The following is a 71,155-nucleotide window of genomic DNA, read 5'->3' as shown; positions in this document are numbered from 1 at the left end:
CAATTCTTGCTGCCAAGTGTGAAACCGATTAAGATAAGAAAAGATAAGATAGTAAAGTCTTTATTATTCGCAGAGATTAGAAAGTAACATTGTTTTAATAGCAGATTGAACAAATATAATAAGAACATAAACTCAATATATGATTAAATACAGATTAGTTTATAAGGACAATGACACCATAACAATATGGAAAAACATTGTACTCTCTTGTACTGTAGGTATGTGACTGCTCTGGTTTTTATGGGCGTGTGCAGAACAGTTAGACTGTGTTTGCTCTGAATGTTGACTAACAGTTAAAGTTGTGATCTACCAAAGCTCAACATATGTTTGTTGCTGAAACACTGCCTGAGTTTTATCCTTTAGATTTCAGGGTCAAGTTCACAGGACGTTTAGAGTATATCAGTGGCATGTTTGGTAAACACACCTCATATTACTGTCATATTACTCATGTTGCATCCCGTAATCGTCTCCCAGTTCTGTTGAAGAAGTTGAAGGTAGCTGTAAATGTTTGTCTCTGCTCAGCTTGTGATCGTGCTGTGCAGACAGACATGTGAAACTCCAGAGAGTTCAGCAGTTTCACAAGGACAAAAGTGCAGAAGTAGTCGACATCGAACAGACGTAAATGTACTTTTCGCATTCTCACTGCACATGTGCGTGACTATACATCGCTTTAACGATTTACAAACCAGAGAAAAAAAAATTAACCCTTGAAAGGTCATTTCCACATCCTTTCTTTCTAATATAGATATGCGTTTAGAGCAGATTGGTGGTCCCTTATCTTTCTTATGTGTAGGGGGCGGTGCTAGCAGATTTGTAGTCCCTCTTTTAGTTAAAAAAGTTAAAGAGGGTTTACTATTCTGAGTTTTATCTTCATGGTTTGGTTATTGAAGTCTTTTAGCACCTTTCCACACAAAATATCCCTTATTTGCAGCGTCTTTATCTATTTTAATCAGTTTTCTCCAACATCAAACAGAGCCAAGCAGAGAAACTGCCTTAAACTAAGTGTTCAGTGGCGTCTGAAGCCACAGGTATTACTCATACATACACATGCCTCTTATGTATGACTAATATGTTATTCTCTGGGTTACTAATAAGAAGCTGCGCCCTATAAATGTACATGCTTTAAATTGAATAAAAAGGTTTGTGTGATGAGTAACGATATTATATTGTTGCTACACAGATAAAAGGTGTTAGGATAACTCTTTTTAAAACTCAGTAATGACCTACTCCATGTTTTATACCTTTTTCTCTTCACAGGAACAGCGGCCTCAGCAAACAATGTACCAAAGATCGTAGCCTCTGCAGGTGAAACAGTCCTCCTGCCCTGCAGCACCGCTGCGAGTCACGATGTACCAACAGTTGAGTGGAGTAAGGATGATCTGTCCGCATTTGCCTTCCTGTACCGAGATGGATTCGAGACCTTTGAGATGAAGAATCCAGTCTTTCGGTACAGAACAAACCTCATCAGGGATGAACTTCACAACGGAAACCTGTCATTGGTGATATCCAACGTGCAGCCAAGCGACAGTGGAAAATACCGGTGTGCGATTCGAAAGAACAAGGAAACTGTCATTGCAATACTGGAGCTGTTTGTAGGTACGTCCACTCAAAGTTTAGAGCTGCATGTAATCCCCCTCAAAGTCCCTTTCTTCACTTTGGAGATCTGCACATGTTTAGGTTTCTCTAAACACCCTGAGAAGTTCATCTTACAGATTTCATTCTTTATTCTAAGCAGCAGTAACAGAGAGCATTTTCACTAGGGCTGGGTATCGTCACTGATTTCTAGAATCGATTCGATTCCGATTCACAAGGTCCCAAATCGATTTGATCCACAATTCGATTCGGGGAAATTTTGCCTCAGACAGTCAGAAATATTATAATTCAGATCATGCATCAGTACATTTCCATATTTTTATATCTATAAAAAGAAAGCTGACAGTTGCGAGACTTTATCAAAGGTGTGAGCGTCACAGCAGATGCCTTTGTGTCAAAGTAACTGAGGATAAAACACAGAAAAACATGAAGGTGATTTTCCTGGCCTGGGATTTAATAAAAATATTCTGCAGTAGATCAAAAATGAAAGAAAACCATTAATCAACATGTGAACATTACCTGATGCTGCGGAAGTGAAGCAGAGCAAAGTTACAGAGGTTTTAGAGACACAGCTGAGCGTTTTGCAATTTTGCATAATTTTAAAAAGTTTACATTTGTTCAGAAGCTTGTTGAACGGCAGAAATTAGGTTTTCTTTTCGGAAGTAGGTAAAAGGAAAATAACAGCGGCCGACAGCGCTGTAAACAACGGTAGACTTGTGCATAACAAGCAAGCGAATAATGCAGAAAACAGAGATTTTTAGATGGGAAACTGTTCTTGAAGTATACTGAGAAAGAGAGAGAGCTGTGCATGAAGTGTGATTTTATCGTGGTGGCAGCAAAACAATAAGAGGGAATTCATGACGATGTTTATGTGAAGTGTAGTTTGGATCTCCTTTTGCTGCTGGTTCAGTCAATATTGTTTGGAGAAAGATAAAAACCTGCAGCTTTTGAATCTAGCGCAAAAAGGGCGTAAACACAAAGCGCGGACCCGCCGACGGATCAGGATCAGCGAGCTGTCAGCTTTCAGCCCCGACCGTGTACGTGCCGTCGGGTGAGAAAGGCACATCTCACTGATTCTGATCCGTCGGCGGGTCCGCGCTTTGTGTTTATGTCTTTGTGCAGAATCCGTGTTCCTGCTCTCATTTACTGTTTTAGCTGTTTGGTGGTTGTTGAAATTTAGTGAGGTTTAACCTGAGATTCACGTTTCGGGCAAAATAAATTTATATTAAAAAATCGATTCAGGATTTTAATGAATCGATATCACGTAATCCAAGCTAGAATCGATTTTAATCAATAAATCGATAATCAAAACCCACCCCTAATTTTCACCCACATCATTTGTGACAAAGGTTCTCTTGGGTTCAAATGCAGATTCTTTAGTCATGTATCTCTCTCTTAAAGCTCAGATGAGATTTTCTAATAGTTTCCCACAGTTTTCTAATAACATTTGAACTGAAATTTTGGTCACAGACAACAACCTGAATAATTCTTACTTTTGCAGGTGCTGTTTCTGAGCCGAAACTCTCAGTTGTTCCAGATGAGGGAGGAGGACTGACTCTGCAGTGTGAGGCTAAGTGTTGGTTCCCTGAGCCTCTGATTACATTTCTTGATGAAAAGGGAAATAAGATTAGTGCTGAAGACCCAAAGAGAAATGACGAATCCCAGTGGTGCCTCACAGTCACAAGAAGAGTGACTCTACAGACTGCTACCAAAAGGTTTCAATTCAATTTTAATTTTCAAGCCTGAATTTAATTTATATTCTAAAAGATCTCTGAGAATGGCTTAATCTGCGTTAGTTAGTTAGGCTAAGTGGGATATGTTTTTCAGAAGATTTTTCATGTGCACACACTCTTATTTTTCTAGAAAAACAAAGGAATAAAGCTTAAATATGTGTCTTTTGATCACAGGGTCACCTGCAGAGTCCACCAGCGTGAGATAAACACAACCAGGGAGTCAACGATTTACATACCAGGTACACCAGAGCTTTAACAAACACCTGCATCAGCTGCATTACAAACATTATTATTAATGCATATGCTTTATAATCCATCCAGCTGTTCAGTGAGACAAAGAATATAGCACGATGAATAAATAATTTATATTTAGACTATTACTTATTGAATCTCAGTAAATAACCATCAATCTTAACTATATTTTGGAGGTTAAGAAACAAACATGTATAAATTGTTAATATATCTTCTAACATTGCATTACTGCTGTGGCCTCATGTATACGGACTACACATAAACAATCTCTAATTATTTATTTTAATATTTCTAAAAGTATTTAAATACAACCAGAGATAAAACAGCAACATGACATGTTAACAGAAATTAGGATTCATAAGCAGCGTGAAACAACGTACAGTCCTTGAATCAGTAGCTTATAAACCACATTTAGAACAATAACTTGGTGTAATTGCTCTTCGTATAACTTTATCAGTGTCTGACACTGTTGTGGGGGAGTTTTGGTCCACTCTCCTTCACTATGTTGTGTCAGTTGTATATCCAGAGCTGTCTTACAGTCCCACCACTGCATTTGAGTCAGTTGGGTTTGTGGACTTAGACCGGGCCATTGCAACAATTTTTCTTTTTCAGTGATTCTGTTGTAGATCTGCTGCTGTGTCGGGGACCATTATCCCATTGCATTACCCAAATTATACCATCTGAACCTTGGGGTGAATTTGCAGGGACATTTACTCCTGTTAGACTGGCAGCTGTCCTGAACTTTTCCCATTTGTCAATAATCTCTTGCGCTGTCGAATTAGGACTTAAGTTTATTTGCAAATGGCCTTTTAATCTATCCCAGATTAATGATCAACAACAGTTGCCTCTATAAGTTCATTGCTGGAGTCCTTTTTTTTTTTGCGCATTGGTCTGACCTTGGGGTGAATCTGCTGGGATGTCTACTCGTGGCAGAGTTGTTGCATTGTGTTAGCACACACTTGAATGCGCCAGACCTGCAAACTTTTATTGCTCACAATCAATTAATCAAGTGCGTTTGATCAGGAGCAGTTGGCTACTTACCCTCTTAATTCCTATGAAGGCATTAAGAGCATACTTTGGTTTCCCACAGACTGCTTTTGCATTTTGTCTTATTTTTGTTAAATAAATAAAGACACGTTTTGTAATGAAATTATTGTCAAACTTGGTAAAGACTAGGTCATATTTTTATATTTATATTACTATGTGTTGATATGTAAACCTTAGTGGTAACATTTCAGTTAAAAGCAGCTTAGAAAACAAACTATGATTTTTAATTTATCCCATTGTTCATGCTTGATCTCCTTTAAAAAATCATTTCAGATGAATGCATGAAATCCTCCACTCGAATCGTCGCAATTGCTGTGGTGGCGACCGTCATAGTGTGCACACTAATCTGTGCTCTTGTGCTCTTTTTAGTCAAGAGAGGTTACTTGTCTGGTAAGTCAGTTTTTTTCGGCTCTATGTTTAACTATTACGAAGTATTATTTCATTCACTAACTTTTGTCTTTGTGTGGAGAAAGTGCTAACTGTATATGTTTTTGTGTTCCTCCAGTGGGAGGACAAAAATCGAGCTTGGAGAAAGATGAGATCAAGCGATTAACTAAAGAGCTGAAAGACCTCAAATCCAGGCAGAGTCCAGCACAACAGTCCAGCCAGTCTACAAATAACCCTAGATCCTCACCAGGCACCTCAAAGCGTGACATCCCACCCCCACCAAAGTCTTCCTACCACAGCAAGCTCCTTAAGCCAGCATCCTCAACCAACAACAACAGTCCTGTCGCTTCAGGACAAAATCCGGCACGCAGCCCACAGATGAGAAGAAGCAGTCACGGCAGCAGTTCTGCTGTCTCAATAACTAATGATGCTGCATCATTCAATCCTCCTCCAGATTCAAAAGACAAACCTCTTCCCCGTTCGACGAGTCTGTCTGAGAAACGGCCTCGTAATGTCATTGCAAAGTCTCCACGCAGGAATACTCTCTCAGGCATTTCCAACAACCCCTACGGTGTCCTGGCAGATTTATCAGAAGATGACAATCCGCTGATCGGATAAAGAGGGATAACCAAATGTGATCAGACAGCTTTTATATTTGTATAAATGAAACAAAACATCTCAGGTTAGGGATTGAATCTTAGTAAAAGCTGTCAGTTAGATTGGAGTTTGGATGGTTTGAAAACGAAAAAAGGAAAAGTAATGTACGGGTACAAAAGTCTTCCCACTGAGCCTCTAAAGCCGGCTGAATCATCAGCTTTGAGCAGCTAAGATCAGAGGAGATTACTCTAAACATTTGCAGCTTGAGTTGATCTTGAGTTATCTATATTTTAATACCTACTACACAAGTAGTAGACTTTACACAAGAAAAGTTTTAGTGCAGTCTATTTATAAAACAGAAACTTGCAATAAGTTGGTTAAATAACCTTGTTATAAACACTTGTTTTGATAGTCTTAACTTCCACAGACCTTTATTTTTTAAAAGTATTTTCTCAGTTACACCTGTTGCATTAAGTGCTTGTTGACCACCACTATTCCTGCAAGTCGCAGTTTATGGGTCAGATTGACCCTCATTTACAAATTTATTAACAGCATGTAGACACAAATCTGTTGTGTGTATGTGTGTTTCACACACAAATCAGTGATTTATCCCCATTTCCATACAGTTTGTTCATACTTTATGAACAAATAAAATCAAACACTGCCACAGGAAATGTAAACATTTAAGATGAATAGCATTTTACCACTACCACTATATATATATTTTTTTACTTGAGCCACAGTGAATGTCTCAGTTCAAAGCAATTAATTTTACATTTATATAGTGTCAAATCACAACAACAGATTGACTCAAGGTGCTTTATATTGTAAAGACCCTACAATAATATGAAAGTGTGAATTATATTCAGAGCCTCTGTTACTGCAGCCTTACTGCTTTTCCATCACTTTGATGGAAAGCACAGATGCTTTAAGTGTTTACTTTTAACTCTTGGGACTTTGTTGCTGGGAATTAAATTCTTATTGTTTCGCACTTTTCTCTTTAATGTGATGTTTATAAATGATGTTATTTTGCATTTGTGTTTGACTACAGAGATTTGACTGGTGGGGTTTTGTACAGTTTCCTAGTATAAAAATTACATTTGTTAAACAAATGGATCATTCTGCAGTCTTTGTGCATGAAAAGGAGACTAAATAAAATCAGAGTGCTTCCTGTCTATGAGTGCTTCCTGTCTATGAGCAGTATATTATTAAAAGCTTTGCTGGCTGTGGAACAAAGATCGAAAAGTTTGAAGTTTTATTATATTAATAGGATTTTAAATCATTTTAATAGGATCAAACACTTGATCACTATATATATATAGATATATCTATATATATATCTATATATATCTATATATATCTATATATATATATGTATATATATATATATATATATATATATATATATATATATATATATATATATATATATATATACCACGGCGGTCCCCGTGGTAATCGGAGCACTAGGTGCGGTGACTCCCAAGATAGGTGACTCCAGCAGATCCCGGGAACAACATCGGAGATCTCTGTCCAGAAGAGCGCAGTCCTGGGAACAGCTAAGATACTGCGCAGGACCCTCAAGCTCCCAGGCCTCTGGTAGAGGACCCGAGCTTGAAGGATAAACCGCCCGCAGGGGCGTGCTGGGTGTTTTTATATATATATATATATATATATATATATATATCAGCGTGTCAGGCTACATTTCACTGTGTGTTATACTTGTATAACTATGATAACTATGCATGTGACAAATAAAGAACCTTGAACTTGAATCTTTGTTCGTTAATCAGAGTCAACTGGAAAACAGGAATGTTTTTTTCAGGTGGAGGCTGCTGATATTTTTCCCTCTTCATCTTTTCTGACTGTTTCACATTCAGCTAAGGTCAGCCTCACTACTGCTAGTGTACCTGGACCCTGCAAAGGTTAGAAAGGTAGTTCAGCTCCTCCAGGATGGCACATTATTACACTCCATTCTAAGAAGGTTTTCTGCATCTCCCAGCACAGTCTCAGGAGCAAGGAGGACACTGTACGAGACAGACCGGTGCTGCAGGAGTGCTGGAAACTACAGAACTTAAGGAAAAATAAACAGGAATCTCTAACGTAAAGTTTTACTGCAAACCTCATTCTCAGATTTTCATACTCAGTCCTGACAGCTGTCTTTGAGGGACAAAACAACGAGCCCACTGAAGTTATTTAGTATGAAATGGATAAAAAAAAGGGTGAGATTTGGTCTGACTCACAGTCTTATATGCTCAGTCCTCTCCAGGAAATAACTATTATGTAGATTATGTAGAAAATGAATTTACGGCACTTCAAAAAAATTAAAGGGACATTTTTTAAGTTGAGCTTAGCATCATGTCAGAAAATGAATTTATGGCACCTTATTACCAATGCCTATTATTCTAAAGGCAGGAGTAATGAGGTAACAATAGAATCTCTCTTTCTATGACCGCCCATCAAAAACTCCTCAGTGGACATTAAAGCTGGACTGCAGTGGGCATTTTGGACACTAAGCCAATATTGTCAGTAGATGTCAGGCTGACACCGAGCGCAAGAGTGAGTGCTCACACTCACTAACATGATACAAAATGTTATTTGGTTGAAATATTAACCCTTTCTGTTGTGAATTAACTGCTTATATTATTTAAATCTGGCCGTTCATTCTCTGTGTGCCAACCAACCTTGTTTTAGTTGTTTCACACAACAATACTTTAATCATGAATACAATAATTTTAAGACATCATTTGTCAACATTTACTGCATCTGTTTAATTAGCTGACAGAGAAATGTGTGAGAGAGAAAAGTGGTGTCACACTTCTCAGCGTTTCATTGTCTGTGTTGTTTCTTATTTCAGTTTCACTCACTCAGTTTCACTGTATTGTTTTATAGTAGTGATTTACCTCGAGTCAGAATCATGGTTTGCACAGGGCTTTGCCCGTGAGTTCAATTAAAGCCTCACACTATAAGTTCAAGCTGCTGATAGCAGAACAGCTGCACTGGTATAATGTTAATGAGATTGACTCAATAATTGTTTTCTGGAATAATAAAAAATGTATCATGTTCATAAGCCAGTTAAAATGTGGACATCTCCTGTAGTCGCAGCACACTGGTCAACAAGAGATGTGCAAACTATAAGAAACTCTGACCTTAACACTGACCTATAAATCATTCAAGTATTATAAGGCTCCAAAATCAAGAGATGAACCAGCATTTAAACAGAAAGCAGACAGAAATACCGAAAGCACTTAGGTGTTAAAAAAGTTGCGTGTATGACTGTGTGAATGGATGAATGTGTCATATAGTACAATATATTGTACTATATAAAGCCTCCGAGTGGTCAGGTATAGTAGAAAAGCGCTATAGCATCCAGCATTACAAAGCTACTTTCAAATTAATGATTATTAATGAACTTATAATAGATGATGAACGGAAACCTACCTGTATAAGAAGAAGTACTTTGATTGTTGTCTACTAAGCGCTATAAATGTGTAAAATTATCAGACAGCATGATGAAATTATGGCTCTGATCCCGCCTTCTTCTCTTTTTACGACTTGAACTACAACAGTCGAAACTGTTCCACTTCGTCTGTGTCGACCTGCTCTCTGAAGAGGAACCATGGACGAAGTCAACAAAGTTTGTTTTGATGCCTGTTTGAACAGGTTGCTGTGGTTTGTCCGCCTGCTCCTGCTCGCCGCTGTCCTGTCCTCATCTTGTTGTACAGGTGAGATTTATGGATTTGTGTTTTCAGCGAGTCACTTTACAAATGTTAACACAGAGTCGCTGTAAAAGTGCGTATCTGTCTACCTTTAATGCCTTTGCCAAAGTTTCTGTATTATTCTGTATCGAAGGTCTGACGATAAAAGCAGGATGTTCGGCACGTGGAGACTATTTGTTTACATTTTGAGGAAACAAGCTCAAAATCTGTGTGTCAGTCATTTACAGAGCTTCTCTGTGTTTAAACTTGAAACGCTGAGAGATATTATCAAATGTTTCTCACAATCTGAATGTTGCAGTTCATTTCTACGTTTAGGGGAAGTTCATTTTGACCGACATGACTCGACTAAATTGACACCCAGTTCCTCAATTCTCAGTTCAAGTTGAAGTTCACTCACTTCCAAAGGTTATTTTTGGATCATTTCTGTTGTAGAGCATCGACTGCAGTCAGCAGGGAAATCACACTGCTGCTGATGTTTGTGTGCAAACAGCAAATGACCACAGTTTCCAAAATAAAGCGATTTACTGTGACATCAATGTGCGCAATGTGTGACACCCGTACAGTAAAAAAAAATTCAGAGTACTTTTTGTGTACGTTTATCGGTGATTTTGCTGTCACGGTTGCAGCAGAGATTAACAGTGTGGTTTTGTGCTAAAAATGTGTTTTTAATGTGTTTTCTTTATAACTGTCTCTCAGTTTTATTGCAGTTTCCTACAAATGTTTGTTCTGCATTTATTTGACTCACGTTATGCAGGAAGTTTAAGAATCTGCCTCACATGACAGGATTTCCTTTGTTGCGCATGCTATAAAAAAGGCAACAAAACAAAAATTGAAGTAAATTTACTACTTGCACGTACACAGAAATGTTTCAGTGTATTTGTGCATGACGTTTTACCTGCCTGGAACTGTGAGTCTCCTGCTGGAAAAATTATTTTGACATTTTGTCTGATTTTTCGTTTGACGTTATGCAGGGATAAACTATCCACAGAGACTGAAACTGTCTCCTTCTTATTTCAGACAAAACAGACATCTTATCTTAAAGACACCACATCGCACTAACAGATTAACATCGCTCTCAGACATGTGGTTCGTCAGATATTTAAAGCAGAATGAGGAGGCAGCGCCTTCAGCTTTCAGACCGCCCTTCTGTGGAACCAGCTCCCAGTTTCTTACACTCTAAAGCACCTTTAGCTGTTGTAATTTCTCGCTATATACAGGCTGAAAACATGTTTTTCTTATATGGTAAAGTTGGGCATGTAAATGTGCAGTCTGTGGGGACTGACACACTTTTGTAACCAGCATTAATTTGCCACAATAGCGACAGTAGGCTGCATTTCTGCGCTGGCCTCGTTTTTCAGCCACAGAGACTCCTGCTTGGGTAATCTGTGGTGAAGAGGTTAGCTATTACAAATATATAAATGAAATTACACATAAGGCTTATCACTGACCTACAACACAGTCTGTACTTATTTTAGAGTCTCAGTTTACACAAACAGAAGAAAACTTCAGATTTGTTGGACTATATTGTATCGTGAGAATAAACACTTGTGATGAAACCTGATATTTGTATGAATGATTTCTGAGCAAGTTTTAAAGCATAAAGCAATAATGAGGTTGCTGCTGCACACACACAAACATTTTTTTTAGTAGACTCAGTTCTTTGAATAAACACAGTAATTAGTTCCTCCGTGTTTTGTTATTTCTATTATCCACAGGAAAACCCTCAGCGATTGTCGTACCAAAGATCGTGGCCTTTGCAGGTGAAACTGTCCTCCTGCCCTGCAACATCACCCCAAGTGGAGACGTCCCAACAGTGGAATGGACTAAGGAGAGTTCACTTCCAGATATTGCCTTCCTGTACCGAGATGGGTGTGAAACCTTTGAGATGAAGAATCCAGTGTTTCGGTACCGAACAAACCTCATCAGGCACGAACTTCACAACGGAAACCTGTCAATGGTGATATCCAACCTGCAGATAAGCGACAGTGGAAAATACCACTGTGCGATTATCAGGAAGAAGAAAAAAGTAATCACAACACTGGAGCTGTTTGTAGGTACGTCCACTCAAAGATCAGAGCTGCATTTAATCTCTTTAATGATATCTATCTATCTATCTATCTATCTATCTATCTATCTATCTATCTATCTATCTATCTATCTATCTATCTATCTATCTATCTATCTATCTATCTATCTATCTATCTATCTATCTATCTATCTATCTGGTTGGAAAGTGCAAAGGCTACAATGTGAATATTTAATATTTTTGCAGGTGCCGTTTCTGAGCCGAAACTCTCAGTTGTTCCTGGTGTTGGAGGTGGACTGACTCTGCAATGTGAAGCTAAGTGCTGGTTCCCTGAGCCTAAGATTACATTTCTTGACAATCAGGGAAATGAGATCAGTGCCGAAGACCCAAAGAGAGATGAAGAGTCTTCACGATGCTTCACGGTCAAAGGAAGAGTGTCCCTGCAGACTGCTACCAACAGGTTTAATATCAAATTAAAACTTACCACAAGTTTATATTCTGAATGATGTGTTGGAGAATTTTTATCTTGATCATTTAGTTTGTTTACTTCAAAAAAAGTTGTACTTGTAAATATACATTGATTAGTGTGTAATTGCATCTTTCAACAGATGCCTTCTCACGCTAACCCCACTGGTGCACATTTTGAATAAGATGTAAATGTGTGTGTTTTGGTCCCAGGGTCACCTGCAGGGTCCACCAGCTGGAGATACATCAGACGAGGGACTCAGAGATTTACCTGCCAGGTAGCTTTAATCAAACACCTGGATTAGCTGTGTCTATGCTTCACTATCCATTAGCTATTCAGACACACAACATTTATTGAGTAAAATGTGCTGATAAAGCAGCTATGAAATTATGCAGGTTCCTCCTCTTTTATCGAAATGCTTTTTCAGGTTCTCTTTTTTTGTCATTACAGATGGATACCAGGGATCCTTCACTGTAACCATTGTAATTACAGTTTTAACCACCTTAACAGCCACTGTCATCTGTTCATGTATTGTGCATTTAGTGAAGAAACACAGCTGCCCTGGTAAGTCAGTTTCTAGGCGTTATTTTTAAAACTGCTAATTCAGTTCAATGAATCATCAAACAAGTGAAGGAAAAGCAAAACAAATAATAAAAAATAAAAGGAAAAAATATACATATGGTAAGAAGCACCTGGATTTTAGCCTGAATTTAGGTTGGCTTTGTCATAACAGTTTGTGTGTGTAATAAGAACAACGAAATGTCAGGGATGAAACAGATGCTAATTATTTTTGTTTTTTTGTGTTCATACAGTGAGAAGACAAAAACGGAGTCTCGATAATCATGGTACGAATGATGAAAGGCAGAGTCCGGTCATCCAGACAAGGGACTGTACAAATGACTCCAAATCCTCATCAAGCATCTCAAATCCCACGATCCCGCCCTCTCCAAAGTCTCATCACAACAACGACAACCCCAGACCAGAGGCCTTGACAACATCTGTCAGCTCCTCACAGACCACAGAAGAAGATTCATCACATCTGGACACCAGCGGCGAGATGAAAAGAAACAGTGATAACAGCAGTTCACTTCCAGTGTTGTCCATTCCGCATGAGCGTCTTCGCCGTTCGTCCACTCGTCGGTCTGTTAGAGGCAGTATACGTGTTCAGCACAGAAACATCATCTCTGAAGACTCAGAGCCGCTGATGGAGATCGGTCCTGAAACTAAATGAGGAACGTTTCATAATCAGACAAATGAAACTGTCAGTTAGGTGGGAGTTGACCTCTAAGTATAAACTGATTTGTCATTTATTTCAGGACGCCATCCAAGTGAGTTTCATAGAACAGCATTGCATTTTATAAACATACCAACGTTTTAAATACGTATTTGATAGTTTTTGTTTTGAAATACAGTCAAAGTTGTCATTTTAATGTGCTGACCCAATATCTGCTTTTCTTGATTATCATCGTAGGTAGTAATACGGTTTTATAAGAGAGGCACCTCAATTCAAACTTTATCCACATTCATTTTGTGTAATATATTGGGATATGTATTTATTAGAGCTTTGCTGTAATCTTTTTTGAGTTTTGTAATTATTGTATTATGTAATAGTGCTGTTTTAACTTGCTGGTTACTGTTCTTGGAACAGCTGCAACCACACGATTTGCATTATTTTCACCTGGATTGCTGTGCATGTGAGTATGAAGCTGGCTGAGCTCCAGCCAAAGTAAAACTCCGACACGGACAGCAGTGACAGTGAAAACCACGTCATGTATCATGTAACTGTTTGTGACATTCTGATATAAACACACACACCTATAAAACAAACTGTAATGTTAAGAACAATAAAAGTTGTTCTTGTGAATCTACAGCTGTCGATTAATTCTGGTTAAAGCAAGTTTTCTTCAGTATTCACTTAATGCAGTCATATTTGAATTCATATCAAACGATTCAAGGTAAAGATGAACTATTTGTAGCCAGTTCAGTTTTCTTCTTTTTCCAAAACCTCAGAAAGAAATGGGCTAAATATTCCTCACATTGCAGCAGAGTAAAAGTAAGTAAAACAAATGAAGGTTTTGGAGTGGTCTATCATCTGGGCTTAAATGTGACTGGATTACAGAGATAATCGTGCAATTCTGGAAGAAGCTGCTGCTTTTCCTCTGTGTATGGAAAACTCCTTTAGAAAGCCTGTTGTAAGGCTGATGTTAAATGTTGATGTTGTTGTTGATGCTGATGTTAAATTAAAGTACAATTGCTGTTTGTTAATAGTAAACAATGATTAAAAAATTTAAGTAGCTTTGACATCATATGCAAAGCACACAGAGTAGCAAAGTGTGATGGTGAGTTACTGAAAAACGTTTCTGTTAAAAACCATGGCAAAGGTTTAACGTGAGTTTTTAAAGAAACAAGGTATCATTTTTATATCTTTTAATTTTTTACATGGTACATTTTTTTCTGTAGTCTACTGAGGATTTTGTGGTATTTACTGTGAAAGGTTAAATTTGTGGGTTTTATAGGAAGTGTCAGGTGATGTGAGAATTTAAGGAAAGCGAATGCAACTGTTTTTTGTTTTTTCCAGATGTCTTCCCATAATCGTCTCTCATTTCTGCTGAAACAGTTTAAAATTAACTGTAAATGTTTTTTTCTGCTCAGCTTGTGACGCATGCTGTGCACAGAGTTCAGGAAATTTGTTTCACAAGGACAAAAAGGATTTACAAAATTGCACAAGTTCATGGTAATGAAATAGAAGTAAATCTACTTAGTACGTGTATGGAAGTATTTTACAGCATTTCTGCACGACTTTCTACACCACTTGAACTACTTACAGTTATTTTTTTTAACTATTATACTTTACAAAGCAGTACAATTAAAACTTTTGAAAGATATTAATTCCTCAGCAGTGTGTCCATAGCAGAGTGGTTTCTTAAATATGGGCCCTTTGCTGAATTTCATCCTTTATTTTTTAGTTAAAACATTAAAACAGACCTACTATACTCATTTCAGCCTCCATGTTTCGATTCTTGGAGTCTCCTACAGTAGTTTTGCATGATGCCCACTTCAAAAATATTCCTTCATTTTTAGCTTTTCTTGATCAATTTTAGCCAATTTTCTTCTGATTGGCAGGCTGGTGGGGCTTTTCCTCACAGCCACAGCTGTGTGCCTGACCATGTTAGGAAGATCCCTTTTCTTTGACGTCATACAAAGAGAACTGAGTGTTTACGGCAGACTTTTGGATCACAGAGATTATTAATCTGACATTTTGTGTTGTCTTAGGTTAGAATAAGAGGTACAGTGATTTGCAGTTATTTTCATTTCAATACATTTTGAAAGCACAGAAATAAGTAACAATAATGTAAATAACGTAATGTAACAATAATGCAGCTTAAAAAAACCGTTCACTTTGAACCAGCATAGATTTGTTTGTTTTCTAAACACTTAAATTAAAATATATTAAATACATGTCTTTTGTTCCTACTGAGTCACACCTAATAAAACATTAATGTGCTGTCATGTTTGCTGCTTTGAGTCTGTATTATCTAAATTTTAGCAGTTAACTGCAGGCCTACTTGTTGTTCCTAGAGTATTTAAAAGTAGAATGGGAGGCAGAGCCTTCAGTTTTCAGGCCCCTCTTCTGTGGAACCAGCTTCCAGTTTGGATTCAGGAGACAGACACTATCTCTACTTTCAAGATTAGGCTTAAAACTTTCCTTTTTGCTAAAGCATATAGTTAGGGCTGGACCAGGTGATCCTGAATCCTCCCTTAGTTATGCTGCAATAGACGTAGGCTGCCGGGGGATTCCCATGATGCATTGAGTTTTTCCTTTCCAGTCACCTTTCTCACTCACTATGTATTAACAGACCTCTCTGCATTGAATCATATCTGTTATTAACCTCGTCTCTATTCCACAGCATGTCTTTATCCTGTCTTCCTTCTCTCACCCCAACCGGTTGCAGCGGATGGCCGCCCCTCCCTGAGCCTGGTTCTGCTGGAAGTTTCTTCCTGTTAAAAGGGAGTTTCCTTGCTTGCTTGCCTGCTTGCTCATAGGGGTCATATGATTGTTGGGTTTTTCTCTGTATCTATGAAGCGCCTTGAGGCAACTTTTGTTGTGATTTGGCGCTATATAAATAAAATTGAATTGAATTGAACAAGCCCAACATGACAAAATTTGCCACATCTAGTTTAACCCCTACTAACATTTGTTTATGCTGTTAATCACAGGTGAGCAGATCATCCTGTGTGGGCCAAAAAGCAACAATACAGACAGTTCACCTCACTATCGCTGTCACTGATCAAAAATGAGCTTTTCTGACTGATTCAGATGTGAGACCATTGAGATGAAGAATCCAGTCTTTTGGTAACCTTTGTGCTCAAATTGAATAGTTCATAATTAAAGAAGTTATGAGAGAGTATGAACCATCATCAGTGGTCCTCCAACTGCACAACCAGTAAGAATGTAACAAAAAATCAGAACAGAAAAATGAAGCAACAGATTTCTGTCCTTATAAGTTATAAGTAAATAAATAAGTAAATGTTATAAGTAAAGCCAGCTGTCTGTAAACAAATGCTAAACTGTTTCTTTGTGGACATTTTCACCCACATCATTCGTAAAGCTTTTATAATGTACTGTTTTGTATAAACATTTGACCTGAAATGTTGGTTGAAAAGTTCAAAGACCACAACGTGAATAATTAATAGTTATGTATCTCTCTCTTAAAGCTCAGATGAGGTGTCCTAATCGTTTCCCACAGTTTTCTATGAACATTTGAACTGAGATGTTGGTCACAGACAACAGCCTGAAAAATTCTTACTTTTGCAGGTGCTGTTTCTGAGCCAAAACTCTCAGTTGTTCCAGATGTGGGAGGAGGACTGACTCTGCAGTGTGAGGCTAAGTGTTGGTTCCCTGAGCCTCTGATTACATTTCTTGACAATCAAGGAAATGAAATTAGTGCTGAAGACCCAAGGAGAAGTGAGGAATCTCCAGGGTGTCTCACAATCACAAGAAGAGTGACTCTGCAGACTGCTACAAAAAGGTTTCATATTATTTTAATATTTAAAGTTTCAGATCTTAGTTCTGGTTTTATGTGGTTCATTTACCTTAGTTGGGTGGGATTGTGTTGTTAAATTATCATCAGTGTACAGAGAGCTTTAATTTTCCAGGACAAAACTATGCGAATAAAACTAAAAGGTGCTTCTTTCGATCACAGAGTCACCTGCAGAGTCCACCATCCGGAGATAACCCAGACTAGGAACTCAGAAATGTACATACCAGGTACACCAGCGCTTTAACACACCTGGATCAGCTGAACTACATAAAACACATATTTTTGTCTATGGTTTACATCAATCTAGCTTTTCTAAAAAAAACACTGCAAACTGTACATGTATATGAAAACTGTTTAAAATGTAATTAATTTTAATTTAAGATTTGCTAATTACTGTGTTCTTTAATGTCACTTCTGTTTTAATGTAAATTTTTACAACATGGAAGTTACGTCACCTGTTTGTGTCATTTTCGCAAAACTTTATTATCCTAATCTTCAAATGTTCAGTTTTAGGTGAAAGCCTGAGATCCTGCACTGACATCCTTCGCTGTTGTCGTGAGGATCTTTGTAACAGCAGTCATTGGCTTTTTAGTCAAGAAATGTCAGCGTTATGGTAAGTCTGTTTTTTCAATAATGTGTTTTAAAATTAATTATTTAACTGATTATTTGGCCATCAGAGTGTAAATATTAAAAAAACAAAACAGATCTGTTGCAATTATCTCCGTCAAGGAGGTTGTGTTTCTGGTAGCATTTGTGTGCTTTTCTTTCTGTCTGTAAACATAGTAGCTTGAAAAGTTTCTAATGAATTTTGATTAAGCTTTGCAGGCGTCATGTTAACAATCTATTCAAATTCAGCTAACATCCACCAAGTGTTCAAGGTCAACTTAATGATTTATTGGTCAAAAAAGCTGCGTGATTTAGAAACCACAATTCTTACGAGTGTGGTGTCTATTACCAATGTACAGAAAGCGATTTAAAATAATATTCCTTGGACATATAAAGACTGATATAGGTCAAAAAACTTAAACTTTCATGAAATTGATTTGCCTGAATTTCTACTGCCTTAGTTTGCATTGGCAACATGTACGAAATGATATTAGGATATTGAAAACATCACATTGACCTCTGACCTCACTTTTACATTTCACATCAGCTTTTCGTTCAAACTGTAAGGACACAAAGATATATGTTATATCTTTAAAGAACATATTGTCAAGAGAAAGACAATGAACTGCCCATTAAGTGACAAATATACTGACATGTAATATTATATAATGAGCTCGGGTTAGTTACACATCAGTACATATTGTCAAACATCTACTACTACATAATGTCTGCCCTTCTTACAACCTTAAAGTGAATACTGCTGACATTGTGAGCTGACCTGGTGGAGGTTTGCAGAGATTCTTTTAGTTATTTGCTGGACTGGGTTTGTGTTTTCACTCTATAAGAATGTTAAATGTAGCAATAATGTGGACATCTCAGGATACACCAGATCGTTGTGAGGCAGTTTGTACTGACTAATTTGACACAAAATCAAACCTCTTTTTACATTTAACTTTCTTATTTTTACAAGGACTGTATAGCTACAGTAAGTTCTCAATCAAAACCTCTTCACACTAAAAATCTTTACAATAAACAAATGCAGCAAACAGAGAAAATATAAAATTCATACACTAAGAGCAGTAGTGGTAGTTTAGCCAGGACTATCACAAACATATTTGACATTAATTTAGGTATTAGAATAAGGAAATGGGATGTGGTGTGTTGCAAAGTGGCTTGCAGAAGAAGCAGGCAGGGTAAAAGACCTTAAAAATGTGCTGTAAACAAGATTGACCAATTTGATTAGATAAGTGATCATTTGTTGTAGCCTGGCAGTGACAGCAGGTGATGGTCCTGGATTTTGAGTTAATTTGGCCTGAATTTGTGGCCTGCCTAATCTAATGCTCAGTCTAAATATATTAATTTAAATTATATTTGTGTGTGTGTGTATGTCTGCACTGATCGATAGAATGGTCAAGATTTAAGAAAAAATTGCCAAACAAGTGATTTTTTATTCACTTTTTGTGTTCATACAGTGAGAAGACAAAAATCAGGCCTTGAGAAAGATAAGATGAGTTGTGTTCAACAGTCTAGCCAGCCCTCGGGATCATCACAAAGCACCCCAAACCCTGTTATCCCACCCCCAGCAAAGTCTCCCCACACCATCAGCCACCTGAAACCGGAGGCTTCAACCAACAGAAACCATCCAATCAGCTCAACACAGACCAGGTATTCCACACCTGCCGTTTCAGGACAAAATCCAACATCTGGCACGCAGATAAAAAGAAACAGCTGTGACACTTCTGCTTTTTCAGCAAAGAATCGTGCTGTGTCATTCAGAAGTCCTTCAGATTCAAAAGAAAGAAAACATCTTCCTGTTCAAAAAGCATGCGTGTGTCCTGGTCTGGTGCAGGTGGTGCACATGCGCCTCAGCGCAGCAACACCTTCGCTGACAGGTCTAAACTGCACTACAGTACCCTGATAGATTCATCTGATGTCCGGGGACATCAATAACAAATCAATATAATAGTATTAGATTTAGTAGCAGTAGTAGTTATAATAATGATAGTAATTGTAGTATCAAAAGTTAATAAAATTATTAATGCCACTACATAAAAATACTTCTGAGAAAAATTATAATCCCAAGATGTGAAATGATTCAGTGCAAGAAACAGGTCTGTGACATGCTTTATTTTCTTTATGGATTCATCTTATGATTTTTTTTTGTTTGGTTTTTTTTTTGCTTGTCAAATTATTTCAAGAGTTTCCCAGTCATAACAAATCTCATGCAAAATGACAGATTACTAAAAAAAACTTGGGAAGAGCAGCTAAAGATGAAAATGCGCTTTTTCCCCACATGAAAAGGTTTCTTTTTTAATTTCATTCTCTTTTGGATACTACATCAGTCAGTTTCATGGGAAACCTTACACTTTTACAAATAATTTATCTTTCATTTGTATGTGTATAATGTGTAAAGTAACATACTTGAAGTTGTGTCTCAATATTTTTATTGCTTTTGATTATTCTGATATTGGAATAATACAAAAATATGAAAGACAAAAACACCTTTCATTTTAAGCTTCTTTTAGTTGTATGCATATTGTATGTCCTATCCTTCAGACACTTTAAACTGAGTGTATGTTGACTTTTCCATTTGTATAAAAAATTGAATAAACTTTTTTTTTCTTCCAAACTTAATTTAAAAATCCCATTACAGAGTCACAGCCCTTATCTACCCCAGAATTTTCCAGGGGTTGGCACAAATAAATGGAAAAGAGACAAAATGAAACCATTCCTTTCCTCCTTACAGGAGCCATGGTGGTTTGAAGGAAGCTTCAGTGCTAAATTGATTTCATTCATCTGTAACCCAGAGGTTTTGAAATGAAAGTTTTGTGGAAATATTTAAGCATCTGTCGATCTAAGCGTATGCAAATAAGAACACCGATCCATCACATTAACATCATGTGAAATAAAGAAAGCACATTATACTTCCACCTTTGCTGCTGCTGTGTTCTCCTATAGAGGTCAACTTTTCTATTAAGGCTTGTTTTTGGTCCATGTTTGTCTCTTATAATATCTCTGCTGCTGGACTTTCTGTCTATGTCTATAATTTCTTGGAGACTTAACTGGTCATGAAAAGACAAAGCTGTTTAATAAATGAATAAATCCTGTTGAAACTGTTTTTTTTCCAGCATATTTAAACGAGCAAACATTTTATCTTTGACTCATGTCCCAGTTTTTAATCCCTGTTCAGCGACGATGCCAGACTAGTGGTAACTGCTAGTTTAATGTCAATGGGCTCAACTTACAAGACTGTACATGTTTCATAGGACGCAGAACCAACATAACAAGCTTGTTTCCACCACTGATCAAAAACAACAACAGCAAAAAAAGGAAATTTTGTTTCATAGATGACATTTCTTTATCACAAGCTTCCATAGGCATAGACAAAACATATAAGAGGGAGAAATTTCTTCTCTGCTCTGGACTCTATTCAAAAAGACGAGCCTTGTCTTTGAAAAATGGGGTCAGTGCCTGCCAATGCTTATAAAGATATAAATGTAGGCATACACTTCAGTCACTGACAAAGGAGAGGAACTGTAATGTTAGGTGACAGTAAGTTTTGCAGAGACTTATGTCAGCATTTGATTGCGTCAGACAGACGAGTAACTTCACAGACAGCAGATACTCGGAGTTCATGAACTGTAAAAAAACTGCATAAATATTTTCACATCCATTAGAAAAAAATTATTTTATTGTTATTGGGAGAGAGACAGAGTGAAGTAAAAACTCAGAAACCAGCGAACGACAAAGGTGGCACCGCTGATTAATAGGATTTTTAAACAGTTTCACATTTGCAATCAGAGGAAGAGGATTTAGGAGAAAATTATTATGGTTTCATGTTTAAATTTTTATTTTGAAACGATATTAGGCTGTTTTAAACATACAACACTTATTACAGTAAAACTGATGTTTTACCTCATCCAGTGTCCCTCTGTTTTGTTCCAACCTATGAGTAACTTTTCATGCTGAAAATGATTCACTGTGTGCGATTAACAGGAAACAGCCATCGTATTTTCTCGAAACCATCGACAGCACCTTTGAATGACTGACAGAGGTTAACTCACTCATCACTGCATCTACAGCAGGTCTATGGCCTTTTGGTCAGTGAAGCTGCACAATGGTTTATGTTTGTTTAAGTTTTAATAAGCACTGTAGATGTGACTATATGAAATAATAAAAAAGTTAGCAATAATAACGCATTGCTGTTAAGATTTCAAGCTCCGTGAAATTAAAGCTTGGCTTATTTACTCAAAAACAGCGCAACCGTGTGGTAGGATATGATAACTGCATTTTATTATCGACCTCTTGATTTAATATTCAGCTTTTTAAAATTCGGCTTTATATCTAAATATCCTACATTTTTCAGCAGATCAAAAATTTATTCTGCTTGTTCTGGTAATTGTTTATTTTCTTCCTTTTTTCGGTTTTTTTCTTCCTCTTCAAAGGACTTCCATGATATACGCTCTATATAAGACCAGATCCCCAAAGTGAAACATTAGAAAACTACATGCAGTGCACGTGTGGCAGATGTGACCCTGAGTTGGATAATTAGAAAAGGATGGATATACATGTATGTGTGTGTGATACAGGGCTTTAAGAACAGGTACATAACTCAATATGTTCAACACAGAAAGAAATTGGAAGGAACACCAAAGGGGCAAAACACCAGCTCTTGATACAGCTGTTGCTTGGAGTTGCAAGACCAGACTGGTCGTAAGACTGGCTACGGATACCGACTCCAGAATGGAGCAATCTCCACCCACCTCCTCTACATGGATGACAGGAAGCTGTATGCCAGGAGTGAAAGAGACACTGTCATTTGAACTTGAGAAGTGTAGTCAGATGGTAATGAAGAATTGGGGAGGACTGCACTACCATAAGGCAACATTGCAGACATCGAGGACAACTACAAGTACCTGAGAATCCTACAGGTAAACTGAAACCATGAATAGGCCTCTAGGAAAGCTGCAACCACCAAGTATGTGCAGAGAGTAAAGCAAGTCCTGAGGAGTAAGCTAAACGGGAAGAACAAAATCTGGGCAATCAACACCTACGCAATGACAGTGATCAGATACCTCACCGGGATAATAAGTTGGCCAAATGAGGAGATAAATGCCAGAAACATCAAGACAAGAAAACTCCTGACCGTGCATGGAGGGTTTCACCCAAATTCCAGCGCCCTGAGGGTGTACGCTAAGCAGAAGGAAGGAGGCCGAGGGCTGGTGAGTGTCAGCACCACAGTCCAGAATGAAACAACAAAAAGCAAAGGTCTGTTGTTGTTGCTTTGACATTTTTTATCTGACTGTGTTAATGCTGTCTACATCATCTGTTGGGTGGACCTTTTGTGACCTTTTGTATAGTTGAGAAGACACAGGAGTCTCTTCTTATAATGTGCTCTAAAAAACAAAACAAAACACAGTCTCTGTTAACACATAAAGTTGCCACTTTTACCATATTCAGCATTGCAAAGGAAAATAATGAAAAATGAAAATGCACAGCAAAGGTATAACAGGCTAGAGACTAGGGATGGGTATCGAAACCCGGTTCTTGTTGAGAACCGGTTCCCACTGTTTCAGTTCCTTGGAATTGTTTGACATTTTTGCAAACATTCCCTTATCAATTCCAGTCGCCCCGAATGACGTCACCACATTGCGGAGCGTCATTTACCTGGCAGGAAACACGGCGCCTAAGCGGCTCAAACGCTCAAAAGTTTGGTTTTACTTTACGAGAACGGATGACAACAGGACAACTTGCAATACTTGCAAAGTAGATATTTCATTTAAGGGAGGAAACACTACGAATATGCAAAAAACACGTGATGACCTTAAATGAATGTCGTGTTTTTAATTCCGCTCCGGACTCGTGAATCTCAACCCAGCAGCAGCGGTAACGTTTGCACGTCCTCTCCCGTTAATGCGGCAGGTAAATAATCAACTAACAGTGCATATTATGTTAGCGCGATCTGCCTTATTACAAGACCTGCCATTACTGTGCATTTAGGTGACCATGATGAGACAGACAGAGGCTGGCTCAGATGCTGGCAGTTCTCGCTGCAGTCTACCGGTAGCGTCTCCTTTCAGGCCAGGATAGACGAATGTCACCGAGCAGTGACTAAGTTTGTGGTAAAAGGCTTGAACCCATTTGCCACAGCAGATGTCCTGATTTTCAGTAAGTGAATGTGTTTAATTGTAGGCAGGGACATTACTGGATATTGTTGTGTAATTGCTACAGAATAATTTATGTTATACTTTGTTATTGCTACAGAAGAATATTTATTTTATTATTTTACATTTACAATTTTTTTTCCTGGGGACCCTGTGACACCCCATGGAAGAGCCGTAGGCTGTGGATCTCTTAAGATCTCACTGTTGGTTTGTAAGGCCATGTTACTCCTAAATTTCTATCTTGTTCAAAGAGAAGATATAAAACAAAATTCTAAGCGACCTTAGTGTTCTCCTTTTTTAAAAAGAATCGATAAAGAATCGAATCATTAAACAGAATCAAAAATGGAATCGAATCGTGAAAATCTTATCAATACCCATCCCTAGAGACGTAAAGAAGTGTGTCCGTGTAATGAGCACTTTCACTTTAATAGAATCAGTAGCCACATTTTATTGAGATCACTGGTATCTTATCTGGATGAATCATTTGGTTTGTATCGATAGCATAAAATACAACAATATGAATGTTAAAGTTGTTGTATTCAGTCATATTTCTTTTATTAACAGATTCAGATGTGAACATAATCACACGGGCTATATTGTCAGCAAATAACATAAAGTGCTACTACATGAGTTACTTCTCACACACAAATTTTCTGTAGACTTCATCTTGAAATGCACTGACTGATATGAGCTGTCAAATGACTGTACTGCTGTTGTTTGAGTGTAAACAGGAAATGACCAGAGCTTCAAAATTACAGTAACTTAGCATGACTTCATGCAATGCACAGTAACAAAGCATGTTTCTTGGCTTTTGTTTTTTGTAGGTTTACCAAAAGTTTCATGGCATTTACTGTAAAAATTGTGGTAAAGATTAACAGTAAGGTTATTTTAAAAGCACAAGCTATCAGGTGATGATTCCTTTGTATCCCTTTTTTGTACTAAAAATAAATTGTGGTTGTGTTTCTTCTTCTCCTTTTTTTAACTGATGTTCCCATAACTGTCACTCAGTCCTCTTGAAAAACTTAAAAAGGTTTGCAAGATGTGTTTGTGTTCTGCATGCATGTGACTCATGCTGTGTGACGAGTATGAGAAATCTGCCTCACATGACCACACAGGATTTCCTTAAGTGCTGTTAATGTTGTGATAAATAATATGATAGCGTTATGTTCTCATCGGCCTCCTGATTTAATCTTGAGATTTTTTAAGGTTTTCTGGTTACATCTACAGATATTATACTTTTTAATCAGCAGCTCAATAATTGGTTCTAGTTGTTCTGGTTAATAGTTTCTTTGAGGGACATGTGCCCTGTTAATTTTATATAAGAGACCAGACCTCAAAGTCATCTAATGTCTTTGTCTAATATCAAAGACATTAGATGACTACTTACAATGTGGATGTGGTTTGTGGCTGTGTTGTACATCCTTTTGTTGTTGCTTTGAGTTATATTTGTTTGCAGACTTTATGCTAAGGGGAAGGAAGGAAGCCGAGGACTAGTACGTGTCAGTACCACTATTCAGCATGACAAAGAGCAACAAAGAGCAAAGATTTGTGTGAATGTGTTAATCCTGTCTACATCATCTGCTGGGCGACCTTTTTGTGTCTTAAATTTGGGGGTTTGTGTCTTTAAGATATTCCTTTTAGCTTTTTTTTTTTTTTTTTTTTGAGACACTGGACGATTTCCCAAAGGGTTTCATATGAAATGTGATGTGAATTAGAAAATTACAATCTATGATAACAAGTTGTCAGTTTCAGCACATTCAGCATTACAAAACTACTTTTGTAGCTGTTTGTATTGTTTGGCATGATGAAAGGAAGCACTTTCAGTTCACTCACTCACTGTTTGACTTGAAGCAGCAGACCTTATTGTCTTTTTTGAGTTTGTTTTCATTTAGCCAGATTTATCTTGTACTGCATTTGAATCTTATCTGGGTGTAGTTTAAGAGAGCACAATGACTATGATCTCCTAAACTACAAATACATTAAAAAACCAAACAAGAGTGCATGATGACATTCACACCGTCATGAACCCACCCACTTCCCGTTTTGTGAATGAAATACAGTTGGAACTGTTGCACATCATTATGCCTCAGGCTGCCCTCTAGAGAGGAAGCATGGAGCAGGTTAACAGAGTTTGGGTCCTTTTTCAGTCCTTATTTCACACCCGTGGATCTGGCAGGTCGTTTTTCTGTGCTTCGGCCACGCACGTCCTTGCGTTCCTTCTCGCCGTGGTCCTATCTTCTTGTAGAGGTAGGATTTCTACAGTCCCGTGGGAGTGTTTTGTGTCGCGTGACTTTCCCACGAATTACTGTGCAGATCACACAAGAATATATTTGTTATAAAATCAGCTGAAATGGAGAGAATATCAGTGTAGTAGCTGCCTCTGCCCGTTGTCCATTTATATGCCCATATACAGTGGACTACACGGTTAATGGTTAATTCTTTGTATCTTGTTTTATTTAATCTGAAAAAGTCAGTGATCACTGTCACCCTATGTTTTTATTACCACTGTTCATTTTAAAGCTCAGTTTTTACATCCTTAAGATGTGACTACAGCCCAGCTCATGCAGCAGTATATCAATGACTAAACTTATATTGTGGATGGATTATCTCAGCTGTTCTGCTGCTGCACCTCTTAGATATGACTGTAGTCATTACTGCTCTCACTACTTGTTTCAACTTCTATTGACTGTGTGTTTGAGGTGGTTTCAATCAGGCAGAACTGAAAACACATCCACACTGTTTCATGGTTTCTGGTAATATTTGTGTAAAAGGTGATATGCCTAGCAGGTTTTTACAGTTAATGCTTGACTTTCATTTTTAAGAAACAAAAAAGGAGAAAAAAAAGGTTGTAAATCTGAGGACATGGGGCACCATGCATTGTTTTCCCACACACCTATGCAACCGAACTTCTTTTTGCCCTCCATAAGAAGAATGGCAGTCCCATAACACCGTCACTTTTCAGGCCAGGAAGGCCATATTATCTTTAATATGCTGTCTGTGGTTGATTCACATATTGTACGTCCATGTGACTGAACCATGTGATGCACTGTGCTGGCTGTTTATTTATTACATTTGTCTTGCACGGAGCCATAAAAACTGAAAGGAAGTCCTTCTACATTAGTTCATTTATTATAAGAACACAAACCAACAATCAAATTATCTTATAAAGGTACCAAAAATATGTTGCTTTACTTTTTTGTGCAACATTTCTTTAGACATTATCTTGTAAGACAGTGATTGATATCAGCTGTCAAATTTAGGTGTTACAGGAAACAACTACGGCTTCAGAAATAACTTACTGTGACTTCATGCAATGCACAGTAACTAAGCACATGTTTCATGCTTCTTTTTGTATGTTTACTAAGAGTTTTGGTATATTTACTGTACAAATTGCACTAAAGATTTACAGGAAGGTGGTTTTAAAAGCACAAGCTGTGAGGTAATCATTCTTTTGTATCCCTTTTTGTGAGCATTAAAAATAGATTGTGGCTGTGGTTGTTTTTTTGTATAGATGTGTTAACTGTCATTGGGTTCTGTTGAACAAGCGTTTGTGTTTGCATGCATTAGAGTCATGCTCTGCACCAAGTTTAAGATCTCAGTCTCACATGACTACACAGGATTTCCTTTATTGCATAAGCTATGACAAAAAAAGTGGAAGTAGATGACATTTTAACTTTACAAGCATGACTTTTAAATCTGTCTGTACTGAACACATGCCAAGACTTTTTTCTGACTTTCTTCAACACCTTTAACCTCTGCAGGTCAAAATAACACAAAAACAGCAACTGATGCATTTTACAACACGGTGCATCTCTTCTGCCCACTTAAAGATGCCACACATTACTTTCTAACAAGTGTGTGTGCACAGGAAAATGTTGTGCACACACACATTTCGTCCTATCTATATAGGCCTATTATGTTTTCACTGTAAGAGTCCAACATCTTAGTTAAAAGAAGAGGGGGGGAGAGAATATGAAGAATGAAAGGTGGTTATTCGAGCTGATATACCTGTGCAGGTACAGAAGACCAGATTATTTTAGACAGTTTGACTGAGGAATGGAGGAGAAGTGTACAGGTACCAAGCAGTTTCATGTTTTGATATAATAATGGCATCCATTATTCTGGGAGAAAAATCATCCCACTGTTTGCTTTTGGGCTTTCAAAGCTTTAATGTTTACGCCTGTAAACAATGTTGTATTTTTGGAGCCAGATTTGACCAAATTTGATTGCTAAATAAATGCTAAATGCTAGCATTCTGTTTAGCAAACTGCATCAATAAACTGTATTACACAATAGGTATTTGAGGGATAAATGCCCTAAAAGAAGCCAAGAGGTCTTCTTTATACAATTACTTCAACTGAGTCCTAGCCTATTGGAAATAGCTGCCAGTGTTGGCACACCCATCGAAGTAGGCTCAACTGCAAAAGTTAAACCTCAACAAAATTTCAATGAGTGATAATAATAAATACATTTAAAAAAAAAAAATCACTCCTGCTGTTGTCATGTAGAGATGTACCATCTACAGAGGCTAAAGCTGGTTTGTCTATCAAGCTGTACACAAATGTTTTAACTTGTTTTAATGTTGTTAACGTGGGCATTTTGAGTTCTATAGCATTGAGAAATACTGTTGCTGCACATGTAAACTATATTAGTAGATCCAGTTCTTTGACTGTAGGAAAAACACAGTAATTAGTTGCCACACATATTCTGTTTTTTTTTTTTTTATTCACAGGAATAATGTTAGTGGATACTGGACCAAAGATCGTTGCCTTTGTCGGTGAAACTATCCTCCTGCCCTGCATCACCACCATCAACAGTGAGGTGCCAACAGTGGAGTGGACTAAAGAGGGTCTGTTTCCAAACACTGCCTTCCTGTACCGGGATGGATGTGAGACCTTCGAGATGAAGAATCCAGTCTTTCAGTACAGAACAAACCTCATCATGCACAAACTTCACGACGGAAACCTGTCAATGGTGATATCCAATGTGCAGCTAAATGACAGTGGAAACTACCAGTGTGCAATTCGGAGGAACAGGAAAAAGAAAGTCATCACAAGGCTGGAGCTGTTTGTAGGTACGTTAACTCAAAGTGCAGTACTGTATTTATCCTTTCCTCCACTTTGGAGATCAGCACAAGCCTCACATTTTGGTTTAGGTTTCCCTAAAGACTCCGAGGAGGGTGTGAGGAGTGCACAGATTTTACTGTGAATGTCAGATTAAATGATTTATTATTTAATGAAATAGTCTGAGGTTTTCTCCTTTCTATTCTTTATTCTAAGCAAAGGTAACCAATTATCTGCAGATTTTTCCCAATCGTCTTTGCCAAATGTTCTTAGGAGAACATGCAGATTCTTTAATGATTTCTATGATCCACAAACCTCAGATAATATTTGACATTAAAGTATTTTCCACAGTGAAAATTTTTGTAATAATGTTTGCTGGAAGGTTCAAAGGCCACACCCTGAATAATTCTTGTTTTTACAGGTGCCGTTTCTGAGCCGAAACTCTATGTTGTTCCTGGTGTTGGAGGAGGACTGACTCTGCAGTGTGAGGCCAAGTGCTGGTTCCCTGAGCCTAGGATTACATTTCTTGACAATCAAGGAAATGAGATCAGTGCTGAAGACCCAAAGAGAGATGGAAACTCCCCAGGGTGTCTGACAGTTACAAGAAGAGTGACTTTGCATACTGCTACCAACAGGTTTAATATCATTTTAATGCCTAAAGTTCAAGACCTCAGATCTCATTTTATCTGTGTCATTTACTTCATCCAAATGGGAATGTGATATCAAGTCACTGCATTAGTGCAGTCATGCATAAGCTATGACAAAAAGTGCACATCAGTTTTCTTTTTCCAGGACAAAACTGTGAATGAAACCTAAAGGTGTGTCTTTTTAATCACAGGGTCATCTGCAGAGTCCAGCAGCCTGAGATAAACCAGATTAGGGACTCAGAGTCTTACATACCGGGTAAGCTTAACACCTGAATCAGCTGGACTGCATAAAACTTAGATTTCATTATTCTTTTGTAATTATTCTAAATGTTACATTTTGCAGAATAAAAGTGCATCAAAAAGCACCTTCAAAAAATAAATAATGCCAGTGTCTCTTTGTGTAAAATGATCTTGATTTTCTCATTAAATCTCTTTTTTTAATCATTTCAGATGAATACCTGAGATCCTGCACTCTAAACATCGTAATCAGCGTTGCAGTGACGATCCTTTTAGTCACAATCACCTGTGCACTCGTATACTTTATTGTCAAGCGCTGTTGCTCCTCCGGTAAGTCATTTTGTGCCATCCATCCATCCATCCATCCATTCGCTTCCGCTTATCCTTTTCAGGGTCGCGGGGGGCGCTGGAGCCTATCCCAGCTGTCATAGGGCGAGAGGCGGGGTACACCCTGGACAGGTCGCCAGTCTGTCGCAGGGCCAACACACAGGGACAGACAACCATTCGCACTCACTTTCATTCACACATTCACACCTAGTATGCCTTTGTTTTTAACTACTTCTAATTATTTGCTAATTAATTAGACAATTTATAAAATGGATAGAATGTTGTCTCCAGAAGTTTAGCTGCTTTAGCGTGGCAAGGTATGGTTGGAGAACACGGAGCTTCCAAGTTTAGCAGATATATTCAGCTGTGGTCTGTAGTAATGGCACATGAAGCAACTATCAGTACTGTGTGCGTCAAACATTCAACACGTCCAAACATAATTCTAGCACAGAGATTCCAGATGGAAACTGTATTCAACACTCACGTGTATAACAACTTTAACAATTACACAAGGTTTATAATTAGCATTAACTAGCTTAGTAGCTTACATAGCGTGTTAGCGTAAGATAGCATTAGCATAGTCACGAGGGAACAAATACACGCAAAAGCATTTGACTTACACAAAATCATGTAAACAGGACCCACCTTCTGGCATTCAGACACAGCAATAACACAAGAACCCACAAGTTGCTGGTGAGAGGACACAAGGAAAAAATGCTGGCTATCAGCAGCTTCGAAAAGCAGTTTTCAAAGCCCACTGTGATGGCATCAGAGCTTTTGTTTTGTTTGAAGAGTCCAGAAATTTATAAGTTAAACATCAAATGAGTCAAGGAGAAGCAGCATTTTCGTACCGTTATAAATAAGAACCTTGATACTGTCTAAAATATTTAAATAGTTATTTGCAAGTAAGTAATTTTAATGTCAAATTGCTGACACAATAGCAAATTGTCTCATAATTGCCCCCAAAGCATTTTTGTTGGGTTCAAATAAAGATGAATGCTATTGTAACTAAAATGCTTATATCTTACAGTTGGAGTTTTCCAAATTTTACACACACAAAAGAAAATGGAACTGTGCCCTCACCAGTGTTATAGTTACTAGTTACTTCTTCAAAAAGGTAACTGAGTTAGTAACTGAGTTACAATATTCTAAAAGTAATTAATTACTTGAAAAGTAACTATTGCGTTACTACTAAAAAACATTTAACCCTCTGGGGTCCAGGGTATAATTGGCCATTTTTAACTACTTTGGATTTTCCCCACATTTCACCTTTAAAAAATATTTACTTTGCCTTGTTTGGCCTGCCGACACAATTTAAAAACTGGTATCTATCACCTTGTTGCTTTGTCTTTAAGTGGTCATGTGATTGGCTTACCACGACTACTTTATTCTTCCTCAGTCAAACAGCAGCACTCATGCGATTGTTTTGCCCCGAGCTCCAGGTGTTGTGCTAGACAGTGATCGTGATTATCGTCCGCGGGAGCGCGCAGCTGCTTAAAGCTGTTGCGTCCAGATTACTTACGTAGTCAGTTACTTCCGTGCAACTGATATAAGATGTGGTAAGCTGAACACAGCTTCAACTGTCTGTTTGTTGAAAAATAGTAACGGACCGCATTTTCCTGTTAGTAACGGTAACGGCGTTGTAACGATAGGAATAGTAATTAGTTAGATTACTCGTTACTGAAAAAAGTAACGCCATTAGTAACGCCGATGTTTCCCATCACCGGCCCTCACTGATAAAGAAACAGCTCAAAGCAGCTTTCGTTCATTAAAATAACCTTGTTAATCAGAGCAAATCCCAAAATATGGGGTCACTCAAGTGAAGTAGAACCTGGATTTGCTATGAAATTCAGGGAATTAACACTGAAATTATGGTAAAAAGATGCAGTAATGTGCAGGCTTTAATGTGGACAACAGAGGCATACAGCAGTGGTAGTTCAACTGCGACTTCTTTAATTAAAGGAAAGTTATTTTTATTTGGGGGCATTTATTTATTTGTTTGCATGGCTACTCTGATGTCCTCATCCTTTTATGCATTTATGTGAACAGGCAGGGAAAGACAGAGCAGAGACATAACACGAAATGCAGGAACTCACATGTAGGTGGTCTGCAAGCTGCAAGATAGCTTGCAGAAGAAGCAGCAACTGCAGATAGAGTAAATAAGCTTAAATAACATGCTATAAATTAGCCACTGAAGGATATTAGCAGCTGCCTTACCTAATGCTTAAGGTTAGTGCATTCATGTATATCAGGTATACTATGTTTTCTTTTCCGCTTTGTAATAGAAACAGGGAAATGTCAGGAAAACAAAATGCTAACTGTGTGTCTTTTCTTCTTTTGTGTGTGTGTTTCTACAGTTGGAGGACAGAAACCGAGTGTTAATGGAGAGAGCATCCACCAGCTACCGAATGAGATGAATGAAAGCACACCCAGTCCGGACACACCCCCCAGCGAGTCATCAAATGACTCCACATCCTCACCAGGTATCTTAAATCCCAGTAATCCATCAAGACAAAAGTCTCCTCAAAGCAACAACAACCTCAAACCAGAGACTTCAACCAGCAGCAGCCGTCCAAACTCTGACAGATTATCAAAGACCACAGGAGGAGATTCAGAACCTGCCGGTTCAACACAATATGCAGCAGCCAGCTCTCAGACGGAAAGAAGCAGTCAAGACAGCAATTCTGCTCTTTCAACAAACAGCGACGATGTGTTTTCCACTTCTCCTTCACACTCAAAAGAGCTTCCTTTTGTCTCAAACGCGCGTCGTGGAAGCACTGCACGGCCTCAGCGCAGACATACGCACTCTCCAGAAGCAGAGCCGCTCATCTCGATCTAGAGTGGAACTGAAATACGAGGATGTGGCAACTTTTACAACTGGACAAAAAGAAAGTAAAATGCTGATGTCAGCTGACAGTCAAAGGAGAGTCGGGCATGCAGTTCGAGTTTTACTTTCTGTCGACTGATTTTTCAGTCATGTTTAATCATTCAGCAGAGACGGCTGGATACAGTCCATTTTTAATATATTCCATAACACATAGTCTAAAAAGTAGTAGTAAGTAAATGCTTTCATGTTAATATATGGTATCATTTTCTGACTCACTAGTAGCACTGAATAACTATTATCTTCACATGGTTATCTTGGTGTGTCAGTATGATGCTGCCTGAGCGCTCGTCAAGATAAACCTCCAACACAGATGGTAGGTTAGAGGTAGATGTATTATTTTATGATTCTTTAATAATCAAGCTAACGGGACTTTTGAAATAAGCTTTTTCCTTATTTTTTGTTTCTTCAACTCCCTAAAAACAACAACAAGAACTTTCTTGTTTTGTTATTTTGCACTTTTCTCATGTTGTTCTTTTTTGCACAGTTGTTTCTGTGATTTTACTGGGAGGGCTGTGTAAGGTCTTCTTACTGCTAATCCTACATATCAACATCAGCTTTACCATTTATTAGACCCTTGAAACTTGGAAGCTTTAAAGCTAACTTTATTCCACTTTGAACTACCTTAAGATTGTGATTTTGTGATTTTCAATAATATTTGTTATGGAGTTTTTACAGGTTTATTATATAGTTCTTTTTATTTTCTGGTTGTGTAAAATGAGCCTTAAGAATAAACTATTTTGGCTTTTTAAAACTGTTTTTGTCCACATTTAATAAAACAGACCTTGTTTCTGACCCATATTTTCACAGCTGGAGGAAGAAAACAAAACAGTTAAAGTATTTAAAACAAGTCCAGTTTTTTGTATTTTTTTTCTTCCTTCTCCTTTTCTTCACAGCATTGTCATGTTACAATATTTATAGATGTCTAACCCTCTCAAACTGCAAAAAAAGAAGTGAACTACAGAACAAAATGAAAATAACTGGAAACCTGCAGCTTAAGGATTAGGATGAGGATCCAAAACTACACACTGTAGCTTGTCTGCCCGCCACTGTTTATTGCACTTCTTAATAATGACAGATGTCAATACACTGTCAGGAAGTACATGAATAATCTTAGTGACTATAGACAGTGACCATCATAACAATATCTGAACATTGGGCCACATTGGCCATATCACCTCCGCCTTTTTTCAGGTTACACACACACATATCACTTCATCACTAAATACAATATACTATAACTCACAGCAAGCGACTAACAAATAACCATTCATTAGTGAAGCATTTGCATATTGGTTACAGCATTTGCATCTCCTCTTACCTCAACAAAACATATAAAAAACACAACTGAAAACATTCATGAGCCTGATTAACTTTACTGTCACGAATACTTTTTGTACTTCATTAGCATCGCTACTGCACTTGAAGCTTTACCTGCTAGCATCAAGTCCATTAGCCTAGCACGACCACGTTGGCGTTATTGTTTCATTCTACTCACAATACTTCGACATTACTGAGTTTATAAGTTATACTTTCCTTTGACATGTTCACAACAGGCTTATTGTTTCTACGTCATTTAAGGACTAATAACCCACCTGTGTATTAAAATAAAGAGGCACAGATCATCAGCTTGTTTACAGTTTGCCTCAAAGAGAGTTTATGTTTCTCCTGTGCACTTTGCACCACCTAGTTGTATCATAAAGTAATGCCGCAAAGTGTAGTGAGAAAACCACTGAACCAGTAATTAAAGACATAATAAACATGCAAGGATAGCACGGTGGCACGGTGGTTGGCACGGTGGTTAGCACTGTTGCCACACAGCAAGGAGGTCCTGAGTTCAATTCTGACCCTGAGGAGGATAAGTGAATGGATGGATATGCCTTTTTTTTTTTTTTAACCTTGTTTAAAAACATGAACTGAACTGTGATTCCATAACTTATGAATTGTCTTTTTTTTTTGTCTCTTAACCTTTTAACTATTAGTTTAATCCCTATTTATGTCTTCAACACACATTTTGACCTGTTACATTAAGCACTGTTTACTGTGTTTAGTGGTCTTCTCTGGATTCCCTTCTAAACCATTTTCCTCTGAGTCCTTGTAAACCGACCTTGAGGAAACACCAGAAACAGAATAAAAGAAATCCTATTGTTTGTTGTGAAATCTGTTTATGTTGTCCTAGTAAGGCTACCATGGGGGCGACCACTAGAGGTCGCTAGAATACTGTATGTGTATATGTTTTGAGAAAATTGATGATAGCCACGTACACTGCTGCTACAGTTCAACAAAAGCTGTTCGTGCAGGAGAACCATGCGTCTTATTGCCTCCAATCATGACATTGTTAATTCCTTTGATCTGAGAGGGAACCAGACTTCTTCACATGTATTCTGTTTTCAGACCACAGAGGCCACAGGGTTAGGAGGACGGACAAATAACCAAAATATTGGGGGGGGAGTATGTGCTGCTTTGCACCTGTTCCCCACTACCTCCCCACTTGGTACGTTCTTTTATTTCCTACTTGGTTAGGTTTAGGAAAGAGAGAGAGATATGGCCCAGAGCAACCCTACACACTGAACAGACGGAGGGATTGGCTGATCTGGCATAGGTTTTGGTAGGATCAGTAAACACCAGCAGAGGGCAGCAGTGCACAGCTTTCAGGAATTGTAGGATCGTTACTGGTTGCCTGTTGTCGATACAGATGAAGTCAAACACGTGGATCTTAAAAGAGTCTTTGGTGGATTAATTAAATACACAAGACTCTGCATCACTGCTTCTTTATGTACCTGATAAGTTGACAGCTATCATTGAGTGTGCTGTGATTTGAAGTTTTTCGCTTCAGCTTCACTTGCTGAAGCATTGTGACTTTTTCTTAACACAGCTGTGATTCATAGCGGTGAGTCAGAATGATACTTTGCGTAGTGATTTCCCAGTGACCCCCCCCCCCCCCCCCCCCCCCCACACACACACACACACACACACACACACACACACAAGAGCACAAGAGAGATGAAGACACACTACAATGAGCTGAAACATGCACTTGTTATTGTTAAAACAGATTATTATGACTCAAAATATTATTTGGTTTTCATACGTGCCTATTTTCAGTGATATCAGCTGTAATAGCAGGATATTAACTAGGCATATAAACCTATAATTCTCTCTCCTTTTTGCCATACTTTTCAAGCAACCTATATTTGACAACAACATAAAAATTAAAATTCTGTTTTGGAGGCACGACCACAATATTTTTAGTGGCCCCGTATGAAAAAATTCTGGAGGCGCCCTGTCTTTGTGAATTATTAAATTATTATTATTGAATTAATTTGGTCTTCTGACGAAAACAAAAAGAGGATTCAATTAAAGAAGATTTCATAGGCTTGCTTTAACTTCTAAAAGAGTGTAAAAAAGAGACTTTACACTTTTTTCACTTACTGAAGGGTGTCTCATTTCCTGTCATGCTCAAGTGCACGGCATGAAGCCGCTTCAGAGGGGTAGGTGTGAAATGGTGGGGGTGTAAATTCATGAGAAGGATAAGTGTTTGGAGGGGGAAACCAAACAGCACTGCATTCTGCAGACAGAGACCACAGGGGGTGGAAAATAGAAGCCCCCTGCATGTGCTCACAGTGTTGATCTGACATTTGGAATATGAGGATTCTTTTTGCAGAGCCCACCAACACCTAATCATCTGTGCGACCCTAATAACTTCCTGCAAGTCAGAGAGCTGCTGAAAAGTTTCTAAGAAAGAAAAGAGCACCAAAGCACAATGGAGATCTCTTCAACGTGTCTGATTATCTGTGAGTAAATTTTACTTTTTTAGTTGTTTTTAATTCAGCTGTAATTGAAAGAATTCCTGACCTTGCAGGACATTTGAAGGTTTTATTAGGTGTATGTTTCTCCAAAGATCTCAAAGAAAATACAATTACTTCTTTGTCCTACAAAGTACAACTTGATGAGAGGCTGCTTCCTCACACATTCTGCTTTAAATTTCTCCCATTTTTTCCAGAGTTATTAGGTTTTGATTTATGTTCGGCTCGTCACAAGCTAAAAATGTGATTTGCTGTATTTTAATTTCACTTTCATTTACTCACTTCCACGTTGCTGTTTTCGGACGTACTCGTGATATATTGCATGGACAGAATGATGTTTTGCATGATAATTTTACTGTGCTGCGAGCTTAAATTGTTAAACAGAAGCGTCGCACTACAAACCCAAGTTGGCAAAGTACACAAATGGTTTTCCTACTGCAACATGTCAACATATCAGCAGTGGACAAAGTCCGGTTAGTTCCTTTTTGCAACCTGCGTGGACTCTCTGTGATCTGCCAACAATGGTACCAATGCCAAGATAAACACACTATTCATTATGTATATCGTGAAAACAACATAATTATATATTTTAACACCCTTGAGTTATATTGTCTCTTGTAAAAGGGACTTCTTTCTTCCCACTTTATCCTTAAAGTACTTGCTCAAAGGAGATTTTAAGGTATTTGGAATTCACTTACTAATATCGTATGTCATGGCTACTGAACGGACCCACGCGCAGACAGTTCTTTCAAGGAAACAAAAGGGGATTTATTTACAATAGGGATCACCTTAGTGCAAAATATATGTACAGTGAGTTGGGAGGGGGTCCAGGGCTCCAGGGAGAGAAGGGGGGGGGAATCCACACACACGCTTCCTCTTCCACTCAGTCACCGCCACCGCTCCTCCGCACACACGCACTCCTCTTCAGCCGCACTCGCTCCAACACTCCACACACTGCCCCACTTGGACAGGTCCGGTGATTCGGTCCAGAATCTACAGACAGAAGGTCAAAGGTTAGTTCCACAACATAAAACACGTGTAAGCGATTCTTCTTTGAATATGCCGCGAGCACGAACTCAGGTGGTTCGACGTTCCAGCGGTGAGCTGCTCTGTGCCACTGCCTTAAATAGCAGCTGGGGAAATCAGCCAGATCAGCCGCAGGTGGACACCATCCACAGGGGTGCGTGGGCCAAGAGTGAGAGCCCGTAATGAGCTCCACCCAGGCAGAGAGGAGGAGGAGAGACAAAAAACTAAAACTAACAACAACAAAACCTGTAGCCAGCGTGGGCCAACCAGAGAGACACGGGGACCGTGACATCGTAGGGTCTCTATATTATCAAGCATCACAAGGGTGTTGTTGTGAAAATCCTTCTGAGACCAAGAAAAATAAAGTTCTGGACATTTTTTTGTGTGTTTGTTTTTTGGAAGATTTTAAATTTTTAGATGATTTGGATTAAATACAAAACCTTTTTCCAAATAGCGGTTTATTCATTTATTTTTTATTTTTTATTTTCTGCCACTAGTTCAACAACAGAATGATGTTATGTGGAGATTTGGTGTTCACGTTCATGTGGATTTCTGGTTATTGTTTTGTTCACAAACAGTAAAATTGTTAGATGAAGGAAACTGGAGAGGAAATGTCTGCTCATCTACACAGGACTTGAACGGTCTCAGCATAGAGAGGCAGCTTTGTTGCACTCTGTTGAAGTACAGTCATCTTCCAGAGATCATGAATTTTTCTTATTATTAGAGACATCAATATCAATTGTTACTTTGATGGAGTAATCTTGAAGATTTTGTCTTGACTTAACTGAATTGACTATAATTAGGACTCAAGTGTATCTGGATCCCAGTGCATCAGGCATGCCATGAACGCGTTATAGATACACCAAAGATTGTTTTCAGATTTCAGGTTAAAACAGTTAGGAGAAGGAAACACATCAGAACACTAAACCATGAACATATTATCTATGCACTGAAGATTGTTTTCAGTTTTCAGGTTGCCTTGTTAGATGAGCACCTCTCTGGTTTGTGTGCTGTGGCATTTTCAAAAACCTGGTTTTCTATTTCCTATTTGAGGTCACCAGACGGCCTCCAGGCTTGGCAGTTGTGGGCAGTTTTGTCCTGTCTTCATGTCTCATGGTAAAAACAGCTGCAAACCAGTTTCAATAGAGTTGAAATTGAACTGAAAAAGAAGGGAAGGGTACAGTTTAATGCACTGTTAGGAAATATATTATCAAATGTATAACTAAACAGAGTAAATAGTTTAAGAAATAAAACTAATTATGCACTCTATGTTTGTGTGAGTGTGTGTGTATGTGTGAGTGTGAGTGTGTGCATGTGAGGGTTAAAATTGCTCTACATTTCTGAAATCCTTCTCCAATGAAGGTAGGCATGTAATAGTTTTCAAGACTGTAAGGCCAGTAAGCAAAAACAGACCCAAATGCTGAGCTGATAGAGAGTTGCATCAAAGTATTATAATCTTTATTTACACATGAGTTAAGGTACGCACTGAGGGGTCTTGGTAAAAGCACAGGGGTTTCTTTCAGTTCTTGAGGGAAATGTCCATAGAGAGAGACGAGACGGGTGTTAAAAGGTCCACAAAGTAAAAGGTCCACACAAGGTCTGGAGGCCAAATGTTTTCATTCTGTATCTGCCATTTTCAGCTTTAATTAGACTCTGTTTAATGTATTCTAGCCTCTACACGAGATTAAAATGTTGCTGCTTTCCAACATACTGGTGATATACAGGAGGGACAGGATGATGTTTTGTGTAATCATTTGCCTGCATGGAGCTTAAATGGACAAACTGAAGCATCGCCCTACAAGCTCAAGCTGGCAGTAGTAAAACAGTTGCCTAGCGATCGTATGTTATATGGACGACAGTATTGGCCCACAGCTGTTAATCTTTGAATACAGGTGTTTTACGTTGCATGTACACAGCTGTATAAAACTGAGCACCCTTTCAGTCCGCCATTACAAACACTTACAAAAGATTGGGTCGTTCTAAAGAGGTCACTGAAACACTGAGCGTGGTATGACTAAAGTCCATTCGTGGAATTTCTTCCCTGCTAGATATTCCATGATCAACTGAAAGTGATATTATTACGAAGTGGAACAACAGCAACTCAGCCAAGAAGTAGCAGATCACACAAACAGAGCAGAGTCTCTTAATACGTAAGAGTTTCCAACGCTCTGTTCACTCAGTAACAGAGTCCAAACCCCCTCTGTCATTAACCTCAAACAGTGTGCACTCTTGTAGGTGTACTCCATCTGTGGCCTTTGCTTTGGTCCATGTCTTAATTTGAGACGTTCCTATTATTATCATTGTTATTATTATTTTATACACAGATGTCATGGACTTACAAGTAATAGATTGATATGATGCGGTGATATGGTCTTAATCTTTTGTGGATTTCTGATCATTTTTTTTGTCCATGAGCATTAAAACAGTTAGATGAAGGAAACACATCAGAACACTAAACAATGAACACATTATATACGCACTCAAGATTGTTTTCAGTTTGCCTTGTTAGATGAGCACCTCTCTGGTTTGTGTGCTGTGACATTTTCAGAAACCTGGTTTTCTTTTTCCTGTTTGAGGTCACCAGAGGGCCTCCAGGCTTGGCAGTTGTGGGCAGTTTTGTCCTGTCTTCATGTCTCATGGTAAAAACAGCTGCAAGCCAGTTTCAATAGAGCTGAAATTGAACTGAAAAAGAAGGGAAGGGTACAGTTTAATGCACTGTTAGGAAATGTATTATCTATATTCACAACATACTTCATACCGTGTACATTATAACATACCATAATAGACCCATTTCTGTAATATACTTACATATCTATACTATTGCTAATATATATTGTAATATACCTATATCACTAAAGCACTTCTGGATGGATGCAAACTGCATTTCGTTGCCCTGTACCTGTGCATTAGCAATGACAATAAAGTTGAATTCTATTCTATTCTATTCTATCAAATGTACAAAACAGAGTAAAATTGCTTGGAAATCAAACTTTTAGCAATGGCTCTGAAATAACTGAAAATCAGGTTGTGTAGGAATGTTTAGCTTATTTTAGAGTTTAGGAATGTGTTAGATAGGTAATAGAATTGTGAGACACTGACACTGCCTTGGATATAAATAAAGGCCTGACTGTGTCATGAACTTAGGAGTAGATTTTAGGAGACCCTCCCCCAGTTGAACTGTGTAAGTAAGACAAATGCTGAGTGGAAATTCCTCAGGGCATGCCTGGGTGGAAGTCTCAAAGTTTGTAACTAAATAACTTTGGTTTGGAAGGGAGGTGGACTTTTATGACCCTCAGGAAGGTACGTACATAGAGATATACGCACATAGTGTTTTAACTGTTACGCACACACATCCACACGCACACTCACTCACGTGCACTCACACATACACACAGGTACACGCATACACTCACTCACGTGCACTCACACACACACGGATACGCGCGCACACAGGCATTCACGTGCTCGTGCACATAGACACAGACACAGAGTTTGCAGCACACCGTGGGGGGTTTTATGATAGGGTCGCTCCTACAAAACTGTTTCACGGACAAATGAGTGAAGATTTTGCAGAGGGGCACCGGCCTGGCAAGTCTTCCCTTCTAGAAGAATGCATGCTTAAATGAGGATAAATAAAGATGAGTAAAGTTTTTGTGAAAATGACTACTGAGTCCGTCTCTGGATGCTCGAGGAATAAAAAGAACCGGGGTAAAACAGATTTCGCAACAGTTGTCATTCACTAGGTGGTTTAATGTTGAAGAACATGTTTTTCTCTATCAACCAATGCTAGCCATGGGGTCTCCAGACCTGTGTGTCTGGGGCTTACCACAAGTCTGCAGACTTGCATGTTTTAAAAGGACCAAATCTCAGCCTGATGCTTTTTCCTCTTCTTTTTATTTCATGTTTCGAACCCCAGCTGCTATGCTGAGCATCCATCCTGACCGATCACAGTTCTTTTGGTACGAGACGATCACGCTGAGCTGTGAAGGGACAGACAACTCTGGAAATTGGACTCTGAAGAGAAACACCTCCTCTAAAACTGCTGAGTCATGTATCTCGGGTTGGGGAGTGTCAAATCAGACGTCATGCACTATTGTGGACACCTATGCATCAGACACTGGAACATACTGGTGTGAGTCTGATCGAGGGGAATGCAGTGAGACTATCAACATCACAGTCAAATGTAATGCTCTTTATTATTTGATGTTTTAGACTTTTTATCTGATATACAGCTGAGGAGTCATAGCACGGTTTGATTTTCAGATGGAGTCATCCTGGAAAGCCCTGCGCTTCCTGTGACAGAAGATGAAACAGTGATACTTCTCTGCTATTACAAGTACGATGAAGAGAGCAAGGCGACTTCTAATTTCTCTGCTAACTTCTACAAAGACGGACATTTAATCAGTACTCAGCCTGCAGGAAACCTCACTTTCTCAGCTGTGTCCTTATCTGATGAAGGTTTCTACAAGTGTGAACACCCAACAAAAGGACAGTCAGCACAGAGTTGGATGGCTGTCAAAGGCAAAGGTGGGTTCAGGCAACAAGACATCTGTTTTGAGGAGAAATGTGGTAGACGTGATACATAATCAATAAAATACACCCAGTCTGTCCTTTGACATATTCATTGTGCTCCAAAAGCAATGCATTGACTAATTTCACCTATTTAAACTAGCCACTGAGGATTGATTGACATATATTCAAAAGATTTTGTTATTTTCTAACTGGTGAAGCATAAAATCCTTATTGAGGCAGTCCTGTCTTCCTCCTCTCACCCCAAATGGTCGCTACAGACAGCAGATGGCCCCGCCCCTCCCTGAGCATAGTTTTGCTGGAGGTTTCTTCCTGTTAAAAGAAAGGTTTTCTCTCCCTCTGTTGCCAAAGTGCTTGCTCATAGGGGGTTATTAGATTGTTGGGGTTTTCGCTGTTTTCTTTGTATTATTGTAGGGTCTTTGCCGTACAATATAAAATGCTTTTAGGTAGCTGTTGTTGTGATTTGGCACTGTATTGAATGCTGAATTGGAACTATTTAAAATGCAGTCACACATTTTCAGTATATCCACATGCACATTGCATGGTCAAAAAAAATATAAACAGTATAAAAAGTGGATGTAGCCATTCTTGCACCACTCATTACTTAGTGAAGAACTCTTATGAAACCTCAAATTGAGTGCTTTACCACTTTGAAATGGACATGATAAGGGAAGAGGTGTCCAATGCATATTCATTGTTCAAGAACTTATGACTGGTAATTAATTCATGAGTGAGCATTACTTGGATAATCCTTCATTCTGATTTCAATAAAGGCCATAATTTACTAAAGGAACTTAATATTTTATTTATTATGACTAGAAATTCGTGGCTGAGCCAAGCAAGTCAACAGAAAAAGGTTTAAAGAGGTCACAGAGTGAGGGAACTTCCCCTAGACTTCTATAGCATTGGAAGTCTCTTTCCAGTCACAGGAGTCTCCACCTGCTGGCCATTAAAAGAATGAAGATTTAACATACTTGCATATTAGACCTTGAGGCTGTATCCATCTTTTATACTGCCTGTGCAGTACTGATTCACACATCTCATCTGCACATACTTAATTAGAAGGTAAATATGAGAAATACATATATAACGTCCAAGAGCTTTTAAGCTCCTGTGCCCTGTATTTCTTTGGCTTTCCCTGTCGGTTACTTAATTGATTCTACTGTGTATTGTTTGATTTCCTTCCTTTATTGTTGCCTTTCAGCCATTTATTCTGCCTGTATTTTTGGTACTTTCTATGCCAACTCTGTTATTTTGTTCTGTCTTCCTTACAGTCAGAGCTCAGCCATCAGTATCTGTGCCTGGACTGATTGGTGCTATTCTGGTGAAACTCTTCTACACTGTGATTATTACACTGGGTGCAAATGTACTCATACGCCGAGCTAATGGTAGAAAACCTGAGAAAATGAGTGTGATGTGACCTCTTTGATATCATTTCCCTCATATATTGAAATATATCTTTATATTTGTACAGCCATGATGTTTCGCTTTTTATTTGAAAATGCTGGAAATTAATCGCAAAGAAAAAACAAAGAATTTAGGAACATCTGAGATAAGATGCGGTAAAAATGTTTAAGGATGCGTTCACCAACAGCTATGGAGTCTGTGTATGTAATGGTGTTAAACATGTACTCATAAGACAAGTATTTAACCATCCAGCCATCAGTTTTTGCAGCTGAGCTAGAGCTGGAGCCTATCCCAGCTGTCATAGGGTGAGAGGAGCTATGGACAAATTGCCAGAACTGGTGAGAGACAGATCTGAGAACAACCAAGTAACCTAGCATATCTTTGAATTGTGGGTGGAAGCTGGAAAACCCACTGGGAGAAGATGCAAACTCCACTTAGAACACCAGGCAACTGATGGATTCACACCCAGGACCGTTTTCCTGTGGGGCCGTGGTGAGAAAACCATATCATTATGCCGTCCTTGTTACTATATGACTGTAACTACCTTCTATAGTGTTTTGTAAACCATTTAACACATTAATATGGTTCTAATAAATGACAACTGGAGTGCCTGGAGAGAACCAACACCAGCACTGTGAGAAGATACAATCTTCATACCGAAGACCAGGAAACTGATGGATTCACACCCAGGACCGTCTTCCTGTGAGGCCGTGGTGCTAATCACCGTATCATCATGCAGCCCATGTTAAACTATATGACAGTAACTACCCTCTATAGTGTTTTGTAAACCATTTAATATGTTATTGTGGTTCTAATAAATTACAACTGGAGCATCACAGAGTACATTTTGTGTTTTCTGTAGGAAAATACACTTTAGGTTTTAAAAAGGCATCATTTTAAATCTGGGTGAAGTATTTTTATAAGAAATCAAAAAGGATCAAACTCGTATAGAGGATAAATGTGTTAATGACTATTAAGTTACATAGATGCTGCCTTGATTTGCAGCCAAATGTCTGTTCAAAACTAACTTTTCAGGAATAATTAAAAATAACGTTCAATGTACGATGAAGCCCTCTGCCTGTAACTCAGGGTATCAGCATGTTTACATTGTTGACAGGTGACAAAAAGAAATGTTTCTCAGTGCTCACTCATTTTTTAGGTAATCACCATTCAAACTTGGGTGATAATAATAATAATAATAATTGTTATGGCCCTGGGCCTTGAGGGAGTGAGACCGCTTTTCTCTTCAAGCAAATCCAATAGTGCCAGGACTCAATAATGATTGGCTAGCTGGAGATCTGTGCCAGCCCTCCTGGGCCCTATTTCAGGAAGCCGGTTTAGTGGAAAAACTGAGTAAGTATACCCTGAGTTAACGAAAACTCTGGGTTTTCAGTTTCACAAAGCGAGTTTAGATTCATCCTGAGTGAGTTACTATGACGACACACTCCGTGAAGCTAACCTGCCCCCTAGCAGGTTTACTTCAACTAACCCTGACTGTCTCCGCCTCTGTGTCGGAAACCTGACTGTAGGAAGTGTCAGACATGGCGTGCCCCTTCCTTGAAGAGCCAGTAGATGTTGAAGCCCAAATTCTCTGCAGGGCTCTCCGCCGGGAGAGAGTGATTAGAGCGCGTTTGGACATTTTATCATTTCCTGATGATTTTCTGTGTGAACGTTACCGTTTTTCAGCACAATCTATAATTTATTTGAAGAACATCCTCAGGCCTAATATTGCTCATGTGACACATCGTGGACATTCTCTCAGTTCTGTACATATTATTTGTATTGCACTTCGGTTTTTTGCAAACGGGAGCTTTCTGTATAATATTGGTGACGCTGAGCACGTTTCCAAGGCTACCGTCTGTCGGGCAGTCAGGAATGTTACAGTTGCACTGAAACGTCTCCTGCACTCGTTTGTGGTGTTCCCCGGTCATAGACCCACAAGATTTATCAAAGAGGGATTCCACAAAATTGCAGGTATCAGGATGACCAAAACTTAATCCATGATGTGGTGATACTTGAACTACTACTTAAATTTTACATTTATTTTCAGGGTTCCCAGGCGTGATTGGCTGTATAGATGGCACTCACATTCCAATCATTGCTCCTTCAGTAAATGAAGGAGGCTATGTGAACAGGAAGTCTTTCCACAGCATTAATGTGCAGGTACATAGTTCCCTGTAGCATTTCAAACTAACAAATCATTTCATTATAGTAATGGATGCTAATTTGTGTTCTCTGCACTGTGAAGATCATATGTGATGCTGCCAACATTATCACAAATGTGGAAGCCAAGTGGCCAGGCTCTGTGAGTGGTGGTGGTGGAGGACCCCCACCTGTTTTTCGGGCCTCCGCTTTTTTTCTGTTGGCTATAACGGGTCACATTTGAGCATACAGAGTAAGCAAATATGTACTTGTAATGTGCTCAGATAATTTCAATAAGTGCTTACAGAGGGGAAATTAATGTAGCCTCTAACTGCAATTGATTTACATCGGACAAACAGACCAAGCACTATGGCTCATAATACAATTACACCTTACCTGTTTGGACTATATTTTTATATTTCATTTTTACTTGCTGCCAGGAACGTTTGGGGCCTGTTGGGTTGCACTTGTGCTCACATCATCACAAAATAAAATGTATAAAATAAAAAATAAAATATAATAAAATAACGTGTTAAATGGGTGGAAATCCCTAGATCAATGTTTAAATTAACACTCACGCATTGACTCTGTCGGCTATGTTTTGCCATGCATGCTCCCTTTCTTTTGCAGCTGAGGCTGTGTTACTTTTTTTCTGCAAAATTTGCATGTTATCGGCATATGCTGCCATCAGAATTTCGGCGTCAAGCGCTGTAAAATACATTGACCGCGCCTTCTTTCCCTCCGTCTCCATGGTGACTCGCTTAATCTGTGCTCCACTAATCAGGGCTTTATGTATCCTCGTGCGCGCGCCTAACTTGGGGTTAAAGCAACTCCGCGTTGATTGAACTACTTGTTATCAGCCTTTCTGAAACCGAATATTCCGAGTTGGACAGTTTGGGGTTACTCAACCCTGAGTATCGTTTTTCACTCTGAGTTTTCTAAACCGGCTTCCTGAAATAGGGCCCTGTATGCAGTTTGCAGTGTGTCAACCCTCATAGACAGGGCTGCACATAAGTGGTCCGCAGGTGCGCATGCGCTGTCAAAATAAAAGACGCGCAACAAATAATAAGTTGCAACGCATGTTTGCGTACATAAGATTTTCTGGAGGAGGACAGACGTTTGTTTAGAACTCTTAAAGATGTCAAGAAGCTCCTTTAAGCAATTACTTTGGTAATTGCTCCTTCCTCCACCTCCAAAGAAATGTCAGAAGGAGTCCGAACCACAAAAGAAGCACGTATTCTCGGAAAAGTGGTTGCAGGAGGTGAGCTGGCTTCAAACAAATGATGAACGCACAGAGATGTGGTGCAGAATATGCCATGAAAATCCCACTCTAGCGGACAAAAACAGTGCCTTTTATATGGACGCAAACACACATTGCAACTTCTTATCTGGTGTGCGTCTTTTATTTTGACAGCGCATGCGCACCTGCGGACCACTTATGTGCAGCCCTGCTAATAGACACTTGACTGCCTGGGATCCGGTGGTGCTCCAGGAAGCAATGAGTGGTTGATTGTATGCACCTGTGGCTCTGTGTCTGCTGCTTAGGAGTGAACATGTTTCCTTCTTGCCTCCCTCTTTGAACTTTGATCACTCAACTCTGTTCATGGCATTGAATTTTGTTTGTTAACCTCGGTGCCTGGTTGAACTTAACTTGATTAGAGTTTTGTGATGCTAGTGTAAAGTGTAGAAGTAAATTTAAATCTACTTTGATATACAAAGAGGTGTTTGATAGGTTTGTAGCTTGAACCCATCCGCTGGAACGTTGAAGACAATATAATTACACTGCTAAGCAAGACACAAATAGGCAAAGTTCTTCATGTTACTCGTGCACGGGAGAGACCGGACAGAGCGCCGTCCCTTCGCTTGACCCCAGTCGCTCTCGTCCGTCCTCCCGTAACACTGTCCTTTTATTGAGGTTACATGAATATGCATAGGTTCATTAACATACGACGTCTACATACAAACAAAGAGTACCTTGCCTGTGTGTGTGTGTGTGTGTGTGTGTGTGTGTGTGTGTGTGTGTGTGTGTGTGTGTGTGTTGCTGATCAAAGGGTCAAACATCCTTGGTCAGGAAGAGGGTAGACTAGACCCCCCCCCGGTGAGGAAGTCCAGCAGTTCATCTAAACAGAAAAGCACTTAGACTAGAACAGACGTAGCTACGTTAATCCTACCATAAAACAATTAAAACAAGATGCGACCTCTTCCCGTGCTCCCAGGATGTAGGTGTGCATTCTAGTGTGGAATGCACACCAAGCCTCTGTAGCCTGTTAAAGATCACACAACTTATCACTACACAATTGATTATACACCTCTAAGCATCTATGGTTAAATATTTCTAAGCATAAATAACAATCAACAATACAAACTCTAACAGTGTTTACAAAGGTTATAAAGCTAGTTATGTATTTGGTGGTTACGTGTTTTGATATTTACATGTTTACATGTTTGAATGTTTAGACATGCATGTTCAAACCAGTAATAAGTATGTGTTATATCTACCTGGTTGTTTTCCCTGTTTTGATCTGAGTATAAGATTTCCTGGCTTCTGAGAGGCCAGTGAAGTACTCATGAGGGCGGCACACAGGAAGTGTGGGTTATTGTTGCAGTGTGCTAAAAGTAAAGAGGCTGCTAAAAAGTTATCCGTCTCCGTCTTGCTGTACCTAATTATTCAGAGAGATTCCCAACCATCTAGTGAACCCTCACGTTACATCTGGTGGCAGCGGTGGGATTTATTTTCTTGATGGATCTGTGTATTTGGTGAGTTTTACTCCCAAGCTGCGGATAAGATCGTTTTTTTTTCCCGCTGGGATTTATCCCTCTCTGTGAACAGCTGATGAACTGAAAATAATAATAGTAATAATTTTTGGAGATAGTAAGGATTGTTGCAGCTTTTCTCTCTGTTTTTGTAATTTTTGTGATTTTTTTTGAGCTGGATATTTGTTGGGAACATGTCGGCTGACGAGAGTGAATCTGTGCATGAGCTGTGCTCTTCTCCTGTGCCACATTCGAGGTCAGTGGATGCAATACGGACTGTTGCTACTCCCGCCCACCATACCGTTTCCAGTGCCCTGACAATAGATCTTCCACCTGTTTTTAAAGGAGATGGGACTGAATCTTTTACTAGTTGGTCTCGTCGCTTTGAAGTGGCAGTGCAAGCTATGACTCCACCTGAGGTAGATTTGCCAACTGTGATGTCCTCTGTTCTGCCTACTCGTCTAGCAGATGCTGCATTTTTGTACTGGGACAGTTTGCCTTCATCAGCCCAGAAAGACTATGATCTAGTGAAGGATAAGCTGAAAGAGGTTTTCGGTCCAAAATATTCTCTGCCATTCTTCCAGACACATGTGAATGCTCGCCCCCGGAAACCAGGTGAAAGTTTAGATGTGTACAGCGCGGATATTACCCGTCTTGTGCTTGAAGCTTTCCCTAACTATGACCACAATGCCTTGGAAGGTGAAAAATTTCGCCGTTTTGTTGCTGGGTTGGACCCCACCTTGCAATCTAAGATTCATGAGATGGGTGCAGAGGATCTCGACGGAGCCCTGCGCATTGCCAGCCGTTGTGAGAGAGCACGGGCAGCATTGCAACTTACAGCTGCAGGATCCTCTCATATTCCGTCTTCAGAACAGGTTGCTATGATACGTCCTCAGCCTACTGATGCTAAACTTCTTCAAGCGGTTGAGGAGCTCACGCTTACTGTAACCGGCCTGAAACATGAAATACAGCAGTTACGGGAGAAACAGAGTTACCTTGCCCAACGTTTGGACTCCAGTCGTGATAGATCCTCCTCTTCCAATGTTCAGTACAGCACCAGCAGTGCGTCCCCGTCGCCTTATCATGCCAGACAACATTCCAGAGACTATTGCTCGCCTGAGAGGCGTTATCATCGTGATCCAGAGTCTCACCGTGAACGTCCTTCTTCCCCTGTTCCCCAGAGGTTCAATGAGTGGGACAAATGTGAGAAACACGATCAACGCACATACCCTTCCCAACAGCCCCCCCAGTATTCCAGGTACAATTACCCTGACAATAACAGATACCGACGCAGTCCCAGTCCTGCTCCACGTAGAGCTAGAGATGCTGCGTCCTACAGTAGGACCGGTGTTCGTTTCCAGTCCCCGGAAAGGCCTGCACATTTCACCTCCGGCCCACAGGGAAACTTTCATTAGCTGCTGTTGAGGGGCAAACATCAGCTACAGTATCAGGGCCCCAAAACCACATCCCCCAGTTCCCCTCAAAATCTGATGGCTCAGTCTCCTCTAACGTCTTGGCTATTGTCGAGGGCATTGAAGTGTGTGCTCTAATTGACTCTGGTTCCTTTGTCTCCCTTGTGAGTGAAGATTTTCGAAACGCTCATCCAGCTTTGAAAAAACGGCCTATGGTAGCATCCTCTGTGCCAGCTCGTTCGGTCAATGGAGAACGTCTGGAAATCTTAGGCAAGTTAACCGTTGGTATTAGGCTTGGGACTCAGGTATGGCAGCAGGACTTTGAAGTCCTCAGAGGTGCTTACCAGCCAGTCATTCTAGGTTGGGATTTTCTGCAGAGGCACCATGCTCTTCTCGACCTCAAAAACAAAGTGCTGCAACTGTGGGACATGAAAATTCCCCTGTTGCCCAAAGGACATGAGGTGGCTGCCTGCTGTAATGTTTCCGTGTTAGCACCAACCAAAATTCCAGCTATGAGCGAAACTCTGATCACAGCCTGTGTGTCAGCAGCCACACCGGCTTCTCCTGTTCCAACAGACTACTGTGGTTTCTTGGTCCCTAATCCAACATGTGACATTGTTGTGGCTCACACTCTCAGTGAAGTTCAGAATGGTACTACAGTGGTTCGAATGCTTAATCCCTCCAGTGATGAAATCGAACTGTACCCTGGACAGCATCTTGGTGAGTTTCATTCAGGCTCATCTGTTGATATCATTCCACTGGAGCAGACATGTTGTGCTACTTCACCTGTGTATGATTCGACTCTGCCGGTAGAAATAAATGAAACAAACTTGTCACACTCCCAGGTTCAGTCCCTGAAATCACTTCTCCAGAAGTATTCAGGAATCTTCAGTAAGCACTCAGAGGACAGAGGTCACACAGGCATAATTAAGCATCATATTCACACAGGTGATGCTACACCGATTAAACAAAGAGCCTATAGAGTGACACCTGAACAGAGAGCTGAAATACAGACTCAAGTTGACAACCTTTTAAAGGCAGGTGTCATCGAAGAAAGCTACAGCCCATGGGCCGCCCCAGTGGTTCTGGTGCGAAAGAAAAATGGTACGTGGCGTTTCTGTCTCGACTATAGGAAACTCAATGCAGTGACATTCAAAGACTCTCATCCTCTTCCAAGGGTTGATGATGCACTGGATGCGCTGTCAGGTTCTGCCTGGTTCTCCACAATGGACCTTCAACATGGCTATTGGCAGGTTGAACTGGAAGAGAAGGATCGTGAGAAAACTGCTTTCACAACCGGCAGTGGACTTTTCCACTTCACTGTTATGCCCATGGGACTCACAAACGCTCCAGCCACATGTCAGCGGTTAATGGAGATGGTACTTCGTGGCCTTCCCTGGAAAACCTGCTTAGTGTATTTGGATGATGTCCTCATTTACAGCCGCTCTTTCGCAGAACATCTCCAGCATCTGGAAGAAATTTTCGGCAGATTCCGGGCAAGTGGCTTGAAGCTAAACCCCTCAAAATGCTGTTTTGCCAAAGATCAGGTACAATTTTTGGGCCACATTGTATCAAAACATGGCATCCAGCCTGACCCCAGAAATGTGAACAGTGTGCAAGCCTGGCCTATTCCACAAACAGCGACAGAAGTAAGATCATTCCTTGGACTTTGTTCATATTATCGCAAGTTTATTCAAAACTTTGCGCACCACAGTGTCCCCCTACATGCTCTCACTGAGAAGCATGCACCTTTTCAATGGACTTCTCAGTGCCAGGATGCATTCATGTATCTGAAACATGCCCTCTCAAACCCTCCAGTGGTTTCATTCCCTGACTTCACATTGCCATTTTCTCTGTATACTGATGCTTCTAGCACAGCTATTGGCAGTGTACTAGCTCAAAAACAGGGACAGCAAGAGAAAGTCATTGCCTATGCTAGCCATGCGCTTACAAAGGCAGAAAGAAAGTGGTCGACTTATGATCGAGAACTCTGGGCCATTGTTTGGGCAGTTAGACATTTTCGGCACTACCTCTATAAGCAGCCATTTGTTATTGTCACGGATCACAAGCCCCTCCTGGGTCTTCGGAAAATACCCATTGACAGTGATAGAACTGGTCGCCGTGCTCGCTGGGCTCTTGAACTTGATCCTTTTGAGTGGACTGTGATTCATAAAGATGGCCACCGCCACCTCAATGCGGACGCACTGTCACGTCGCCCTGTCACTGGTGAAACCGTAGAGCAGGACACAGTCTGCACTGCTTCTGCTACCTTGAAACCTGAAGAGAGGTGCGTGGGTCCTGCAGGCCCGCCCAACCATAGTCCCTGCAGTACTGACCAAAAACACATTCCATGCAATGACCTTCCTGATCCACGACTGCAGTGTGCAGCGCTATCTGTTTCATCCACATTTGTGCTTGAGCTGCCTGAAGATGATCTCAAAAGTGAACAACAAAAAGATCCTGTACTGTCAGAAGTCATTGGCTGGAAAGCTAAGGGTCAGAAACCACCCTACTGGCGTATGAAAAAATGCCCACCTCAGGAAAAAGTGCTATGGCACGAGTACTCTAGACTTACCTTTCACAATGGCTTACTCTGTCGTAAAGCTTTCAACCCGTCCCAAAAGTCAGTGTTGCATCAGTTGGTTGTTCCTGAATCTTTAAAAGACACTGTCCTACAGCTGCTGCATGGCAACCCAGTGTCCGGTCACCTATCAGCAGATAAGGTCCTGAAACGTGCTCAGCAGCTATATTACTGGCCATTCATGTCACGTGACATCAGAATATGGTGCACACAATGCACCCCATGTGATGCCAGACGGAATCCCACACCTCATCACAGAGCTCCAATGAAAACAATTGTTGCTGCAGAGCCATTTCAAAAGGTGGCAGCTGACATACTTGAACTCCCCATTATGAGTCGTGGCAACAGGTACGTGCTCGTTGTTCAAGACTATTTCTCGAAATATGTCAATCTCTATGCTATCGCAGACCAACGTGCCACAACAGTTGCAAAATGCCTGTTTGACAACTTCATCTGTCAGCACGGCGTCCCTGAAATGCTACACACAGACCAAGGACGTCAGTTTGAATCTGACCTGGTGAAACATCTGTGTCAGCTGCTAGGCATCCAGAAGACACGGACCAGCCCATATCACCCTCAATGCGATGGGATGGTCGAGAGGTTCAATCGAACACTTATTGACCAGTTAGCTAAGTTACTCCTTCAGCAGCCTGGCGAATGGGATGACTGCCTCAATCAAGTTGCTTTGGCTTACAACACCAGTCCTCACTCTACCACGGGATTTACGCCATTTTTTCTCACACATGGACATGAGGCACGGATGCCTGCTAATATGCTGTTGCCTACCAACATGTCAGCATCATCTACTTCTGTTTCTCCTGCTGACTACGTCACCCAGTTGACTCAGAGACTTCAGTCTGTCTTCAGCACTGCTGCATGGAACAGAGATTGTGCCCACAACCAGCAGAAACAATTGTACGATAGGGGCATCAAACACACTCCTTATGTTCCGGGTGACTTGGTGTGGTTAAATGACCCCACTACAGCAAAGCAGAAACTTGCTCCACATTGGAAGGGCCCCTTTGAGATATTGGAGTGCCTTGGAACAGATGGAGAAAACCCTGGTGTCACGTACAGGATTCGCTACCTCCTGGACCAATCAGACAAGACTCAAATCGTTCACTACAATCGTCTCAGGCCGTACAAAGCACCTGTTCCTAAAGGTGGAACCAACTCACCTGCTGGTGACATACCTGTACAGCCCCAGATTCCACAGTTGACTGCATTATCAGGTGCGTTGCCCTTCACAGCTTCAAAATCTGCAGCTGAAGGGAGCTGGAATGTTCAGTGCCGCAGCCCTGCAACCTCATCAGACCCTCAGGTTTGTCAGCCACCACCTCTAAACCAGTCAAGACCCCATTCCCACTCTCCTTTGTCCCCTTCTCCTCGGTCTGAGACTGTAACGACTTCCCCCTCTGGCCATGTGGTGATACACCAATCAGACATTGTCCCTTCAACTCCTCATCGTGTATCTGGTGTTTCACGGCGATGTGTGAGACGTCAAGTTGTGCCTCCCAGATACCTCAAGGACTATGTTTTGAACTAAACTTGTTTTTGGTTTTGCTGTTGTTTTATTGTTGTCCCCTTTGCTCGCAGCATGTTGGGTTTTTTTTTTCTTCCTTTTCTGTAGGGAAACGGGGACGTTTCTTATGTGAGGGGGGGAGGAAAATGTAAAGTGTAGAAGTAAATTTAAATCTACTTTGATATACAAAGAGGTGTTTACAAAGGTTATAAAGCTAGTTATGTATTTGGTGGTTACGTGTTTTGATATTTACATGTTTACATGTTTGAATGTTTAGACATGCATGTTCAAACCAGTAATAAGTATGTGTTATATCTACCTGGTTGTTTTCCCTGTTTTGATCTGAGTATAAGATTTCCTGGCTTCTGAGAGGCCAGTGAAGTACTCATGAGGGCGGCACACAGGAAGTGTGGGTTATTGTTGCAGTGTGCTAAAAGTAAAGAGGCTGCTAAAAAGTTATCCGTCTCCGTCTTGCTGTACCTAATTATTCAGAGAGATTCCCAACCATCTAGTGAACCCTCACGTTACACTAGCTTGCCTCAGTTAACTCTTAGCTTTTACTATTGTCTGTGTTAATGCCTTCATGTAAAGTGGTCTGTTGAAAAAGCCCTGTCGGTTTTTTGTTTTACTCAGTTTCTTGTGTGAGGGCTCGTGTATGTTACGCCTCCCTAGGAGAGGGGATCGTAACAACAACAACAACAATGATAATAATAAAAATCCCAAGATGTAAACCTACCCATGTCACACATTCAACTATGTGTTGCATAAAAGCTTTCACTATAGTGAGATGCATTCAAATTATAATTTGAGTCAGTCAGATCTGATCTTCAAGGTTACAAACATTCATTTCTAATCATTAAACTGCTCAAATTCCAAGTAAGATTATTGCTCATGTAACCTTTGTATCCTTAGTTGTTGTAAGTCATGGCAAGTCAAGTTAATGTGTAACTGCTCTTTTTGTATGCCTTTGTACAGTTATAGTTACTGTATCTTGTATTCTTTATATTATGTTGTGTTGTATTTGAGCTTAGGCTATTTATTTATTTCACCAAAACACACAACGCAAAATAAAACTGTAGACAGACTTGACTGAGCATTGTCGAAGAGAAGGCTTCAGGTTTTCCATTAATTTGTCCTTCCTCTTTATGTTACAATCAACAGTTTGAGATATACGTTTAGTTTCATTTGGTTTAATTTTTTGTGAAGAATGACACAGTAATTTAGGTTTCATGTAACTTTATCTTAGCCTCAGCATCTTCCTCTTTGAATAGTTTCGTCAGAAAAAAAGTTTTTGTCCCTGTTGTTTTGTTGTTTCATGTTGTTTTTGTGATAACAAAGTCCATCTGAAGACTGTTCTCGAAAAGACGAGCACCAAATGATGTTAGACCTGCTGAAGTGAGAAAGTTGTCTTTTTTTTGTTTTCTTTGAGGATCGAAAGTTTTACTTCAGAAAACAGTGAATATGTTTATTAATAAACGCTATTAAAGTTGAAGTTAACAACAGATCCTTTGCTTTACTTGCTAATGTACTAACAGCATTAACAACCTAAAACACACAAAATGAAAAAACAAACAAACACAAAAAACATGTAAGTCGAGCACTTGCAGACTCAGCAGCACTTTCAGATTAGCATCTATATGAATTCATAAGCTGTGTTATATTATATTATAAATATACTCATTTATTATTTAATGTTTTTTTAAATATAAAATGATGGTAAATGTAAATGGCCTGTATTTATATAGCGCCCCAAAGCGCTTTACATATCCAGTCATCCACCCATTCACACACACATTCACACACACATTCACACACTGATGATGTGTTATTTATTGCAGTAACATTGCTTTTTCATGAAATACACTTTGCTTCTTAGAAAGAACTCAAATAAAAGCTGAAGTCACTTTAATGTGGAAAATGATGCATGTAAAACATGTTTGGTTGGGTTCTGAGAAAACTTACGAAGCGTTTCCGCACTGAAGAACACCAAAACTACACTTCCTCTTTTGCTCAGGTTATTTGTGTGGAAGGCAGTCCAGGTCCTCACTAGCTGTCTTGTTTCCTCTGCTGCATGAACCTGTTACAAGGTCATTTTGCTGGTTTTCACAGATCATTGGAGGTAAGAACTTCTCCACTTATCCCTACTTTATTCATCTTTTAATTTGTAATTTGTGTGATTGAAAAGAATTCTAACTGAATATAGTCAAGCTTCAGTCTCTGTTCGGTTTTCTTGTTCTGTTGTTTCAAGTTTCAAAGTTCTGGATTCCTGATTCAGCTTTCCTGTTTTACTTTGAAGGTTAGCTTTCTTTCTTCTCTGTGAATGTCTTCACCTGTGTTTTGTAAAATGTATTCATCACCTCTGAGAACACGTGGCACATGTATGTTTCAGTATGTTACCTACAGTCCTGCTCCTATCTCTTGTCAGCAAAAAACAAACAAAAACAAACATAAGATGAAACAGGAAATTCTGTCTAAGAGTGTGCTGTTTGTGCAGTGGTGATATTTAAATGAGAAAAGCTGAGAACGACTGTTTTGAAGCAACTCAGAATATCTAAAAGCCTTATTGAATCATGTTTTAGTTATTGTCTGGCTCACTTTGTGTTTTCCTGTAGATGATGAAAAACTGCTTGAGTTTCTGTCAGTTTAATCCAACTGACTTCTGACTGTGCTTCCTTTGTAAACGGAAAGTGTGAAGAGTGGGTGGGGTTCAGTGTTCACAGAATGCATAGTTTATTTTAAATATTATATATTGACCTATTTTTGTTACTTTTAAGAATGTGGCCATGATAAAAAAAAAAAAAAATCCTATACTGGTTTATGTTTTATAACCTTTTCACAGTACAGAAAGGGTCTGGTTGTCCTTGGATGACCTCTAAAGGCTTTTATTAATATATTAAAAACAAAAGCTATCAGATTCTCTCTCTGTGATGAAATGAATTCACGTCAATGACACTGGAATCCTAGAATAGACACTTGGACATAAACGTAGCTCATAATTTGAAACCTTCATCCTAAGAACCCACAGTCACACAGGTGACACTGCTACTTTACACATTGAGGGAAGTTTCTATTAAAGTTTGAACATTGACTCTCCCACAGTTTTCCTGACTGTAAAAATAGGTCTGGGCTCTTATGGGTTATTATGCACGTATATGTATATATCAGGGAATGAGGAAGTATGTTTAATGTAATATCTGTCTTTGTTTTTCTCTAACCCGATGACACAGGGCTCACTGATGATATCATTGATGATGCAGCACCTCCTGCCTCTCACTACTCTGCTCCTTCTGTCCATCGTTCCCACTGAAACTGCAGTGGTGGCATCAGTGGCACAATGTAATGAGTCTTTTCTTGAGAAAACTCCACCAAACATCCCAGATATTTTGGAGGAAGGGAACATCAAGGACCAGAACAGATACAAAGTGATCTGCCAGACTTTGACAGACATCAGGAGGTTTGTGACGCTGTACGACACCAAGAACAGGATTCCAGTTTTTTCTGCTGCAGAGTACAGAGGTGGAGGCGAGGGAAAGGGAAGTCGTTGGAAGATTGAACCACAGGTATCATTATAAGTAACAGCCATCTGATTTAATACATCTTTTTAAGCTTTAATAAAATATGTTCATAATGCAGTGCTACGTGATGATAATAATTACCACATTTATTACTGTGAATCTTAGTATACCACTAAAATTAAACCAACTACCCACAGTGCTATGCTACTGCTATTGCAACTAAAGCACTCCAGTGAACTACAAAAGTAACTTTTATGGTAACACTTTATAATAATGTCATGCTATTAGTGAGTAAGACATTTTTCTCTTAATTAATAAACTCATGTATAACACGTTCATGGTAACATTTAGAGAGGCTGAATAAGTGATTAACAAAGTAGTTTCATTGACATTTATATACGTAACGATTAAGATATGAGCACATTGTTTGTGAGCGATCTAATAAAGGTTTTATTAACACTTATTTCATACTGTAATTCATGGTTACTTCAATCAGTTATTAACCTTTAGTTCAGTACTTTGACTGCATTTAATGTGTAGAGCATTTTTGCCACATAAAGCATTTATAGAACAAAATGAAAGTATTTCAAGACTGCAATTACAAATTACGTACTATGGAGGAGTAATCCTTTAAAAATGATGAATGAAACATTTACTAATACCTCACTAATGCTGAATAGTCCGAGATTATTATAAAGTATTACTGCTTTAACTTATTACTTATATTCAGTGATCCCATTTATATGTTGATGACGCTACAAAGATTTTCCATTTTTTCTGATATAGGACACGTCTGTATATTTCCTATGTAACAGCAGTCTTGTCAGTTAAAGTTTGCCTTTTTAAATGGTAGCATTAAAATATGTAAAGCTCACAACTTAAGAGGGCTGTTATTATGTTTAAATAATACAACTTTGATCAACCAATTAGTAAATGTACATTTAGTCGACTTTGCAGCAGCCATGCATGGATCACTAATATATCATTTTCACTTTTATAGCTTGAAAACCAAACTGGTGATGCCAATATGACACCAGCAGACAAGAAAATCACCTACGACCACCAGGCTGGAACTAATGATTACAAACAGACAGAGTTTGACAGAGGGCATTTATTTCCAAGCTCTTATAGATCTGAAGAAGGTGACATAAACTCTACATATACCCTGACTAATGCTGTTCCACAAAGAAGACGATTTAACAATGGTAGGTGGAACTTGATGGAGAGATGTGTTAAATGCATTCTGGATAATTACTGCATTAAAAACAATAACCAAATAGAAGGCTTTGTAGTGATCGGAGCACAGCCCGGCAATGAAAACCCACTCAACCAAAGGATAAATATACCTTCAGTGCTGTGGTCGGCATTCTGCTGTTACAGTCAAAGTAAGGAGAGCTGGTTGGCGAGTGCACACTGGGGTGAGAACACAGATGATGGCCCAAAATATCTGCAGACCAAGACCTTGGCAGAACTCCACACAAAGCTGAGAATTGAAGCATTTCCTGGACCACAATGCCGTAATGGCAAAAGTGCCACTGAGCTTTACTCAGAAAGTCCCTGCAAAGCCCAATGCCGACAAAAGTGAAACAGAAAGAAGAGTACATCTACTCGTCCTACAACCACCCCCACCCCTTCAGTCTTCTTCTTCCACATGTAATTCACCAATCCCTCCCAGCTCCAAATCTTTCTCATCACCTGGAACATCTGTCTCACTTTCCTGCACAGTTCCAAATTACAGTACCACATCTGGCAATCCAACAACTGGCCCTCTGGGTACTACAGCCAGTGTTTCTGCTGCTGCATCTGTCCAGATTTCTAGCACATGTGTCAAAAGGTTTTACTCTAAACCTTTTGACACATGAGAGTGATGAGATTCCTTATAAGGCAACAGACTAAAGATGAGAATTCTGATTCAAAGCAATTTTTTTTCTTTTAGAAAACTACCTGTAAGCACCATATGAGAAGCCGGGGTTAATCGAAAAGTGATTTGGAAAAGTTAAAAAACACGATCATGTTAAAAGAATAAATAATAAGGAACTGTATGATTGACTTTGAAATGACTGAAAAAAGTACATTCAAAAGTTTACATCATTATTGTGAAATGAAAGGGCATCATCAGTTTTTCCTCCTAGTCATTTTTATTGATTATTTCATGCTGATGTTTTCTTACCAGAGTCTCTCTAAACATTGTTCTCTATCAGACAGGTGCCACAGACCACATCACAATGCAAATATTATTGATGCTTCATAAAGGAAGCTTGCAATCAAAATTCTTGGCTGAATAAACAACATCAACACTGCAATTTACAAAACAATTAAAAATAAAACAAGTTGGATTATATCTTTTTGGCAAAGATATACATAAAGCATTTCTCATGCATAAAGGGAAACTAAGCATGGTTTTAAAATTAGCAATTATATTACATTTTAATTATAAATGTCTGATTTAAACCACATTTATTTATCTACTATTCATGCCTGAGATGATAATGAAGTAAAAGCTACAGATGTGATTAAATGAATAATGATGTTTTTGGTTCGGGAATCGCATGAAGGATTTGTTAAGCTGTGGTTCCTGCTTTGTAATCTCCATGTTTATTCTTTCCTGTGTTTATAATGACCGTATAGTTTTGGTAATTTGGTAATTTACCTGAATCATGTGCCTTGATTTCATGCCTTTATTTTCCTTCCTGAGTGCCTGATTGATTCTTGTGCTTTATCAGATTTACTTTCTTTGTTTTTGTGTTTTTTGACATTTATTCTTCCTGCATTTGGGGTATTTTATCTGCCAGTGCTGTTATTTTTTTCTCTTTTCCTCACAGTCAGAGTTCAGCCACCATTGTGATTGTTACACTGGGTGCAGATGTACTCATACTCAAAATAAGTGGTGTTACCAACATAAACTGCTTTGAGATCATCTCTTGGTTGAAAATGTCAGAAATGTATCAAATAGCAAAAGCAAGGACGATTTGAGACAATATTTACACACACTGTGATGTGCTGGTATACAGAAAAAAATGTTTAATGATGTGTTCACCAACAGCTATAGAGAAAAGAGAAGTATTTGTTGAAGTACTGAGTTGTAGTACCAGCTACAACTCAACAACTGGTTGAGATAGCTGGAGGCTATCCCAGCTGTCAAAGGGTGAGAGGAGTTATGGACAAATTGCCAGAACTGTTGAGAGACAGATCTGAGAATAACCATATAACCCAGCACATCATTGAACTGTGGGTGGAAGCTTGGAGAGAACCCACACCAGCACTGGGAGAAGATACAATCTTCACACCGAAGACCAGGAAACTGATGGATTCACACCCAGGACTGTCTTCCTGTGAGGCCGTGGTGCTAATCACCATAACATCATGCAGCCCATGCTAAACTATATGACTGTAACTACTCTCTATAGTGCTTTGTAAACCATTTAATATGTTATTGTGGTTCTAATAAATTACAACTGGAGCATCACAGAGTGCATTTTGTGTTTTTTGTAGGAAAATACACTTTAGGTTTTAAAAAGGCATCATTTTAAATCTGGGTGAAGTATTTTTATAAGAAATCAAAAAGGATCAAACTCGTATAGAGGATAAATGTGTGAATGACTATTAAGTTACACCGGTGCTGCCTTTATTTGCAGCCCAATGTCTGTTCAAAACTAACTTTTCAGGAATAATTTAAAATAACTTTCAGTGTACGATGAAGCCCTCTGCCTGTAACTCAGGGTATCAGCATGTTTACATTGTTGACAGGTTACAAAAAGAAATGTTTCTCAGTGCTCACTCATTTTTTTTTTTCGTTTTTTTTTTTAAAATGCTCACTCATTTTTTAGGTAATCACCATTCAAACTTGGATGATGATGATGATGATAATAATAATGATAATTGTTATGGCCCTGGGCCTCGGAGGGAGTGAGAAAGCTTTTCTCTTCACGATTGGCTAGCTGGAGATCTTTGCCAGCCCTCCTGTATGCAGATTGCAGTGTGTCAACCCTCATAGACAGGGGTGCACATAAGTGTACGATGAAGCCCTCTGACTGTAACTCAGGGTATCACAGCATGTTTACACTGCTGACAGGTGACAAAAGGAAGTGTTTCCTTTAGGTAATCAACATTATTGTTACCCTGTAACTCAGGATAACAATAATAATGACATTAATAATAATAATAATGATCCCAAGATGTAAACCTAACCATGTCACACATTCAACTATGTGTTATAAAAAAGTTTTCACTACAGTGAGATGTATTCAATTTAGAATTTGAGTCAGTCAGATTTGAACTTCAAGGTAAGATCGCCTATTTATAATCAATAAATTGCTAATATCCAAGTAAGGTTATTGCTCATGTAACCTTTGTGTCCTCAGTGGCACTGAGTCATGTCAGTTTATCTCAATTCAGAGGTTTTTGAAGCTTTGTATTTTTTTTTTTTTATTAATTTTTACACTCAACAAAAATATAAACGCAACACCTTTGTTACTGCTCCCATTCCCCATGGGATGGACGTAGAGACCTAAAATTCATTCCAGATACACAATATAACCATCCCTCCCAAACAGTGGTCACAAATCAGTCCAAATGTGTGGTAGTGGGCACATCTGCTATATTGAGATAATCCATCCCACCTCACAGGTGTGCCACATCAGGATGCTGATCTGACATCATGAGTAGTGCACAGGTGTACCTCAGACTGCCCACAACAAAAGGTCACCCTGGAATGTGCAGTTTTTTGCGCTATTGGGGGTCTGGGGACCCAGAACCGGTCAGTATCTGGTGTGACCACCATTTGCCTCATGCAGTGCAACACATCGTCGCATGGAGTCTATCAGATTGTCAATTGTGGCCTGTGGAATGTTGGTCCACTCCACTTCAATGGCTGTGCGAGGTTGTTGGATATTCGTGGGAACTGGTACACGCTGTCGTATACGCCGGTCAAGCACATCCCGAACATGCTCAATGGGTGACATGTCCGGTGAGTATGCTGGCCATGCAAGAACTGGGACATTCTCAGCTGCCATCTGCCCTGAACAATGTGAACCATGATTCATCCGTGAAGCGCACACCTCTCCAACGTGCCAAACGCCATCGAATGTGAGCATTTGCCCACACAAGTCTGTTACGGCGACGAGCTGGAGTCAGGTCAAGACCCCGATGAGGACGACGGGCATGCAGTTGAGCGTCCCTGAGACGGTTTCTGACAGTTTGTGCAGAAATTGTTTGGTTGTGCAAACCAATTGTTCCAGCAGCTGTCTGGGTGGCTGGTCTCAGACGATCTTGGAGGTGAACCTGCTGGATGTGGAGGTCCTGGGCTGGTGTGGTTACACGAGGTCTGCGGTTGTGAGGCCGGTTGGATGTGCTGCCATATTCTCTGAAACGCCTGTGGAGACGGCTTATGGTTGAGAAATGAACATTCAATGCACGGGCGACAGATCTGGTTGACATTCCTGCTGTCAGCATGCCAATTGCACGCTCCCTCATTGCTTGTGGCATCTGTGGCATTTTGCTGTGAGACAAAACTGCACATTCCAGGGTGGCCTTTGGTTGTGGGCTGTCTGAGGTACACCTGTGCACTACTCATGATGTCAGATCAGCATCCTGATGTGGCACACCTGTGAGGTGGGATGGATTATCTCAATATAGCAGATGTGCCCACTACCACACATTTGGACTGATTTGTGACCACTGTTTGGGAGGGATGGTTATATTGTGTATCTGGAATGAATTTTAGGTCTCTACGTCCATCCCATGGGGAATGGGAGCAGTAACAAAGGTGTTGCGTTTATATTTTTGTTGAGTGTATGTCATGGTTTTTGGGAGCAGCTGAGGGGTTTTCAATTTTGGTCATCAGGATGGTACCCTGGCTACTCTCGGAGCCGCCTGTGTCGCACCTGAGCCCCCTCCGCTGTCAATTACAGGAGGCCTATTTAAGCCAGGGCTGCCTACTACTCATCGCCAGTTCGTTCAGTCACTTACTGTGGTAACTAGGCTTCGTCTACACTCCGCTCTGCCCTCGCCCTGTCTTCATGTTTAACTCTGCTCCCTTGTGCACAGGTGTCCATACAATCCCGCCCTGGACTCATCGCCTGTTGTTCAGAGGAAGTGTTCACCTCCTTGTTCCACCTCCGTCGTCAGCTCTCATTAAGGGAATCATCATCTAGTCATTCACCTGCATTTCGTCCTGCAAGCCCCGACTCTCTTGGCAACACTGATGATTTCTCATTCAACTTGGGCTAAGTGTAGTGATCAAAAACACACAACAACCACCAAAGCCCTTGATACTACTATTACAAACTTCAAGCCCAGAATAAAAGAGACAAGGGGTCAATATTAGCCAGGATATGAGTGACATGATATGATATGAAGATGATATGATGATATAATAAAGAAAAGAGCAAAAATAAGGTTTGCAATAAAACTAAAACATCACAAAAAAAGATCACTTACAATCAACAATGTCTCTTTAACCTTCCTGTCGTGTTCGGTTCGATTTACAAATTAAAAAATTCGTAAATATTGTTTTACATCCGATTGCCTCAAGTCCTCATGACATCCTCCACACTATGCACTTGAACATATAAAAGTGATGAGCACATCTTTCGTTGAATTTTGAGTGTTTTAATCAACTTTGTTACATCTGTGGTGTTCCCCCTGTCCCACTGAATGACCACTGAACGACTCACTGAACAACCCATTGACCCACCCACTGAACTGAATTTGGTGGTGAAAAATATGATAATTTAAGAGCTGTTAAAACTGACCGGTCATTTTTAACCGGGAACATTAGAGTAAGGGGTGAGGGTGAATGGTGCAACCTGCCCACAATGTAACAATCACCTGGTAACTCACTCTCACCAGAAGAAAACAGATGCCCCTTACTTAAAAACCCAAATCCACTCCAGATAAATACAACTTTATTACATGCAAATGTTTCCCTAAGGAAATGATTGGTACCACTGCAATCGTGTTATCATAAACACAGCAAACCAATTCCCAAAAAGCATCTAGGCAAGGCCCAATTTTCTATAAGGTGTGAGCCCCAGCTCAGGGATTGCACATTGCCCGACTAATATTGCACCTGGCCCAGTTAACTTAAAGAGCAAACCCAAATGCAAAATAAATAAATAAATAAATAAAAATAAATAAATAAATAAATCTGTTTTAAAATGTGACCCATACTCTAAAGCAGACTAGGGAGAACGAGCGACAAAAGGAGAAAAGGAAAAACTTCTCAGACTCATTACCTTCCCAAATCACCTTTGTTCACAGCCGCTCATCAGCACAAAGGAGAGAAGAAGAGCGCCTGCTGCTACTTCCTCTTTTATACCCTCCCTTTGATCCTCTGGGTCCTAAAACCTTCACCATTAAATAAATAAAGAGAAATTCTCATTAACTGAAAAGACAAAAAAATTAAGAGGAAGGATCTTTTCATTGTCATTATGCATTCACAAACAACACTTTGTTTGGTAACGCTCGGCACTGAAGACAAGGGGCACTTAGCTCATTACCTCAACCTTTTACATACATACATACATACATACATACTGTACTTACACTACTAGTCAAAAGTTTTAGAGCACCCCAATTTTTTTCAAGTCTAATGAAAAGCTTGAAATAGTACAAACTTAAGTGGTAAAGTGCCAGAGATGAAAAAAAGGCAAGGTTACACAAAGAAAGGTGTCAGTCAGTACAGTTTCCTTCACCATGAGGGAGGCCGCCAAAGGGACGAATCACTTTACTGTTTTTCCAAAGTTTGTCAGTGTGAACAAGATTTCTCTGTGGGGCAACCCACGGGGGTGTAAAACTGTAGCAGCGTGTGCAAAGCAGACACTCTTGTGTATGCAATGGTTTATTTGTGCGCCCGCTGTTGAGTTGTACATGCGCGGGTTGTTGATTTTACATGCGAGGAATTTAATTGGGCCCGTGAAATGAATATATTTGTTCTGATGATTTTTTACTTGCACATTTATTATGATTATAACTCTAAGAACTGAACACTGCTCATAGCTGAAGTCTGGCTTTTTAATTAGTACATGTTGCAGTGTAAGTAATCCAACAACAGCTTTACCAACCTGATTACAACCTGTTTAAATATCAATTAACAAACAAACTGAGATATATATACATAATGCGTGATATAAACAGTAGCGCAGTCATGGTTGGCTGCCTGTACCTAAACTGTCAGGGCCTATTTTCTGCTCCAGTCCAGTCCAGGCTCCACCTTTTTGCTCTTTGCTGTGTGCCTGCAGACAGACTCCATGTTAAACTATGGCAGCATCATCTTCGTTGTAGCCCCAGTTTGCTTAGTGTTGCCATATCTTTCATTCACACTCCTGTTCCTGCATGTGTTTCTACTGCAGGTCTTTCTTTAGATGCAAATGTGAGTGAAACGTTTGCACAGTGCTTGCACAGAGCTTCCACAGTGACACTATAGAGTCGTGCATTAAACGAAGCACAGAAGTAAAAAATTTGCACAAAGATTTTTAAAAATATTTGAGTTTCTCAATGAATAGTTGCTGTCCTAATTCAAGCTAATTTCTAATTTTGCTTCTTGTCTGTTTGAGATCAACATGCAAAGAGACACAAAAACAACACGAAAAAACAAGGTGACAGGAACAGAAACTGAATGGAGGCCTTGCATTTCACAGTCATAATGTTTCTGAGAACAACCACGAAAAGCAGAACATGCAGACTACTGTGAAAACAGACTGCTGTATCACCCTCGTCAAACAAACAACATTAGTGTGACAATACATGTCAAAGTGTTAACATGAAGAAGGATAAATTAATGTAAAATACTGAAGTCTGTTCTCCAATAAGGGTCTCACACACACAGCAATGTCTTGTTTGCTGCAACTCAACCTGTCAAACCTGCAACTCCAAGTCTTCCCTTCACAGTAGAAACAGACCTGCTGACTACAAACACTATTAAACTGTATTTAAAGTTGTGGTCTGCCCATCACACAGGCCATTGACCCTGAGAAACACACACACACACACACACACACATGTTGGTGTGTGTGTTTGTATGCATACATAGATAGATAGAGAATGAGAGACGAAAGGAGAAAAGAGGAAGTTGAGGTGCGAGACTATACGCTGTGTAAAACTGACAATAATCATAACATACACAAAATTCTGAGTAGGCACCGACTTCCTCTTTGAGCCTAACTTATCTTTAAGGAGGGTGACTCTGCACCGCACCATGTATCTCATTTCCACTGCTGTTAACCTATTAAGGAAACCTGAAGTGGTAAGAACTGTTTTCTTTATTTTATTCATCACCATACTGGTCATCTTAGTAGATGTGCACACACACACACACACACACACACACACACACACACACACACACACACACACACACACACACACACACAATTGGAGTCAACAAAGTAAAGCCAAATTCCATTAGTTAGCATAGCAGTCACAACAAGCTGTACAAACTAATATGAAGCAACATTAATTGAATTAAAGCAGCACAAAGTTTAAAAAAAGAAAAAGTTGATTCTGAACTCCATTACTGTAACCCTTTTTCTTAACTTTCTCTTAAGCTTAACTAAACTCGTAACAGATGCCACACCAGTTAGATGTTTACCTCATTCCAAAAAGGATTAAACATGAAATGCAGAATAAAAGTTTAGTAGAATCACATTTTCTAAAGATTTATTGAGTTGTTTGGAGCAGACTGAAACTGAATTTCACTCCATCTCAGGCCACTTGGGCTGAACTTGTCTGGCTGTTACATAACAGACACTCTACACCATTAAAAGAATTCATGATGACGGTTATCAAACGTGAAGTTTTGATCTTCTTTTGCTGCTGGTTCAGTGAATTTTGGTCAGAGTGATGAAACCTTCATATGTCGGTATTCAGCACTGATGGCATGTTCGTGTACGTGCCGTGGGGTGAATGATCCACGCTTTTTGTTTTTCTTTGTGCAGAATCTGTTTACCTGCTCTCATTTGCTGTTTTAGCTGTTTGGCGATTTTTGAAATAGTTTTCTGAGCTTTAACCTGAGAGTCTGAAGGCCTCAGTATATAAAGTCCTAATTATTGTTGAGCTGACTTTGTGTTTACCTTTAGATAGATGAAGAAAGACACTTAACAGGCTTGAATTGGTTTTAAAATTTGTAAGAATGCAGTTTCATATGCAGGTTTCCTCCGCCAGATTTTCTATGGTTAGACACCTTTTTATGATTCACAGTTTAAGCTAATCCTTATCTTATGCTGGGCCTTTGTTCATCTGAAATAAACTGCTTTATTTCCATTCCCATTAATCCAACCAACTTCTCACTACACGTCCTTTGCAAACAGAAGGTTTGAACCGCACAAAATCCCTTTATTTATAAAGTGATTGCTGCTTGGTTTACTTTTGTAAATACTGTATTTGCATAGTTTCCACTGAGACACTATTTCTTGTGTTACGCCTTTTTGACATTACACAGGTTCAAGAGTAGAAACAAATTGGGTAAAGTCAGCATTTATGGTAATCCTTATCCTTAGTTTTGGGCTCACAGTGATTATTTGTGCATATATTTACCTCATGATTTGAAACTTTATCTGAGACAGAAAATACGGTAAATTTTAACTGTGCCTCTTTAAATGTAATGATGTGTAAAGGTTTTGGTTTCTCCTCTGACCAGATGAATCAGGGCGCGGTGATGACATTACTGAAGCAGCTCCTGCCCCTCGCTGCTCTCCTCCTTCTGTCCATTGTTCCCACTGAAACTGAAGTGGTGACATCAGTGGAAGACTGTAATGAGTTTTTTCTGGAGCAAACTCCACCAAACATCACAACAATTTTGGAGGGAGGGAAGATCTTGAACCAAAGCAGATACAAGCTGATTTGCCAGACTTTGAATAACACCAGAACATTTGTGACACTCTACGACACCCAGAACAAGATTCCAGTTTTTTCTGCTGCAAAGTTCAATGGGAGCACATCTGGAAGACCCCAGATCCCATGGATGATTGAACCACAGGTATATATTAAATATTTGCAATATTTATTAGTTATGTGTAACAACTGTTATGTGTTACTTCATAATAACTGCTGTGATGCAGCTTACAAACTGAAATAAAATATTATGACACTGCAGGCCTACGTACATGATAAACTAATCACTGTACAGGCTGACTCCAACACTCTAGTGTTGCTGATACCATTTCTACTAATTCAGTAACTCTGCTTATGATTTGAGGGCTCTACAGATGATTTCCATTACATTACGTTACAAAGTGATAATCAGCATTGTTCAGTATATGTTCCTAAAGACATCACTGAGTTCAGCTTCACTGAGTTTGGCTAAAATTAATTTAAATTATGTCAGTTTAAGTTTGCTCTATAGACGAAAAAAAAAAGCAATATCAGCTGAAATGAATGATCCTGAGGTGATAACTAAACTCTTTTAATCTGTTAATCTATTTAGCAACAACCATGCATGCCTTACTGACCTACCCTTTTGATTTTGACAGCTTGAAAAACCAAGTGACAATCCCAATATGATACCATCAAACAACAGTACCAATTACAAGCACCAGGCTGGGGACAAAGACTACAAATACAACATAGATTTTGACAGAGGACACTTGTTTCCAAGCTCTTATGGATCTACTGTTTTAAAAAGAAATTCTACTTTTACTTTGACTAACATTGTTCCACAAAATAAAGACTTCAACAGCGGAAGCTGGAATAAAATGGAGAATTGCATCAAATGTGTTTTGAATGAATATTGCAAAAACAATAGCAATATAGAAGGCTTTGTAGTTATCGGAGCACAGCCCAGCAACAACCGTCTCAACCAAAGAATCAGTATTCCTTCAGTGCTCTGGTCGACCTTCTGCTGCTATAGTCAGATTCAGAACAGCTGGCTGGCAAGTGCACACTGGGGCAACAACACACTGAAAAAAATATGTTGTTGGATTTACTTAATTCAATGGTGGACATTTGTTGCACACAGATGTTTTGCTTTGGCAGCAACATAAACAATTGAGTTAAATTAACACAATTTATTCATGTTCAATAAACCTGTGCAATTTGTGTTGATAAAATGTGACTTAAACATGTTTTGATGAAGTAATTTGAGCTCTTGAAATATTTTAATCCTTCACAATTTTCTCACTTTATCCCAACACCATTCAATAACTTTTACCCAATACTACTTGGTCACTTAAATACTACATGTTATCTTCAAATTACATTTTGCTATTATATTCTAGTATCAAATACACAATTTTCAAATGGAGGCCTTATAACAGATTATATTGTTCTCTTCCAAGATGGTTGCTGGCATCCACCAGTAACCTTTCAAAACAAAATGTCTAATTTCACTGCATTGACAGTAGGTAAAGAATTAAACTGACATTACTCCACTACTGAATCTATATAAACCAACAGTTAAATAATGTCAGTTCTTCCGTGTTCTCTGGAATCAATCACAGCAAAGAAATTAGACTCTTTCTTTTGAAAAATGTTACAGGACAATACAAAACATTCTATTTAAGGCCTCTGACATCAAGATTCAGTTAAACAACAATTATAACTAAACAATTTGAGGTAATGTTAGTTTCCATTAACATTAAATTAGGTTACTGAATTGGCCTATTAACATTACCCATTTTACCCCAATAACTAAAGAAATTAGCACTTGCAGGTCAAAACCTTTATTCAAGAGATGCAAAAATAACATTGATACAGTGACTGTCAAAAATTACGGCACTGATCATACTGTGACATCTTGGTTCAAAACAGCACACTTAGAAATATTCAACGTTCCTTACTTCAACTGAATGAAACTGAAAATACCATTTCACACGGCCCATATGGGATATTTAGACTGCATAACTGTTCATGCTACATCTCTTCACTAGTAAAAGAAAGAAAAAATACAAAGAGAAATTTAAAAATGCTGCCAAACAGACAGAGAACTTGTACAGAGCAAAAGGAAAAACAAACAACAACAACAAAAAAAAAACGGCTCGTCCTCATGGCAGTTGCAGTGTATATAAAAATGAACCCTGCGATCTGTTCCTGGAATTGAGCTTCAAAAATGCAGCAGAACAAGTGTGAGATTTAAATACCTTCTCACCTAGAGCTGGTCACCTCACATGCATAACAGTGAGCTTCGTTGCAGGAGCAGTTTTGTCTTAGTTGTGAGCTTTTCTTGAGAGCTGAGTTGCTTCCAACTCCATTACCACCCTTTGAATCACCTCAAAAGTGTAGCAGAGTTGTGATGGGTAACTCATGTTGAAGGAATAAAAAAGGTCCAAACAGCATGGCTACTGCAAAGGTCACGTTATCCAGATCTTGAAGAACTACTATACCCTCGATGATGATGCCAACGTCAGAAAAGTCATTGCCTGGTGCATCCTCTGGAGACAGATGTTCATTGTGGTTTTCTCAATCTGTGCAGTGGCCTCAGTCAAGTCCTGGTTAAACACAAAACATTTCTTTAAGATTCCTTTTTAAACTCATCTCTTTTGAATCTACCAGTTCTAATGTTAGAGTAATTTAAACCAATGCAAGCAACATAGTAAATAGCTATAGCCAAAGAGTGGCCTGCCATGCTGCCATTCATGGTCTAACAGAGTTTCTAAGAGAGGGTGAAAAACATAATAATTTCAAATGCTTTACATTAGTTTTTGTTAGAAAGACACCGGCCCATCAGAAATCCAGGT

General features: G+C 39.3%; 5 protein-coding genes and 1 long non-coding RNA gene across 9 annotated transcripts in view; 5 read left to right on the top strand and 1 right to left on the bottom strand.

Moving 5' to 3' along the window:
• Window positions 1-6,784, top strand: part of LOC101475342 (butyrophilin subfamily 1 member A1) — a 7,873-nt gene extending 1,089 nt beyond the window's left edge. The window contains exons 2-6 of the mRNA XM_076881387.1: window positions 1,258-1,596; window positions 3,095-3,308; window positions 3,501-3,565; window positions 4,899-5,015; window positions 5,131-6,784. Of these exons, the coding sequence (XP_076737502.1) occupies window positions 1,258-1,596; window positions 3,095-3,308; window positions 3,501-3,565; window positions 4,899-5,015; window positions 5,131-5,630 (1,235 nt within the window). The 3' untranslated portion in view covers window positions 5,631-6,784. The remainder of the gene's footprint in view (window positions 1-1,257; window positions 1,597-3,094; window positions 3,309-3,500; window positions 3,566-4,898; window positions 5,016-5,130) is intronic.
• Window positions 6,785-9,194: 2,410 nt separating this feature from the next.
• Window positions 9,195-13,642, top strand: LOC101478768 (butyrophilin subfamily 2 member A2-like). Its single transcript, XM_004574669.4, has 6 exons — window positions 9,195-9,334; window positions 11,044-11,382; window positions 11,601-11,814; window positions 12,033-12,097; window positions 12,271-12,384; window positions 12,633-13,642. Exons 1-6 carry the CDS (start codon window positions 9,229-9,231, stop codon window positions 13,049-13,051), a joined length of 1,257 nt encoding a protein of 418 aa, XP_004574726.3. The 5' UTR covers window positions 9,195-9,228; the 3' UTR covers window positions 13,052-13,642.
• A 12,088-nt stretch (window positions 13,643-25,730) lies between these two features.
• LOC101475650 (butyrophilin subfamily 2 member A2-like) lies at window positions 25,731-33,537 on the top strand. Its single transcript, XM_004574660.2, has 6 exons — window positions 25,731-25,879; window positions 28,365-28,706; window positions 29,117-29,330; window positions 29,534-29,598; window positions 29,793-29,909; window positions 32,264-33,537. Exons 1-6 carry the CDS (start codon window positions 25,744-25,746, stop codon window positions 32,743-32,745), a joined length of 1,356 nt encoding a protein of 451 aa, XP_004574717.2. The 5' UTR covers window positions 25,731-25,743; the 3' UTR covers window positions 32,746-33,537.
• A 2,784-nt stretch (window positions 33,538-36,321) lies between these two features.
• LOC101475940 (Fc receptor-like protein 5) lies at window positions 36,322-44,389 on the top strand. The gene is made up of 4 exons (XM_004574662.6): window positions 36,322-36,584; window positions 41,539-41,805; window positions 41,886-42,149; window positions 43,427-44,389. Exons 1-4 carry the CDS (start codon window positions 36,554-36,556, stop codon window positions 43,570-43,572), a joined length of 708 nt encoding a protein of 235 aa, XP_004574719.3. The 5' UTR covers window positions 36,322-36,553; the 3' UTR covers window positions 43,573-44,389.
• An 11,615-nt stretch (window positions 44,390-56,004) lies between these two features.
• Window positions 56,005-60,951, top strand: LOC101476428 (endonuclease domain-containing 1 protein). The gene is made up of 3 exons (XM_076881378.1): window positions 56,005-56,089; window positions 57,198-57,530; window positions 58,486-60,951. The coding sequence occupies exons 1-3, from the start codon at window positions 56,042-56,044 to the stop codon at window positions 59,068-59,070; spliced, it is 966 nt and encodes a 321-aa protein (XP_076737493.1). The 5' UTR covers window positions 56,005-56,041; the 3' UTR covers window positions 59,071-60,951.
• Window positions 60,952-70,564: 9,613 nt separating this feature from the next.
• The window catches only part of LOC112436370 (uncharacterized), a 2,685-nt gene continuing 2,094 nt past the window's right edge, over window positions 70,565-71,155 (bottom strand). For all 4 annotated transcript variants that reach the window (XR_013096438.1, XR_013096430.1, XR_013096434.1 and 1 more), the window contains one exon: window positions 70,565-70,906. This is a non-coding gene — a long non-coding RNA (uncharacterized LOC112436370). The remainder of the gene's footprint in view (window positions 70,907-71,155) is intronic.

The sequence above is a fragment of the Maylandia zebra genome, linkage group LG3, assembly GCF_041146795.1.
Source record: "Maylandia zebra isolate NMK-2024a linkage group LG3, Mzebra_GT3a, whole genome shotgun sequence".
Classification (NCBI taxonomy): Eukaryota; Metazoa; Chordata; class Actinopteri; order Cichliformes; family Cichlidae; genus Maylandia; species Maylandia zebra.
Note: the sequence above shows the minus strand (reverse complement) of the source record. Positions and strands in the feature narration are given on the sequence as shown.

What these genes read in the sequence shown, in the direction of transcription:
- LOC101478768 (XM_004574669.4), top strand. Translation starts at nt 9,229, where the DNA reads ATGGACGAAGTCAACAAAGTTTGTTTTGATGCCTGTTTGAACAGGTTG. An exon ending in AACACTGGAGCTGTTTGTAG is followed by an intron (nt 11,383 to 11,600) that starts GTACGTCCACTC and finishes ATATTTTTGCAG; the next exon opens with GTGCCGTTTCTGAGCCGAAA. An exon ending in GAAGAAACACAGCTGCCCTG is followed by an intron (nt 12,385 to 12,632) that starts GTAAGTCAGTTT and finishes GTGTTCATACAG; the next exon opens with TGAGAAGACAAAAACGGAGT.
- LOC101475650 (XM_004574660.2), top strand. Translation starts at nt 25,744, where the DNA reads ATGGAGCAGGTTAACAGAGTTTGGGTCCTTTTTCAGTCCTTATTTCAC. An exon ending in TTGCATACTGCTACCAACAG is followed by an intron (nt 29,331 to 29,533) that starts GTTTAATATCAT and finishes TTTTAATCACAG; the next exon opens with GGTCATCTGCAGAGTCCAGC. An exon ending in CAAGCGCTGTTGCTCCTCCG is followed by an intron (nt 29,910 to 32,263) that starts GTAAGTCATTTT and finishes GTGTTTCTACAG; the next exon opens with TTGGAGGACAGAAACCGAGT.
- LOC101475940 (XM_004574662.6), top strand. Translation starts at nt 36,554, where the DNA reads ATGGAGATCTCTTCAACGTGTCTGATTATCT. An exon ending in TTCAACGTGTCTGATTATCT is followed by an intron (nt 36,585 to 41,538) that starts GTGAGTAAATTT and finishes TTCGAACCCCAG; the next exon opens with CTGCTATGCTGAGCATCCAT. An exon ending in TATCAACATCACAGTCAAAT is followed by an intron (nt 41,806 to 41,885) that starts GTAATGCTCTTT and finishes TTTGATTTTCAG; the next exon opens with ATGGAGTCATCCTGGAAAGC.
- LOC101476428 (XM_076881378.1), top strand. Translation starts at nt 56,042, where the DNA reads ATGAACCTGTTACAAGGTCATTTTGCTGGTTTTCACAGATCATTGGAG. An exon ending in GTTTTCACAGATCATTGGAG is followed by an intron (nt 56,090 to 57,197) that starts GTAAGAACTTCT and finishes CCGATGACACAG; the next exon opens with GGCTCACTGATGATATCATT. An exon ending in GTTGGAAGATTGAACCACAG is followed by an intron (nt 57,531 to 58,485) that starts GTATCATTATAA and finishes TCACTTTTATAG; the next exon opens with CTTGAAAACCAAACTGGTGA.